The sequence below is a fragment of the Athene noctua genome, chromosome 1 (assembly GCF_965140245.1).
Source record: "Athene noctua chromosome 1, bAthNoc1.hap1.1, whole genome shotgun sequence".
In the NCBI taxonomy this organism is placed as follows: domain Eukaryota; kingdom Metazoa; phylum Chordata; class Aves; order Strigiformes; family Strigidae; genus Athene; species Athene noctua.
In genome coordinates this window covers 167,408,609-167,480,537 of record NC_134037.1, presented here as the reverse complement: position 1 = coordinate 167,480,537, position 71,929 = coordinate 167,408,609, and the positions used below count along the sequence as shown (strand labels likewise).

The 71,929-nt window shown below is 46.2% G+C and overlaps 1 long non-coding RNA gene across 1 annotated transcript; it reads left to right on the top strand.

Moving 5' to 3' along the window:
- The first annotated feature begins 25,023 nt into the window (after window positions 1–25,023).
- On the top strand, window positions 25,024–48,171 carry LOC141971793 (uncharacterized). Its single transcript, XR_012635324.1, has 4 exons — window positions 25,024–25,099; window positions 26,594–26,775; window positions 29,262–29,391; window positions 47,403–48,171. It is a non-coding gene; the product is annotated as an uncharacterized LOC141971793 (long non-coding RNA).
- The last annotated feature ends 23,758 nt before the right edge of the window (window positions 48,172–71,929 follow it).

The following is a 71,929-nucleotide window of genomic DNA, read 5'->3' as shown; positions in this document are numbered from 1 at the left end:
ACCTATGATTTACTTCAACCATTTCAGTCTAGTGTGTTGGCTAGAGAACTCAGTAAGAGAGGGAAATGTGCCTTGGTCTCACTGGCTAGGCTGGAAGGATAATAAAATGAAGTGCCAAGAACAGCTGTGTCCTTCTTCAGGAGGACCTGGAAGCACAAAGATGCTGCACAAGCAGTTTTCCCTTTTCAGGTTAGTTGACTAGTCTTCTCACGGAAGGTCCTTAAAATTGGCTAGGTTTGGTCTTGTTCTTCATTCTTCCAAAATTATTTACCTACGGACGGGCTAATGGTAGAAACAAAGCGTGAGAATTTCCTTTCTTTTTAGCCTTAGCTATTAAGAAATGTGGATGTTTCAGAGTCTCATTTACATTTCTAGGCAGCCAACTTTGCAGCAGCCAGGGGGGTTGCATACACAGTATATTGCAGTGCTCTGTGGGAAATCTCTGGGGGAAACCTAGGTTCGGGAGAGGTGTAGCCATGTCAACATGATGTGATATTAGGGCAAAACCTCTGTACTAAACCATGCATTTACACCCTCAAAGTCAGGCCTAACTCAGGTTGAGCCCATACAGTTTGAGTAAAACCCACACAGCTTTGCAGCTCCTGCCTCCTGAAAGTCTGGAGGCTGAGCTGGGTGGAGAGCAGACGTGAAGTGGGGCTCCCTCTTTGCACAGCATACTTCCCTGTTCAGAGGGGCAGGGATGAAATTCTAGCCTCATGATGGAGATACCCACGTGGTAGATGGGACCAGAGCGCTCATCTCTGATTAAGTGGAGGTTTTAAGTTGTCATGCAAAGTGAAACGTTGTCAGCAGGAGAAACTGAGCTCTGCCCTTCTGGCACCCTTTGCTCCTGAGTGTCATCTCATACGTTCAGGACAGTCATCTAAAGGACATGAGGTGGAGGGTCAGACTCTTTTGCATCAAGAAAGGGAAAATATCAGATCTCCTGCATCTGACCACTGAGCTATTAGATAAGGGAGCACGCCTGCTCCTCAAGCTGCCCAGGAAACTGGTTCTTCGCTTCCTTTGCTTGTTTTACCAAAAGAAAAATGGTTTATCTGGTTTCTTTTGTTGCCCCAAAAGAAAAATGTTTTATCTGGAACAAACGGAATATTGATGTTCAGCACCTAGCAATTCCTCTGGCTTACACATTTGCAGGAAAATTAAAACCATAGTGTGATCTGAACCCTTTCCTCTAATTTTTTTGCTTCATCATTAGACTAGGGCAAAAACACTTAACACATTTAAAAGGTAAATAGGAAGCCTTATGCTCTAAGTACTGAATAAAAAATCCTGCAGAAACACTGAAAATTATCAAAGAATAAATGAAATTTTTGGCTTTCTTTATACACCCTTTTCCCACCTTTTTTTACTTACAAACTGTTTGTGTTAGTTGAGTTCTGCAAACTTACAATTTATTTTTCAAGGATACCCTTTAAATACTTGGTGCCAAACACCTGATAATTTCGGCCTGTGATACAGACTGGCATCATTAGCAGAGGTACTGCGGTCAAGGTTGCACTCTGTGTTACATAGGCCTATAAGAAAACAAATCTGACAAGTGGGAGGATTTAAGAATACCTAGTGTTGATACAACATGCTGCTTCCAAAATGCTTGGTGTTGATTCTTTAATTCAAAAAAAGAATTTGCAATCGTTGCTCCTATTAAAGAGAAGGCACAGCAACATCATAAAGGAGACAGAAACATGGACAACTAATTGTGGTAAACGCTTTGCTATTAAAATAAATAGAAAGGTTTGAGGTTTGTGGGACTCGTACTTCACAGGATTTTTCTGGCAAAAGACTCATCAAGGACAGCACACGTTAGAAGTCCGAGGGCTCTTTTTTGTTATGGCAACAAGAACAACAGCAACACATAAACACAAGCCCCAGATAAACTAGAAAGGTTATCTTTCTTTTAAAAGCCATCCTTGCTGTAGATCAAGGCTCATAAACAGTTTGTACACTTCCCAAAGGCAGGAAATCTTGCTGTCCTGTCCCCATGAATAGCAATGTCCGTTTGCTACGTACCTGCTGCCTTTGCATGCCTCTAAGTGAGCACTGCACCAACCTCACTTGGAGACAGAGTATCTCTGAGCAGGAGATCAAAGCAGCAGCCGCTCATCCATACCGGTATGTTTCCATGCTAAATACATTTTAAGCTGGAAAATGTTGAGGATTTGCCTAGGCACAGATGAAGACACCTGAGGAGCCAGAGGCTTTCAGTAGAGTTCAAACCATAGTTAAGTGTCTAGAGAAGGGTCAGATTTTAAGGATATTGTGGCTAAAGAGGTTACTTCCACAAGCAGGCAAAATGCTTTAGAAAACCCAGTTCCTGTTTTTCAGCACTGAGATGCGATGAGAGTTTCTGGAAATCCTGACACAACTGAGGCTTGCTCTCCCTTTGAACATCTGGTCACACTTAGTTTTTGTCAGTCTATCTGCAGTGAGTTGAAGTAAATCATACTACCACTGGGGCTTTCAGACTGGTTCTTTCTGTCGTTTTTCTATATATGAACATCTTGGTGTGCTCTCCAAGTGGCCACATGCCTTGATATAACAGCTACTTGTTATGTTTCTTTAGAAAACCCAAAGGAAGGAAATGGTGCTGCAATGTGGACTGGGAGTTGCCAAGGTTGAATGGTCTGATGTTTGCCTGGCCAGTGAGAACTCTGTTCACTAGAGGTATTCAGCTAAGGTGTACAAATAACATTATCAAATGAATGAAGGCCAAAACAGAGCAGATTATAGCAGGGAGAAAAAGTCCTGGGTAATACGGGTTCTGGGAAATGTTGAGTCTAGACACCTGAAAGGCTTTCCATGGAACAGACCAACACCTGGCCTGGTGCAGAGCCAGGTCTGATCAGTTCAACAAGACCTTCCTCCTTTGTGTCCTCCAAAGTGCACCCAACGGGTGCTTTCCAAGGCCCTGGGAGAGGGCTTGTCAACTGGAGCCCAGCCCCACATCCACAGCCCCTGCCCTCTTAAGGAGCCAACATCATAAGGCGAGGGAAATGGCATGACAGTTGCTGTCTAAAGCACGCCATCGTGTTTCCTTTCAAGTGGCACAGAGATTTCAGCTGCTGTGCTCCGTTTCCTGCCTTCTTGGTGCTGGGCTGCATTTCAATCAAAGAAAGAAGTCCCTAAGGATGAAGGAAAAGGGAGGGAGAGCCCAGATAGTCACATTCAAAAGCACTAAGAAATGTAAGGTTTCCCCTCCTCTTTCTTACGGGTTGTTTTCTGCAGCTGGCTCCCCTTCACACTGGCTTTGTCCTGTCCTCCCCCAGCTCTGTGAGAGGATTCAGTGAAAGGAGTTCCCTGAAGTGCTGGGGTTTCACTGCACTCATGAATCGCACTGCTTTCTCTCAGTGATGTACCAGTGCATGTCAGAAAGCTCAGCTAGCCATAGCTTTCTGCCTTAAAGGTTATACAGAAGCATGGAGGGATTCCCTTAAATGACTGCTAAAAGTTGTATTTAGCAAATTCTGAAGTGTGAAGGGTTTTTTTCTGTCCTTTCCCCGTTGAGCCTATGGCTCTGCCTGGCCTCCCAAAGCAAGGAGGCACAGGTCTGCCAACAGCGTCACCAGATTTTTCCAAGGAAAACCCGGATGTAGCAAAAGGTGACTCTGAAGACAATTCTCTCCGTTTATATGATCTCTTTTTAATCAAACGAATGTGACCCAGTCTCTTACAAAAAGTCTTTATCAGGCGTTTGAGGGCACTGCAGATGGGGTGTACCTCATTCAGCTGCAAGCGCCTTCAGACAGCTCTGTTTGCACCAGTCGCTCTGGGCTCCCCTTATCATCAGTGAGGAGAAGCAGGAGTTCCCATGGCATGAGTCATCTGTTCTCTTTTAGACGTCTACATAAGAATGAGACAAACTGTGTCCCAGAAATTCTCACTTCTTCCCATTTTCCATAAGCAGCTAACTCAGGTTTAAATGTCCACTTTAGGTGTTTGCTTTCCAGACACAGATGTTTTCAAAGAAAAGAGGAATTTCCTCCTTTTCTCTCTCCCCTCTCCTTTTTTTTTTTTTTTTTTTTTTTTTTTTTAATATTTTCTCATCTACTGTTGTCTTGGAAAAACTTTGGTTCACCAGATTAAATCCTCCCTGTGATAACCTATGGGACTAACTCTGTCTTTATCTCCTCCCTGGGGTGGTATAAAAAAACCAAATCTGGGTGAACTGATTGCCATTCAGTTGCATGGCATTCTTTGAAGAAGCAGGTGATTGAGTCTTGATGCAATAGCTATGTTTCAGATGGGAAAAAAATGTTGCTTGCCTTAAAGAATTTTGTCTCTTTGACGCATTGAATATGTATCTATATTCTGTTATAGATTGGGGCACTGTAGGCACTATACAAAAATAAATCAGGGATATCACTGTTTGCCAGTTGGTCTGCTCTTTCCTGTCCCCATCTCTGTAGCAGACAGCTGGATCCCTGTTCAGGAACCTGGTGAGCTTTAGGACAGGGTTTCCATCTTGTATTTATTACTGGATGTGGCCATCCATTATTATGGCCACAATTCAGTGAGGCGTTTGTATGCCTGGCCCTAACCAAAGGCTACTCATGAACTAACTCTTAATCAAGAGCAATTCATGAACTTAAGATTGGAAATATGCTTGGGAACTCTGTTGAATCAGGACCACCATGCAATTCCTCTTTCCCTACTGCTTACTTATTGTCAGTGTTTCTACTCCCCACAGGTGCTGGGAAAGACATGTCCTTGCTCTCCGTCAGAAATTATATCACCTGCCCTTAGCAATGTTATTCTCTTTCCTGCTGAGCTTAGGCAATACTGTAACATGCCTAAACAATGCATCCACAACAAGGAATGGCATCATCTTGCTTTCAAAACAAACCCGTGGTGGGTGGAATTAGCTGTGCTGAATGATGCTGGCCTGATTGATAACAATCAGTGAAGAAACTTCTTAAGCTATTCAGTCATTCACCTCTGGTCACCCTTCTTTTAGACAGGGTGTGAGCTGGTTGTGCTCTCTGTCTTCGTACCACTAAGACAAAGGTGTACTACTGATATTTTAATATTTTTTAGTCAAATGTCCATTTGAATAGATCAGTGTTAATGAACTGGGGGAAAAAGAGGGGCATTTCTACATCACCTGGTGTGGTTGTGCCTAATCTGTCTGCTCAGTTTACCTTTGTGTCTGCCCTTAATGCAAATCTACCTGCTCCTGTGAAAAACAAAAACCACAAAACACTTGCCTGTAGCCTGTCCTGTGCACATACAGACGTGGTATTTCCTTCCTGAGCTAAAAGGATATTTGAGTAAAGGGAAAAGCACTCAGTTTGTGGTAAACAGTTTGGGTGAGTTTTCCTACCTTATCTTGTATGTGTGTCCAGTTTTTCAGAAATATGTGAGAATGATTTCAAAGACACTGTCAGCACATCATATCACTGCCTGGGTGGTATGTAACATCATAAATGAACATACATTTGGGTTATGAGATGTGTTTTTTCCCCCTTCCTGTGGAAAACCCACTCAAATTATGAATCTTCTTGTGAATTGCACATAAAGAGGAGGCCAGATGTGTGAAGAGGGGAAACTGGACAAAGAGATGGTGAGAGCTGTAAAGAGAGCAGAGTGAGGTCTTGGAGAAAGCAAGGGAGATTAGGTGGGGGAACATGAGCAAGGGAGGAAAGGGTACAGGGATTAGGAAGCAGATTTCATGGAGAGAAGGCATAAAGGCTGCTCTGACTCAGAGAAAGGATGGAGGAGGGGATGTCTAGGCAGGGAGGTGGAGGTAGAATCACTGGGAGAGAGCTGAGATTTTTCCCAAATCTTTGAGAGAAAAGGCTGAGGAGAGGTGAGGACTGAGACTGTAGAATGACAGGTTATCCAAGGAAGCAGTGATTTAGACTGGTGATGTAGGATCTTCAGTGATACATGGGTGGCAGGACCCAGTGGCAACAGAAAGGTTAGCTTGTCTCCTGGAGGAGATAAGGCCAAAGAGAAGCTGAAGGGGTAAAAAGACACCATAAACAAAGACTAGGAACTAGGTGTCAGCTGGGCTTGGGCATGGGGCAGCAGGCTGGTTAAGGGCACATGCTGTGGATCGTGTTGGCCTGGTGAATTGAGAGGCCAGTTCTCAGCTGTCTGAGCTTGTTAGACATTAGATGCTAGAGAGACTGAGTGCAACCAACTGCAAGGTTGATGTCTCTGGCTGGGCAAAGGCGGGCTGGATGAAGACTTCAACTTGACACAGGAGAGGATAGCCAGGGAGCTAAGAGGGAGAAGAAGATGGGACTGGAACAAAGATGCTTACTGACCTCTTACTCTTCTTCCCAGCTCCAGGATGTCAAACCTGCAGATGGCATATGGAAAAGCACATATTGGCTTGAGAAGATACCACTCTTGAACACAGCCAACACAGTCTTCTGAAAAGTGGCAGCTGATTTCATGTTTCTGGTTATGTACAAATTGGTACCAGGAGTGCATAAAATATAAAACTGTATTTTGCAGTGTATCTTACAGTGTCTCTTAAAGTACATGTTTACCCTTGAAGGAACCAGTCTGAATCTCAAACACCTTTTGTCTAAGATGGTGCTTTAGTGACTGAACTCTGTTGCAGTCTATTCTGTAAAGCTCTTGTTATGATGGTAAATAAAGTGGATGAAAATAAGCATTAATCAGCTGTTCCTTCAGTTTGGCTACAAGTGGAAGCATTGGGATTTGACTAGCAGACATGCTGTGGGTTTTCTGATTCAACTGAACTTGGTGGTTTCTGTCCTTAAAGATACTGAGCACTATATAATACTAAGTACTGGGAAGGATCAGGCTCTGAGAGTTTCACACTCCCAGTTTCAGTACCAAAAATGGTATATTAATTCATTTTCTCTCTTGCCTCAGTTTTCTACCTTTAAATGGATTTTGTGAAGCTGGCTGAACCCCCATGGCAAATGCCCTACATTAATGATGGGGAGTTTGGAAAAAGCTGTGAAAGAATCATTTTCCAGGCAGGCCTGGAGTAGTGTGCAGCACACAAAGCCTGCAGCCATATGTCAGTGAGTAAAGAATAGGCCGGAGATTAAACAACAGCGTGCTGCCCATCTTGTGTGCTGACTGAGGTAAGACAGTGTGGAGCAGGCAATTAGAGATTATTTCCCAATGCAGACACACAAGGATGATGAAGTAAGGCTGCACAGGTGGCCTAGCATAGCATTTCCTAACTTTGGACTCCGTACCTCCATTAACGTTGTTTTTAAGGGGCATATTTTGTGCTGTGAGGAACTGATTCTGAGGAATATACATCAGCAGTATGAGCATGATTTCTCTGGTATGAGGGCAGAATTTGCACGAAGGATGACTCTGAAGACGTGCCTCATGCAGGCAAGTCCACAGGCACTGGCTAAGCAGCTGATACTTCCATAGGAAGTCCTCACATTAGGTGCCCTTCAGTACATAAGATAAGGAGAGGGAAAGGACTTGTTTTTAAAGAAGATGGACCCCTCTTCCCATTGTGTTTTCACCTGTCAGACCCCCCTGCTCTGCCACCTTCCCTGGAGGCTTTGCTGCTAGGAGGCAAAAGGCTTTGCAAAGTTCTCCACGAGAGAGCTGCTGACCACACTAAGGTGTATCAGACAGACCATGCACAATGCCTGCCTGTTTGCCAGTTTTCCTGCTCACTGGGCATAACACTGTGGGTCAATATGTAACTTGGGGTAATGGTTTCAGATGACACTGAGAGTAGCAAAGAAACATCCCCCACAAAACTCTGTGTGTGGGACCAGAGTAGTTTTGGAGGGGAAGAGGGAGGTTTGGGCTGAAAATCCAACCTGCCCAATTACAGGTTTTTTGATTCTGCTGTGTCAAAATAGATTCAGGTTCTTGGACGTTTAGAAATACAAACTGACTAGTTTTTCCCTTCCACAGGTCTCTCTTCCTTTTCCAGGTTAATCTGCAGGAGCAGAGGCAGTATGAGAAATTTTCACTGGGATAGTCTCAAATAGCTCTGATCTAAAAGAATATTGGGACTCTCATAAAAGACCACACTCCCTTGTGAAACAAAGCCCGTGTGGGCAGCAGAAGGAGGGGTTTGACCATTCTTGGAAAGGACAGAACTTGGTGGAAGTGGGCTCAGAAATTCTCAATAAAATTAAGCCTTGGAGATTTCATTCCAAGATAATTCCAAACGTGCTGCCACATGACTGGCTCTGTCTTGCACTGTCTCCCCTCCTCTCGCCCCTTCCACCTGCCCTGCATCTGTGTGCTCTCATTCATCAATCACCACTCCTCATCTAATGGAAGCCTCCGGCACGGCTGCAGACCAGATGGTACCAATCCTTCTGGCGTAGCACCAGTAAAGCCATGGAACTTGCCAGGTTGTATTAGGTGCCTGTGTCTATTTAACTTTCTTTTTTCACATTTTTGTGATAGTGCGTCATGCAGATTATTATTTTGTCTTTTTTTCTATCTACTCCTGATAATTTAGGTTCAATCCTTATGGATCTTCTCGGCTCATTGCTCTAGTCCTGTCAGTCCCTTTACTGGACCCCATCACGAACTGGATTGTGAGTCTCTGAGGAAAAAACCTGGGTCTTTATAAAGCTCCTGACAAGGTGACCCCCCCCTTGTCCTGGCTGAGGCGTAGGCAAATGCCAGCATAAGACAAACAAGGGGAAAATAAGCTTGACTTCAAAAAATCCTTGAAGGCTGTTCTTACAGTAATTCATTAGTATATGCCAGTGGAAGGTGACACTGTCAGTCTGCTTTGCTTTGTGTTAGTGGCAAATCTGGTGATGGTTCCATGTTGTTGTGATGAATCCCAAATCTTGTGATACTTGTCGCTTTCTAAATTCCTAGATGTTTGCTGTCACTTGAGAATCTAGGCTGTCAATTTTTATGCTGTTTCCAGATCTCACAGTCACAGGGAGATGGTAAAGGCCCTCCCTAGTGAACTTGAAGAGAAAGATAACAGAAGACAAATAGACATCCAGGTAGGCTGAGGTTTCTTTGTTTGCTTATTTTCTTGTTCTTTTCAAAGCACAATGCTTAAATTGCTCTTTAATCCAGAGTCACACTTGGGGGAAGCCTGAATCATGAACTTTTAAGCATGTGATATTGGTTATATTTTAGTTAGATTGCAGCTCTGTTTGACTATATGTCCTCTTCAGGCTTGCCCTCTACCCTGACGTTAGACAAGTGTTTTTTCCTCAGGCACAGTGAGCACAGAAGTTGGATGAGAAACTGGTAAGCAGACAGAGCACTCCTCATCTTTTCTCACCCAAAGTTTTCTAGGGAAACAACCGCTCGATGCCAAGTTTTCAGACAGCTTTTGGAAAGTACCATGCTGAGGTTCTGCTAAGGTTGCCCTTCTCTCAAGCAACATTGTATTTCCCCTCATTCCACTCCCTTCCCCAATTTCTAGCTCTCCCAGACATGGAAACTGGGAAATAATGGAAAAAATGAGGCAACCTGCCCTTTCAGAATACATTTTATAATGTCACTACGTTTCTCTGCTCACAGCCCGTAGGTGATGTTGATGGTGTTTACAGGAAATGCCATGAGTAATTCGCAGAGTGAAAAGCGGCTTACTATCGAGTTGGGGCTTGTCTGACTGGAAAGTGCCATGCTGCGTGGTACTGAGCTCACGGGCTGGGCTAGCTCATGGGCTGGGCTAGTTGCCTTCTCGGCAGCATGCCACACCGGCGGCTTAGAGAGGCCAGGGTGGAGAGCAAGGCCTGGGGAGAAGGTTGTGCAACACTTTTTCCAATATCAGCATAGAAAAGCAAGGACATCTTGAGGCCAGTGTAACCTTGGCAGAAAGACCCAGCTTAGGAGTTGCCACCTTACAGGAGGAAGCCATTTCTAGACCCTTCACCTTATCCTCTTGTATATTCACTGCAGGATGCAGCACAGCACCAAAACTTTTTTCATCTTCCCATCTCAGCCCGACAGTATGCACCAGTTAACTTCTGTAGGACTTCAAGTGCCCCTATCTGTCCCAACAAATACTCTCACTCAGTGTAAAACCTTGCATTTCTGTTATCTGCACCAGAGTCTGTACTGTTGGAACCGCTCCTAGTTTAAAACAATCAAGCAACAGCCCCCCTACTACTCTGCACCCAGGGCTCTAGCCTGAAGGAAGGCTGAAAATTCCTGCAAAGATAAGAGGTGGATCCAGCTCTGGTTCCCATGGAGCTCAGCTGCAAAACTCTGAGGGACTTCCCTACACCAAGGCTCCTCTCTCATGGCTAATATTTGCCTGTGCCTGTCTTGGACAAGTCTGTGTGTCTCATGCTTTGTTTCAGAGCTATCTGGCTACCCACACCAGGGGTGCCTTCCCCACACAAGCTTCTTGTACACCACTTGCCTGCTCCTCCCTGCTCTCGGGGGTCCTGCCTGCTCCCCTCACCAAAGCCACTTTTGCTTCCTGCTTCTCCCATCCCACACCCAGTGCCTCTTTGTTTCTCCTTAGCTGGCAGATTCATATGCTCATCTCCTTCTTCTCTCTCTTCCTTTCATTCTTCTCCCTTTCAATATCAGGATGCTTTATCTATCCCTCCATTTTTACATGAGAGGTGTTTAAGTTTCCCTCATGTCTTCTCTTTCTTCTGCCCCCTTTCTTTCTGCAGTTTCCTGGGGATTAGGCAGGAGAGCTCAAATGTCTCGGCAGAAAACGGTGAAGTGGAGGTGAAAAAATTCCTCAACGTGATTAAAAGGATGTCTACACTGCAATCAGGATAGTCTGGATAGTGCGTGTACAAACAGGGCAACAGGGATGATCACAAGCTTTCAGGCAGCAGGGCCGGTCTGCTGCCCAGCTGTGTGCCTGGGGTCCTGGGCTGGCTGGCCTAGGAGGATCCATCTTCCCTGTTGCAGCACTTAAGCTGCGGAGCTGATGGTAACTTCTCAAGCCGAGGCTTGAGAGACTTTAATGGTGCAGGGATGTGACCTCTATCACAGGAGTCCCTTGAGCAGCCTCAGCTGAGCAGTGAAACATGGAAGGAGCAGGATCCTAGGAAGGAGCCCTGGGAGTCCTCCCTCAAGCTCAGATCCCTCACACCACTGATGCTTGCCTCTTCTTCCGGGGCTTGGGTCTGGTTTTGAAGATGTGTAGGCTGAGGAAGCCAGGCGAGGTGCAGCACTTCTTTTCCCACTCTAGAATCAAAGCTGGGTTTGGCATTTCTGTGAATTGATACCTGGGTTGACAGGACTCCCCCAGCCACTGTCTGGAAAGTAGGAGAGCCACAGTGTTGAAAAGACTCATGTTTACTGGTCCCTTACAGAGGCCTACCGTGTGCAGGCAGCTCTTAGAGACAGTGGCCGGCTGCTGAACTCTCCAGGTAGTTCTGCTCATACCGCAGTGCACTTCTGATTTTCCAGATCCTGAGCATCTCAGGAGCTCTCTCTGTTCTGTTCTCCCTCTCTCCCCGGATTTCCTTGAAATGTTCTGCTTGTTATTTGGAGTGCAAATCTAGGTTACACAATGCAATTTCTTCCTTGTTAAGTGCTAGTTCAAAAATGGGGGAGAACTGGCGAGGGGATGGGGAGGACGAGAGAGGTATGGTACAATATCTATTCAGCTCCTTGGTAGCTAACAGAAAGGCTCCTTGTTTCAGTGTAGTATCAGCCTAGTCAAGAGCTCTTAAACCCTCTGTGAGCAGGATGGGTGACACTGAATCCAGCTGGGCCTTCAACACTACCTGAAGAGTGAGAGCTGCATTTCTACCTTGTGCACCAGCAGGAAGGCTGAGCGTGGTCCCTGGCCTTCATCATCTTTCCACTGACAAACAGCATCTTCAGTCTGCAGCAGAAAAAAAAAATAAAATCCCATCCCTAAGAGACCTTGAAGGAATCACTCTGGATTTCAGAAATGTTGTGGCTGCTTTCAGCTCTCCACTTCCCATCGCCTGGTGTCTGCTGTGGTTCCCAGGCCTGCTGTGCCTTTTTTCCAGCCACTGCAGGGCTGCCAAAGATGGTGAAGTTGCACAAGTCAGGAACTGAAGCAGTGGCTGGGAGAAGGAAGCAGAAGCTCCAGCATGTGCCTTGTAGCAGGGTTTAGCTGGGGAACTCCTTCCCCATGGAGGGTAATCCTGTGAAGTAACACAGCGCCTTTCCTTTCCCTTGCACACTTGATCCCCACTGTCCCTGCTGTAACTAGCTTTACCAGTTAATGACAGAGGATAGGAGGACATGCCTCTGTGGGCAACCATTTGCCAGGTGTTTCATTTGCAGCCTGGAGTCTCAGCTCTCTGTGACCACAGCTGCACCCCTTTTCCTTTTCCACAGATTTTTGCCTCCCATTTTGGTTCAATTCCAGTTTGTCCACTGCTTTAAGAGGACAGTCAGGGAGAGGCTGATGAGTACTAGGATGAATACTTCACTCACTCCACATTGGATACATACACTGTGCAGTGCAACTCTTGTGTCTGATTTCTTTCCTTGGACTCTGGACACTGCAGTGAAGCTGCATTACCTAATCCCTCTGTCCTCACTGCACACTCATCTGTTTGGTTATCTCTTCCCAAATCAGTTATTTTGCATCTGATTTTGACAGACCAAGCTGTGTCTCCTGTGAGCCAACATGCTGTAATTTAAGGCTATGCTGTCCTTTGCTGTCTTTCCTGGCCTGCTATCACTTCACATCAGTGTGTTCTGCACTCCACCTTCCAGCTTCTTGTCATTACTGTGGTGCATGTACATGTACACACCATTATTAGTACTTAGAGACCCAGAACGGGAACAGGTCTCGGTGCCAGGATCTGTAAGCCATGATGCTGCCAGGGAGCCAACGCAGCTGAGCTTAAGAAACATGGCAGGAAGGGAGTGTGCCCTGCCTCCAGGGGCAAGGGGGACAGCCTACATTTGTGTGGCACTGGCCATTCCTGGCATTTCTCCCCGATACTTGCAGAAAGGAAAAGATAAAAGCAGCACATTTTTTACCTGTCCCAGCAGAACAGTTGATTTAATGCTTCCTCTTTTTCCCAGGGTGTAGCAACCCAGGGACATGGAGGAACATGGAGGGACATGGAGGAATGTGGGAGGATATTGGAGGGACATGAGAGGATAAAAAGGGGGGGGGGGGGGGGGGGGAACAGCACATGGTCAACACAAAGTGTGATACCAGCTGTGCTAGGCTTATGGGTCCTGGGGTGGAGAAGATGGTGACCATGGTGGGCCCCAGCCTCTGTCTGGGCTCTGCTCCCCACCTTGTCTTGTGGCAGAAGTGGGCCTGGCAGCAGGGCTGAGCACTGGGACGTCTGCCTCCACAGGGGCTTTGTGTCACTCCTTCCCCAGCAAACAAAGCACTGGGGGCTGGAAGGGAGCCTAAAGCTCCCTGTAGGGCTCCTGCACTGGGATGGGCTGGGCGTGGAGGGGCACGGTGTCCATGTTGAAGGTCCCAGGGTGACCTGAAAGCTCAGCATGTCGGATGGGGTTTTACACAGCAACAACCCATTCCTGGGTATTTTCTGTGATGCTGAGTGAGTATCAGTAGCTGACCCCATCACCCTTTCCAGCAGAGCTTCCTTACCCGAACATTGTCTTCAACCAAAATGTTGACATGCGTACAGTAAAGATAGCGGTTAAATGTCTGCAGCCAACCTGCTCAGCAGGCTGCCTGCATTGGTGTGGTTGGCTGGGAATGACTCTGCCTGGCACGCCACAGCTGCCAGAAATAAGTCCAAGAGCCACCTGCTTAGCTGGGACTGTTGGTAGGGGTGTTTCTGCAAAGTTAAAACAGTATCCTGGAATAAATGCAGACTTCTCATATGAGAATGTGAGCAAATCTATGTTTCTTCTCCTTTCATTATTTCAAGCATAATCTTTGACTTGGTCTAGTATCTGTGGCATATGTGACAAGTCACATGCCTCATGCTTGCTTCTTCCCACCTATTTGTGTGCACACAGCACACAAAAAATGGGTATAAGCTTTGTCTCTCCAAGTGTCCTCCTTTGGCTTTATTTAAAAAATTATAGATCATACTAGGTTGTGCTTATACTTCCATGAAAGGTTTAGGTGTGAGGTTTTTTTTCCCAGCCAATTAATGCATTTTTATGAACCCCGCAATTTGGGTCAATTCTCAAATATTTTCTTTCAGTTTCTCTCAGCCAGAAATACAACTATCATCTCAGACATTTGGGTACTTCCAGTTTTGCTCAGCTGAGAGTTTCCTTATAGCTGGAAATATGTCCTCCAGTTCTTCAGTTGCTCTGGCCACATTCTCGTCACTGAGTACCTGCTCTCAAGGAGGCCAGATATTTGAAATGTTTTTCATTTCAACCTAGTTACTTTTTTTGCCTGGTTCCATTACAAACTTTGTCTTCTTCCACATGCTCTTACTATCTGTTTGTCTAATCCTTGTGCTCCTTTCACCATGGTGGAAGTGTGACTCATTCATAGAATCACAGAATGTTTTGGGTTGGAAGGGACTGTTAAAGGTCATCTAGTTCAACCCCACTGCCACAGGCAGGGACGTCTTTCTCTAGATCAGATTGCTCAAAGCTCCATCCAACCTGACCTTGAATACTTTCAATGATGGGGCATCCACATCATCTTTTGGTGTCTTTAGATTTCTTAGGACAAGGCTTCATGGCAAGTAAGAGCAGAATGAAATGCATTTCACTCACACCGTGTCAGCCAGGTGCAAGGCACATCCAGCCTAGAAGCAGTGTGACTCTGCAGGCAGCACTCTGCCCTAGCTAGCATGCCCTGTCCAACTTGGGAGAAAACCTGTCATTTGGCTCTGTACCCACTTAACAGTGGATACAACCAAGCTGTGAGTCCCGTGCAAAACCTGCATCTTGGCCTGTCTTTATCAGTTCTCTGCACTGGGTGCAGCTGGGCCCTCCACTGAACCAGAGAGCGTGTGATTTGCCAGAGACAACTGTGTGCAAGTGTGTGTTTGTGGAGGGGAAGGCAAGTGCTATCTTTTGCGGTTGAAAACACAGTTCATCTGGGCATCTTATTAGTCATTTCAGGATCAAGAGGTCTGTGAAGGTCATGGGTCATTAGAGCAGTGTCCTGCTATTGAGACTCTTGAGACAGTTGCACAGAAGGAAATAGTCCCCTCTCCCTTTGGCTAAGCCTGCCTCAACTGGAGGACTTTAGCATGTCTCTGAAGGAAGGAGCTTAATTCTTCCCCATGACCTGCTTCAAGCAAAGCTACAGCAACCAAATGGACCATGCTGTATGAAATGCAAAGTCACACTAGCATGAGTCAAACATCCCCCTCTGGTGCCGGAGAGCTCAGCTAAAGAGCAGAACAAAGGCAAATACATCAGCAGATGAAAGCGGGTGGTTTTTTGCTTTCTTCATGGCAAAATCCCAGCAGACTCTCACTGAGATCAAAAAGTAACATATCACCTGGAGGTCTGTGGAGAAGCAAAGAGATGTTGAAACCGCCCACCACTTCCATCATCAAAGGCTCTAGTAAGGTTCTTTCCATGTGTTTTTTCATAGCCAGCCTCTGTGAGGGCAAACATTCAAAAGGGACATTAGGTGTACCTTCTGTTGGCTGAACAATTAAAATTAACCTTCAATGTCACCAGGAGCACACACACAAAAAAAGGAAAATTCAAGGAGGAAAAGAGAAACAAACACGGAGTCCCACATAGGGAACTGGCTAGTTTGCAGGGACTGGTAATGGGACTATACTGCTGTGCTTCAAGGTCACAAGTTTGACTTCAGATAAAGTTAGCAACAGCTAAAAAAATGTTTATTGGTGTCTGTTCAGTGGTCTACGTGAAGTTAATGGGTAGTATCTTGTAGCCATTTAATTTAACTAGATAACTGCAGTTGCTTAGTTAAAAATATCCTCAAATAAAGCTATTGAAATTGTTGATGACCAGATGCATGTGAAAACGAATAACAAAGTTCACTGAATTCTTTTCTACTAATTTATTAAATTATGATGTATTCCGACCTCTTCACTCCTGAATTTATGTCCTCTTTGTTGGAGGAGCTTTAGGGCAGAGATGTTGGCAAAGGATCTTTTGTATGTGTGCAACATATCAAAATAAAAGAATTTTTTTTTTCTAGTCAGGCATGACTACTATAACATGCAACTCTAACATTAAACGTGCCGTAAGATAGCAGCAGCATCCAAATGCTGGCTGTCTTCCATGCTACAACTTACTGAGAACACCTTTCCTGGAAATCTGCTTTATGTTCTGTACCTTTAGGTGAGGAGAAGCCAGAGCTCCTGGTGCAGGACTCTGTCAGAACTCTGATGAGTCCTATGGTGCTGAGCTCTGTTTTTGCTGAGTTCGTTGTATCACAGGTGAAAGGATCAGTAGCATTCTGTTTTGGCTTTCACGAGGAGCCAAAATTTCACCAAAACTTTACTTATTTTAAAATACTTCCCAAACTTCTGTACTGCAGTAAACATTTTTTTGTGTGTTCGGGTGGTTTTAGTCGGCTTTGGATAACAGAAGTTACACACGCTCTAAATGTCAGCAACAATGCAAAGACAGACCAAAACAAGACCTATCAAATCTTAATTTCTGTAAAGTGTGATGAAAGAAGAGACTAAGACTGTTCTTTGTTTTGTTTGTGACTGTATATATTCATTAACAGAGTACTCAAAATCCATTGTTAACCAAAGTGATAATAACTGGTAACAAAGGTACCTCTTGGGTATCAGTGAGAGGCTTGTAGAATGGCTTCAGTATTATTAAATCATGGATTTTTGTTCTTGGAAATGTTTCTATTATTTGCTTTTGGCGACACTGGAAACAAAACAAAACTATAGTTTGTTGCTGTAGGTGCAGTCCTGACACCTTGTCCCATATACACACCAGTCATCACTTCCGAACCCTGGAGAAGCTGCAGTACGAAGCTGCTGCTAGTGAACAGAAAACACACTGGTAGGTAGCAGAGACAGAGTTTACTGACTGCATTTTGGAAAATGCTGTAGGTTATTTTTGTTTATTGCCTGGAATGGTAGATTAGCAGATTAGAATTTAAACTTGGGGAACACTCGGCCATTTTCCTCATGAGATCTGCATCTGTATAGAGAGAATGTTCTAATATGCTTTCTTCTCCTTGGGGAAAGGATAATATCCCCTTGGCAACATGACTGATCACTTAAATGGAACAATAACATTAGGCAAGTGTTCGCAGTTGCCTTTCAGGGTGCATTAGCATCTGGAAACAGGAGAGGGAAGGGTAAGCACTATATGGGTAAGCAATTAGGAAGATAGGAACGTGGCAGAGGGAGAGCAGCATATTTCAAAGCTGTAGTTATTTTAGAAAAGGACTGAGAAAGGTAGGGTCGTTACTTGTTATCTATATGCAAATGCAAGGAGTACTCTTTGAAATAATGCTGTAATTGCAATTTTCTCATTATCCTTGTTACATTAAAGAGGGAAAAGAGAGATGAGGTTATAAAGCTTTTCATTTCAGGTTGAAAGCATACCTTTAAATGAGCAGCTTGGGAAGATCTTGTTCTGTGGGCTACTTACGATGTGACCATTGAATGTGAGGTATTTGCCTCTTTCTGGTGGTGTGGGCCATTGTCTGAGATAAGACATTCATTTGGCTTAGGGATGGTGGGAAAACCCCAGTCAGCGACTGTCTCTGTGAAGGTCATGCCTGGCTGAATCTGTGGTCAGTGCCTTCTCCCAGGCTGGGAAGGAAATGAACAATGAGCACAGCTGACACCTTGGCATCTCTGGGTGAAACAAAGTCAGGGACCCTCTCCAGCTGGAGCTAGGGGGAAGGCTCCAGCAGGAAGAAGGTGCCTTGTATAACAAGTTCTGGACCCAGACATTGTCATTCAGCTCAGAAATAGTTCCTTCAAGCCTCACACTGACATTAACAATTTTTCCCTTGCTTTAACTGAAGACTGTTGGGATCAGTGAGGCCCTGACCAGGAACTCTTGAGGTCAGATAGGAGAGCTGAGCCCTGGTCCACTTCATGCCATGTTGTCTCTTGCAGAACTGTGAGCTTCAGCTCAGCTCCATTGGCCAGTCTTGAGTCCCTGCTAGCTCCCCACCAGCTTTGATGGCTGCTGCAAAACTCAGATTTTCACCCATGCCAAGTTCACAGTGGGGGCTCACTGTGGGGCCCAAGTGCCACTGCCCTGCTCTCCCAGGTAGTACATGCCCTCAGACAAGGGTATGAAAGGGTGTTGTCTCCAGCAACACGCAGAGAAGGGCTGGAGCACTAATCACGCTGCAGTTGAAGGAAATTACTATTATGATGCCAAAACAAGCAGCTAAAATATGAAAGTCAAGGAACTCAGTCAAATTAGTTTGCCATAAGGACAGGATGATGCCAATCAGACACAATTCTCTTTTTTTGTTTTTTCTTAGTGGTTCAAGTTTTTTTCCTGCCTTTTTGCTTGGAAACATAATCTGTTTTGAAGGTCAAAGCTCTAAGAGGCAGAACTAGCAGTGAAATCTCAAATAATTTCCTAGCAATGCTCGGTTGCCCACTCCTAATGCTAAGAACTCTTGATGTAAAAAATCCCCAGAGTCACAGTTCAAGCATCCATTGGAGCTCCAGTTTGTCCTCTGGTGGTTTTGTTTTTTAGGATTCCTGTCTGCATGTACTCATATTTGCATACTGCTTTACGCATCCAGAAGAGCTAACTTCCTCCCCTTTCTTCCTCCCCAGATGAATGCTATGGTTTTATGTGGGGATGAGTGACACTTGTGACAGATGAGCTGACAAAACATGGCAAAATCATAGGAGTTTGCAACACCAACAGTCACACTGGTGTTTCCATGTCCCTGCTGAGAATGGGAGATATTTTGCCATCATTCTTCCTACATATACAGTCGTAATGCATTCAGAAGGGGTAAACTTCTAGTGATGTGATTTTCAAGTGTTGTGTTGTCATGATAGGGAGAAGTTGGACTCAGTTCTCATACATCATAATATAACATGGAACCTGTAGCAGAACTGCAGGAGTGCAGCGGGACAATTTTCACACATTGCTAGCTAGCTGGAGTGACCTTTTTTGTAAATGACCTGCAATGGCAAACAAAATGGCCTTTTCCCTGTACTGTCAGGATAAATTCCTTGCAGTCCATACCATGCCTTTCTCTGTGTTCATCTGCTAGCTACACAGAAAGTGCTACACAATCATGCATAATTCATTACTCTTAATTAAAATGTAACTTTATTGTTGGCCTTTTGGGGTAATTAAAACACCATTGTAGGAACAGGTTTAAGTTCTGTATCTGGAGTTCCTTTTGCTAAAATAAACACATGATGCTTTATGCGGCTTGAAGTGGTGCAATCGATTGCTGAGTGGTACAGAACCGAGCTTCCAAGGGAGGTCAGTCTGTTTGTGTCTAATATTCAAGAGTGTGAAACCACTTTGCTATAAAGTGAGCTGGCTTACTCTCCGTGGTGTTAGATGCCTGCATTTCAAACTTGGCACGGATAGGAAGGATTATTTATAGGTGTATTTCTCCACCCCCCAAAAAAATCCAGACTATTTTATTGGCCTCAAGCTGTTCTTCAGGAGCCTTCAGAAGGACGTTTGATGGATTGCTGTGCTTACTGTAAACATTTGACTTACCAGAGCGTCTTGCAGGTTAGGCTTCATTCTTTATAGACCTTGAAGCTTCACATGCAGTTGGGTATCCATTAAACGGATGATTAAGTCATGGGAAAAAAAGCATATTCTAGAAGGATGGGGTAATGACAGAGTGCTCAGCAGGGGACTTAGTTGTAATTGCTAGTGTTTTCCCCCTCCTCCCTCAATGCAATAAAATCCTTGAGTTAGAAAATAATGTAGAGAAGGTGGTCTTGGGGCTGTGGATGAAGTGCAAGGAGCTCTTCAGTGAAAGAAAATTGTCATGGGGCTGTACATGTGTAGAGGAAAAATTCCCAGCTCTACAGTTCAGAGTCATAGGGATTAGGAGTATTTTACTAGCAGGCTTTAGATTATTTTTTTCCCTCTAACAAAAACATGACCTCTCCTCTGCCTATGTCCTGTCTCTCTGTCTCTGTCTCCTGTGGACAGGCAGACAGAAGGTCATTTCAACTCTCAGGGAGAGCTTGATACTGAACAGAAGTCTCATGGACACGGATGGAAAATGCTTTGCTTTGCCATTCCCTGAAGTCACATTATTCTTATGTTCATGCTACACATGGCTCTCTCGGAAGGTCTGGGATTCATTACATGCCTTCTGCCGTAACCTTCTGGCTTTGGAGATACGCAGAGAGTTTCAAGATTAGCTCCCCCGGCCAAACTGTGACATGAAACCACAGTTGGCCAAGAGGCAGACAGGTTGTGTGCATGACTTCTGGTGCCCCCAATACTGTCCCCACCTGCACCCCCCCAGCAGCTCTGCCCCAATGCTGGCAGCCCTTGGCCAAGCAGGGTGAGGAGGGCCAGAGCAGGAATGGGCCACCAGCTGCCTTGTGTACCTTGTTGGTTTGCAGCACAGGAGCAATGTCTGCAGCCAGCTCACAGCCACATCCAGGTTGCAGTGGACTAGAGGAAGCAGAGTCTACACATTTATTTTCTAGGCCACGTTTTGACAGAGTCTCAGGAGCCCAGTTTAAATTAGGTTTTCTGTTATTGTCCTTGGCAGTGCATGCTGCAGGGTGGGGGATCTGCAAGCGGTCCTCTGCAGCAGGAGACGTCCAGAGCAGCCTGGGAGCCACTCGCCACCTCTCTCAGTCTCGCCTGGGTCTCAGGCTTTGGGCAGCCAAGAGGGGGTTTGAGCTGACTTCTTGGCGCGCACATGTACACAGGGGTGTAAGGGGCGGGGGGAGGAACAGCACATCAGCAGCAGGGCCCTCGCTCAATGTCAGAGAAAATCGGTTGCTGTAGCGGTCTGACGTCAGCTCTGTCGCTGTAGGAAGTATCGAGTTAAACTGATAATTATCTACAGCACGTGTACGAATTACAAACCTTTTGATGTTCAGGCTCATATGTTTTGAGTTAGCTAGCACATCTTAATCAGATTTTCTTTCCTTTTTAAATGAAGATTTGAAGCTTTCTTATCTCCCATTCCCTTCTCCTCCTTTGAACTTTTACTTCACTGAAATTTTCACGGACACAGCTTTTCCTTAGCCAGGTCCCACCAGCTCCCCTTCACGAAGCCAGCTCAGCAAGGTAAAATGGCAGGTGTTGTTGGTTTTGCAGTAATAAGTTCAAAACAAACAAGGAGCTCTTTGTCACTGTTTTTCTTTCTGCAATATTGAAATGTATTTTATCAATCACATTGGGTAGTGCAAGGGGGAGAAAGAAAGAGAAAAAAAGACCCTCAAAAGAGACTCTGGTTAGTTCAATAAAAGCCTGACTATTCTGCCTTCCTTGAGCATGAGCAATTTCCTCACTGGTGCAGGGAGTCTCCAGAAAGCAAACCCTAAAACTCATCGGCTCTGCTTGCAAAATTCAGTGTCTTTGTCCTAACCGCAAACACTTCACCAGCACCCCACCCGCCACAAAACACAATAGCTCATTCCCTCTATGGGTCTCCAAGTTTTTCACAGATATTAGTCAACGTTTTCATATTATTATTACAGCTTTACTTTATTACTCTCCATTTTTTAATAAAAATAAAACACTCATGCTGCTTTGGCCCAGTTTTGTTTTGTTGGGTTTGTTTGTTGGTTGTTTTTTTTTTATTTATAACCCAATCTGTTTTAATAGCTGCATTTATGACTGAATTGAGGGAAAAAATTGATGTATTTGACTCATTTCAGAATGATTTCTGAAATGTTCCTTCATCACTTTTAATGGCCTGCATCCCTGTGGGGGGTTCAGGTGTTGGCCCGTGTTAGCTGACCTTGCCCTATCTTGGTCCATGACAGCAAGCTTTCCCACTGCAGCATGCTGCAACTCCCCTGTGGTTGTCCCGCTACCACTCATATTGTGCCTGTAATCATCTGTTCCTTCCCTGCATAAGACTCGACAGGATCTCCACAGCCACTGAGCTCAGTTTTCTTCTACAGTCATGACCACCTCCTACCACCCTTTCTATATACTTTGTGAGCTCCAGAGCTAGGGATTTGCTTCCTGCCCCTGACAGGAGACTGGTGCCTGCGGTGGCCACTGCTATGGATGTGATGGCACCTTCTCCCCATTCCCAGCCTCAGGCCAGCATGTACATCTCCACTCTCTGGGATGAGGAGCGGCTGCAGGTTGTGTCCTGACCAGTGCCTGTTGTGAGGTCTCTGTGGCCATCACAAGCCATTCATGTGGCCTGGGAGAGGTCTGGACAGAACCCTGGCATCTGGGAGACGGTGGCTGAGCACATGCAATGGCTTGGCAGGATTATCTCGCAGCCACGCTGGAGTAATTTCTTAGGTGGATTACACCTAAGCCACAGCAAGAGCATGCCATTTCAAGAGTCTCGGACAAAGCTCTCATGGGTCTGTTTCTCCGTCTGTTTGCCCACTGATAGCCAAAGGGCTAGTTAAAAGCCACACGCTGCTCAGCCTCCTGATGACCCTCAGTGCATGCCTGCCCTTTGCCAGGGGGAAGGAAAGGCTCATTTTTGGAGCTGAGAAAAGCTTTGAGCGAATGGCCACATTTCATAAGGCTCTCAAGCCCTCCGAACAGCAATGTCAAGGGAGCAGGCAGCGAGCTGACAGCTTTTGGGTCAGTCCCAGAACAGCTTGCCAGGGAAGCCTATCAAGCCCCAGTAATCATGTTTGATTTAAATCTTTCTCCTTCTCATCACCCTTTCTGGATTAAGTCATCGCCATCAAATAAGAGAGAAGCTGCCTTGGGAGGGGCACAGACAAGCTCTTGTACAAGTGTTGGGGAGAGGAAGGGAAAGGTAGGCAAGTCACTATCACCTTTGGATCTTATCATCTCCATCCCAAGTTTGCTGCTCCATTGGAGTTGCAAGACAACAATATCTAGAAACCAGGAGTGTTTGAACCTACTTATTCTCTGGTCAGCTGTATGGTTAATGTATACAGTTATTTCCTTGGGTGCTCAGGAATCATGCTGGCTGCAGAGGGGTTTGTGAACACTGGAGTAAGAGGATCTGTGAACCCTGATACTTTGGGATTGCATGAACTGAGGGAGGCCATTTTGCAGGGTATTTTTTCTTCATTTCACTCACAGTTTCTCACACTGAAAAAATGCAGCTCTTTATCTGAGGCTACAAGCTAGCACAGGCTTCCCTTGTGAGTAAGCAGCACCCTGGCTTGCAATACAATGCTTTCTGTGTGCTGCAAGGGCATGAGTACATGGGGGAGCTGGCAGGGTAACCTAGTCCTGGTCTGTTCTTTCAGTGTGTCCCAGTGCTACGACACAAGAGAGAATGTCAGTGTGGTGTTGCCTTGCTCATGGCCTTGGAGGAGCAGGAAGGTGGGTGGGAAAGGTTATTGCAGCAAAGAGAAACCGATGGCAAAGCTAGCTGAAAAAGTCAATAAACACCACCTTTGCAGTTGGTACCACTCAGAGAAGAGTGATCTTGTAGCATCTAGGTGAAAGAACGGGGATCTACACTGCCTGGATCTTGTGGGGAGCATGGGGGAAAAGGGAGGATCTCTTTGCAACATGTAGGAGAAGGGTTTTTTTTTTTCTCCCCAGCTCAGTGCTCACCCTGTGTGTGAGAGGGAGGTTGCTGTATGCAGTGCATGTGATCTTGCAGAGTAAGAAGGATCACTGAACGGGTGACGCAGGGAAAGGAGGATTACTCTGCATGTGATGGAAGAAGGAGAATGGAGGAGCATTCTTACAAGGGTTGTAAGGTTGGGGATTACTAAGGGATTTTCTTGGGGATCTAGGTATAACAAAGAAACTCCACCCTCTACCTTACACTTGGGGCCTCTGAAAGGGTGTGAAGGGTCATCAGAAGCCATCTCATGTATTTTAAAGTCCTGACAGCTTTCTGTCACTCTTTGAAGGTACTTGCTGCTTACCCAGTTGCCCTAACTTCTGTGAAATTTCATTGACTTTTGGAGAGCCAATGCCATTTCCAAATCTCTGGTGAAAAAGAAGAAAATGAGGCCATCTTTGTGTAAGCTAAGAGTCTGTCTCTGCTGGAACAACGGAAATAGTTTGGCCACTTCCTCCTTAATTGTCCAAGTGCAACTTCCCATCCCCAATGGATTTCGTAAACAAAAGTGTAAGCAGTACATAGAGGCTGACACACCTCAGTGCAAGAGGCTCTAAAACCTTCTGAGTTAATGGGAAGATGCTTCCATTCATTTCAGCGGGAATCCTTCAAATGCACTGAATAGACTAGAAGCAATGTCCTTTTGTGCTCACACACTTCCAGGCCACTGTTGCTGCTTCATAACAAGCTGAAAAATTCACAAATTCATATATTCACAGAAATGAGAGAATATATTTTTTGGGGCCATACCCAGCAGGATCATGTCTTTCATGGCAGGAGAGGGTGGGGTGGAAACTTTGCTATGACTGTGGTAGTGACTTCTTTAATAGTAGAAACATAATTCTACAGCTGGGAGAGGAAAGCTGAAGTCTGGCTGCAAGTGAGTCTTCAGAAGTAGCAGCCTCTGTGAACAGTCCAGCAAAAATGGTTGAGTTTTGGCTGAGTTATGAAGTTTTGACAAGGAATAATTGCTGTTGTTTACATAACACCCACGCACAAACCATAAATGTTTGGCTCTTTGACCTTAGCCATGACCACAGAGATCTGCAATAGATGCTTTTCATGTCCTCTCTGTTATACCGCTCCCTTTCAGCTGTTTCAGCAAGGCTGATCTGGGCAAGGGCTGCAAGTGATACCAATGGCAGGAATAGGGATAGACTTAACTGGAGGTGGCGAAGAAAAGCTGGCAAAGGGTCAGACTGCAGGAAACACAAGGGAAAACCAAGACCCGAGGAACAGAAGAGGACAAAGAGAAGAATGGAAAGGATAATTGCAGGCATGGAGACTAAGCTGTTTGTCAGAGCAGAGGTAAGAGCAGCCTTTGTATTGTAGGTACAGACTGTTTGCTATCTGTACATCCTTTCATAGAGGACATAGCACAATGCATGCGATGACAGTTGTACTGGCAGAGCAAGAGACAGAAAATTAGCAAACACTGAAGGGGAATTACCAACAGAGGGTCAAAGGGAAAGAGGGAGCAAAAAGAAGTAGAGGGAAATAATAGGCAAAGAAAGCTAGGAGAAAAAGAGAATAACTTTAATTAAAATCAAAAAGCTTTAACAGAAAAAATAAGTTACGTTCTTCATAAAGGTAAGGCTTATTTTCCCCAGTGCTTTCCCTTGTCCCCATTGCACCTCTTCCTTCACCTTCTGTCCAGTCTTCGTTCTGCTCTGCACCCAGTTCTCCACCTCTCCAGGCCCCATCCCTTGCCTGAAGTCTCTCACTGTGCTCTGCTTACAATTTTCCCTCAGTCTCCTCATCCAGCATCCACTCCTTCCTTGTCCATCCTCCCTTCCTGTGCCCCCAGGCTCCTCCAGTCCAGCACCTCCACCACCCCAGGCCATGCCCCTGCCAGGAGATACCTCTGCCTGCTCTGCTTCTTTTCTCAAAAGCTGGTCCATGGCCGTGCTGCTCTGTCCTTTCCTCCTCAGCCCCCCTCCAGCTCCTGCAGACACCCCAAATCCTTTGTGCTTCCAGGTTTCCAAGCTGAGGCTGCTGTGATTAGAGGGGATGTTTTCCCTGTTGCACAGAGATGCAGAAATCCAAGTTCGCTGGTACGTGGTGTTCTGGCTGGGAGTTCAGCACCCTTAGTCCCTCAGGTGTACCTGTCACTGCAGTGACTGACACCTGCCAGTATGACTGACTTGGAGGAAGATGGCCATCATCTGCACTGCCAGTTCCACTACCTGCTGTAGCAGTGCGTGGCTTTCCCTTGGAGGCACCCTATGCCTAGCCTCAGACAAGCTCAAACCCATGTTAAGTCTTTTCCCAACAGGGAGCACATGCTGTCTGTCTGTCTGTCTTTGGCCCAGCGGGCAGAAGCCTGTCACTTGCATGCTGTCTGTCTGTCTGTCTTTGGCCCAGCGGGCAGAAGCCTGTCACTTGCCCCTTGGCCTCTGTGAGGAGCTGTGGAGCAGGGATGCTGGGACTCGTGGAGCAGGGATGCAGGGATTCGTGGAGTAGGGGTGCAGTGACTCGTGGAGCAGGGGTGCAGGGACTCATGGAGCAGGGTGGAGGGCTCAGTCTTGCATGGAGGCAGCTCCGATCCAGCCATCCCTACAGCCAAAGGCAGAGATAGTCACCTCCCAGTTCACAGGCTACTTTTTGCATGGAGCCCAGAGACCCTGCATCAGACATGGGTCCTGCCAAAGTGCTTGCCCCCTTCTTCCCTCTGGGCACTGGTGGAAGGGGCACAGCAGCCCCGAGGACCCTCACGGTGCAGCAGCACAGGGCACACCAGGACAGGCAGGGAGCTCCGCGATGGCAGGGGGTGAAGTACCAGAGGCACAGATGACAGCAGGATTATCTCTCTGCCTGCCAGCAAGGGTGAAACTGGACAGCCGGGAAGCAAGTGACCCTTGACCCGTGGCCCACCACGGCAGTGGGCGAGCATGCTTATTTTTAAAGCCAAGAAGAAAGGAAAAGTACTGTCCCTACGTCTCTTGCAGATGAGGTTCTGCCCAGGTCCAAGCTGTGTTTTTGGACCCTGGGAATGTCAGTTCATTGTTTCACAGCATTATCCACTTAAGACTGAGCAGATCAGGATTTACTCTCCTTTTACTCCTTCACTGCTCTCCCTCACAGAACAATTGCCCTCCACTGCTGCCTGTGGGAGAGGGAAGGTCAGACCGGCTGGGCGCCTCTTTTCCGGAGCCGTCACCCGCAGCTGCGGTGGCTGGACAGGAACCAGGGGAGGGGTTTAGAAAAGCAGCCAGGAGAGAAATGGGCCGTTCCTTCTGTCCTCATCGCTTGGGAAGAAAACCACGGTCAGTTCCAGAGCACCGCGTGTTGAGACCTGGCAGCAGGAAGCCCAGGAGGAGCGACCACCTAAGCGCTCCCTGGCCTTTCAGTGGGCTTGGCAATGAGCTCTCTGTTGCCGGGGCTCGTACCCATGCTAGCTGGTTTAATACCAGTCTGGTATTATGTATTAGTGCTTTGGTTATAGCACAATCAGGATGATCCAGCTAAGGTAAAGCAACTTTCATTTGCAGCCCCGGATAAAATACCTGCCTTAGCCAATTTGCAAGAGGGCCTGCAAGAGAGAGAGTGGCTTTCCTTCACTTCTGCTGGTTGAATAGCAGCAAAAAAAGTCTGTTTAGGTGCTGGTACCATCAACAGAACAGAGATACAAGGAGGGGGAAGCCTAAGCTACCCCACTGGCCTCTCTTTGTTTATCCTCAAAAAGCAACTCCTGCCCTTCAGGCTGTAAGTGGACTCTTATGTCGAAGGGCAAAACCCACAAGCCCTGCTCAAACAAATCTCAGGTGATGGCTACAATAACACTTCTGTGTGAAGATACACTCCAGCGTTTGGCTGATGATGTTAGATAAATAGGTAATTGTGTTAACAGTGAGAAGTGTAAGTAATTTGTTGTGGGAATTTGGGATTGTAGCCACAGTGGCTAGAACAGTGACTCTGAGCCATCCCTGCTTAATTAGAAACATAGCTGGGTTTTGTCGAGACAGGTAGCTTCTCTGATGTCTGCTAATGGACTAAATTGCATTTGTTTAGACTGGATTTTTGGCCTTCCTGACTGTTGGGAATAAGAGCTAGATTGGGCCCTGCCATAAGCAGCTATCTCTCACACTAACTCATTCAGCAACTAGAGTTGTTGCAGCCTGCCAGCATGCTCTGGCTGCTACACGTGTATTTCCCATTACAGTTTCTTTGTTGATCACACTTAGCCAGAACTTGGCCTGATCCCATATCTTGATCCTACAGCCTGTGGATGACCACACAACTCTCGGAAAATCAAGGTGAGCAGCCTGTTTGAAGGTCTTTGCTCCAGCTGCCCAAGCATAAGCACTGGCACCTTCAAAAGAGCACTTTTGTCTTATTAAAGAGAAAAAAAACACAAAGAAAACGGCAGATGCTGGAGCATTGCTCTGTACTGCATCCTGCTGAGGTGTGTCCCATGCAGTCACAAGCATTTCTGATGAAAAATTAAAGTAGCAATTGAAGCTGAAGTGATGATCTGAAAACACCTGTCCGCCAAGAAACGTTAAAGCACCCAGATTTACCTTTGAGGTGTTCAGAGCCAAGGTCATTTATTTTCCTGGCTACCCACCAGGTTGTCCTTCTGCAAGACAAGCCTTTGAGGTGCTTGGTGCCTGCTGGCTCTGCAGCCCTCCTGGTTCCAGCCCAAGGAAAAAAGAAAGAAAAGGGGAAATTTCAGAAACTTTCCTCCCCTGGACTGAGAGGAGCTGACAAAAGTCAGTTGCAGAGCCAGGAGCTGAACATTCCCTTCAGCTCTCTCGCTTCCTTTAGCTACTGTGTTGAGTGATGTTATTAGACTTGTTGATCCCAAAAGCATTGCTTTTAGGATCAGCTCCAGAATGACTGTGAAATAAAGGCAGCTTATGATCCAGGCATAATTCCTAAGGTTTCTAACCCTATCAGAGTGGTTGACTAATGAGAGCGAAAGGCAAAAACTGTCTGGAACAAATCCTCCAGCCTCCGGCATGCAGTGCTTTGATATTCCCCTGTGACATGAAATCCTGTCCAGAGCTACTTCACCTACCCAAACCCCAGACGTCCTTACGGGTGGGAAAGCTGTGCCTTCCTAGTGCTGCTGAACAGCCCTGCTGCATGAGAAGAGATTTTAGCAGAGGTGCAGACTCAGTCCATCAGCAGTGTTTTCAGTCCAAGGGTTTCATGGGATGTTCTCTTCACCTTCTGCAGGGGATTGTGCACAAAAACGCAGAAAAATCTCCTGGTCTCCAGACACTCTCCAGGAAAATTGAAAAGGTTCAATCTAAACTGCGTCCAGGGGAAAACCATGCTAACAACCACTCAACAAGGCTTAATGTCCTTGGCAGCTATTAATTATTATCAGTCCTTTACTTCAGCAAAGTGTGTGAGGCTTTCAGATGTAGCATTCCACGATCCCCGCACAAGCTGTTATTGATTTGGCACAAAAAAACGGGGGTGATAAGTTTGTGTTTGGAGTGGGCTGGAAGGACATGAATAAAACTCTACAGTCAGGGAAGTATGTGCTTGTTTTGAAGGACGTGTTACTTTTTGCTTGTTTTCTTTAACCATTCCTTCCCATCAAGGTCTTGTTCCTACTTTTGGGAGGTGATTGATTGATGGAGAGGAAGCTTACTTTTGACGTATTTCATGGAGGAAACTAGAATTAGTGGTTACTGCATGCTGGCAAAGCATTTATGGATTTAGATTCAGTCCTTTTATAACCATTTTCTGACAGCCCTTGACAAAGTTTGTCCCCGTATATTTTTCCATTTGTTCCCAGGATCTTTAGTGGTGGGACAGAAACACTGCAGCAGTACGGAAATGTGTGGAGGCTGTTCGCTCTCTAACAGGACAAAAAGCAGGGATCTCAATAGCTGTTATCCTGAAGATCCTTAGTCTTTGGCACTACGGTATGTGTCTCAGTTTCCTAGCATGGTGGAAAATTGAGCCACCCCCATTCACACAATAGCCTAAACCAACCTTGTGATTTGCCCTTAATTTGCAGTTTGCCTCCCATTCTCCCCTTCTCCTTCCCCTCCTCCTTTTGTATTCCTCGCTCACACTGTAATCAGAGGTGGGTTAACATAATGCAATTGTGAATCAGGTTTCAATAACTGTCACCATCTGTGATGAATCAGAGAAGATGCATCAGGGAGGAATGGCTCAAAAGGAGGTGATTTTCCCCGCAGAGATTTTAAGCATTGGGGATTCAACACAGCCTACTTCAGGCAGTCAGCTGGGGTGCCTGTACATTTAGGGGGGCAAGATCTCTAAGTAGCTGATGGACAAAAGCAGATACCTTCAGATGTGATTCAAAGCTGCTGTGCAAGATAGTTAAGGTTACTGTGTTCAGTTTTGGGCCCCTCACTACAAAAAGGACATTGAATGACTCGAGCGTGTCCAGAGAAGGGCAACGGAGCTGGTGCAGGGTCTGGAGCACAGGTCGTACGGGAAGCGGCTGAGGGAACTGGGGGTGTTTAGTCTGGAGAAGAGGAGGCTGAGGGGAGACCTCATCGCCCTCTACAGCTACCTGAAAGGAGGGTGCAGAGAGCTGGGGATGAGCCTCTTTAACCAAGTAATAAGCAATAGGACAAGAGGGAATGGCCTCAAGTTGCACCAGGGAAGGATTAGACTAGATATTAGGAAGCATTTCTTTCCAGAAGGGGTTGTTAGGCGTTGGAATGGGCTGCCCAGGGAGGTGGTGGAGTCCCCATCCCTGGAGGTGTTTAAGAGTGGAGTTGCTCTAGCACTGAGGGATCCGGTGTAGTTGGGAACTCTGTGTTGGGTTTATGGTTGGACTGAATGATCTTCAAGGTCTTTTCCAACCCATAGACAATTCTGTGATATGAAACCTGCTCATCCTTCTTCTCCCTGGCACTGGCTTGGTCCATCACATGCACATCACTCAAAGACAGTATCAAAGACGATATCCCTCAGCACTGGCTGCTGCTGATACATCCCTGCTACTGGTACAGTCACACCATCAGGATGGTCCCTGGCATGCTTTTGCCCTGGATCCACTGGGATTCTCCTGAGAAAATAGCCTGGATGGCTTGGTGGGAGCCAGGGGCCATTTCCATCAGGCATTTTGCAGAGTCATGCTGAGTTGCAGGGTGAACCAGCTCTGCTGTGGTCTGCTCCCTGTCAGCTGTCTGGGGAAGGGTCTCAGGAAGTTTAATGTCCTAGCACAGACACAACCTATTTTTGGGGGGTTTCTCTTCGTTTTCTTCCTCTCCAGTGCCAGAAGAGCCCTGTACATGCCCAGCAGATGGCACTCCACCATGGTTTTACACTGAAAGCCCCTCATAAATAACCTGACCCATCTCTGGAAGAGCAGAGTGGCAGGTCAGGGCTGCCCCCCTCATGGGGACCCTGCAGGGAGACAGCTGCTGCTGTCATGCTTGAGGAAAGCCATGTTAAGTCTGGGCATGCATTTTGAGGAATTTGAATAAAATTACTTCATACATATACATATGCATATATATACATATATACCTACCTACCTCTCTCTATATATGTCTGACAGGTGCAAACCCACCTTTTGGGCATGAAGGACCAGAGAGGGCAGAGAGTGCTCAGCATTTCAGGAGGTCAGAGGGTGGCTGTGTGCTTGTTATATGGTAATGCTCACAGGCTCCAAGGGAGATCAAGGCTTTATCATACCAGGCCTTGTGCACAACCATCATGGGGGACAGGCCCAGATTTTAGTCCATGCTGACATGGGAGGACAGTATTACTCTGTGTAACCTGCAGCTGCCACCCAGGTCAGTCTGCCACACTTGCTCCATCTCAGCACCCATTTCTTTAGCTGCAGAGCCATCCCTTTCTTTTTCTTTCCCCAACTTTATGAATCAGTGCTCCCTCAGCCAAAAAGTATGGCTCAGCACATCTTCTCATCAAATCTTGAGTCAAGAAGATAAGTTCTTCATCTGCTAGTCTTCCAGAGATTGCCTTCGCAGAGCATGACAGGATTATTTTTACGATCGCTAGAAAATGTTAAAAAACAAAGGCGGGCCTGCCAAATTCGCTCCAGTGAACAGTAAGCCTTGGCTGCATGAGTTTAGTCATTTTTTTCTGAGCTAATTCCCTCAGATAGCTCTCCCTTTTTGTCGCTTCTGCCGGCTTTTCACCCAACTCCATGCAGTGACAGATGCTTGCAAGGACAAAGTTGCTGTCTCCCCTGGTGCTAGATGAAGCCCAAATCTCAGCTGTTCTCACCTTCTGCGGATGGTCGGGCTCCTTGGTGAGCTGGAGTATTGCATTTTTGCTGTAAGCAAACTGACAGCTTTGGGCTTGGAAAGCGGAAAGTTGCTGCTTGGCAGCAAACTGCTGCTCCCAGAGTCAGCGTCTGCACACAGGCTCCGGTACAAGGCTCCTTGCCTGAAACAAGAGTGGGCTCAGGGAAGATAATGTGGCATTACAGGACCGCTGAGCCAACAACCGCGGCTTCCTACCAAGCATTTTAACTTTCCCTAAGTGGCTTTAGATTTCGTCTGTCTCCTTTTTCCCTCTGACATTTCAAAAATGTTCAGACTGGTGAAAATTTGTGCTGTAGTTTTGAAGCAGTTGCTTCCGTGATCACAATTTCTCTCTTAAGGACACAAGATGACCAGAAATAAATAATTTCTTAATCGTGTGGCATGCAATCATGCGCTTTTCACTTTTAAATGCAGTTTTGGATTGTTTCATGCACAAAAGAGCAACTATTGGGCTATTGGTATCTTTTTTCTTCTAGGGTAAGTGATACTGCTTAGCACTGGTATGCGTAAGATGGTAAGTACCAGAGCTTGAGCCTTGAACCCATATCAGAGGAGAAATACATCTATTTACATCAGCAGAAACAGGCGCTGCGTTATTTAATAAGGAGCTTATGAGTTCATCGGCTACAGCTTAAGTCCATGTCTATGCACGAAACTCTTGCAGTTGGCTACACTGGAAAGCTGAGTAGCAGAGTATCTGCCCAGGAGGTTTCACATCACTACCCCTGTCAGCATCACTGTAGCTGTGAGCTTGCCATCTCCTCTGAAAGCACCTCCATGGGGAATGTTTCTGCTAACATGGCTGTGCCAGTGGACTGAGTTTCCCCAGCCAGATCAATCTCCTGAGATGGGCAGTGTGTGTTCTGCTCTCTGCTGGGTCTTCCTTTTATTCCCTTGTCCCTGGGCTGAGGATTACTGGGCAATCAGGATTTGCCATCTCCAGTCACAGGCAGCAAAACTGTTACCTGCACAACCTGAACTGACAGCTGCAGGTATCTAATCTTGGAGGGAAAAGGGCAGCAGGGAAGAAGGTGGAGACAGGCAACCCCACCACACAGTCTAAATCTATTTCTTCGTTCCTGGAAGAGCTGCCATGAGCAGGATCTCTCCTTTGCTCTCTGAAAGTTAGTGGCTCACTCCTGTCAGTTCATAAGGACCGTGAGTAGCTCTGAGAGCATCTCAGAAGGTGAAATCCCTTCCCTCCCCTGTCTCCCATGCTGGTCCTTTCTGTTTGCACTCTGGTCTGCCATGCTAGAGCTGGTGCATGCCATCTGTGGTCTGTCCCTGTCAGTCCCAACTAGCAGAGTTCAACTCTCCTCCCTGTAACAGGCAGAGTTTGGCCTCTGGCTGCCTCCTTGGCTCTTTCTGTCATAGACCTTGTTTCAACTACATCTCAGCTTCACCAGAAATGAACAGTTTGAACTGAAATTGCCCACACTGAGTATCCCTTTGGGGTTTCAGTCAAAACATTTCTAATGTTTTTACTGAAAGCAACCAGCTGTGCTGGGAAGAGAAAGGCTGAGAAACTGAGGGGCTGGAGGAGGGTATTGGGCATGGAGGGAGAGAGGGTTGCAAGAGGCAGGGAAGCATGTATAGGTGTTATGTTCTTGACCATGCATCATGCTTCAGTTCCTCCCAGGAGTGTGGAAAAGAGGAGAGAGGTGGTGTGGGAGAAGGCAAAGAAGCTTCAGGCCCAGCCCACCTTCCCTGAGCAGGTATTTCCCCACAGTCCTGGAGGCAAAGTCATCAGTGCTGCACAGACACCAGGAGAAAAGCTACTGAGCCATCCAAGAGCCAGCATTATGGCCTCTTCCCTCCCTCCTTTCAAACTGTGTGTGGTGGAGCCACCCCCAGACAGATGGGAAGCTGGGACGTGGCTCCTTCTACTAGTAACCCTGGGTGGCACATAGCTATAGCTAATTATGTGCTTGCAGAGTACAGAATTTGAGGTATTTCCTCCTCCCTGGGCCTGTTCCAGCCCGGATTTGAATGTACACAGTGCTGACCTCAAGGCTTTGATCAGTGAAGGCACAAGCAAGTATGCAATTCCCCTTCCACAGGGTAAAGGATAGGCATGGTTCACATACAGACAAAAAGGTGTTTTCTCCAGGCTTCTCCTCCTTCTGCTGGGTCTGTATTGCTGGCAAGAATCTCACAGGACATCTGTCTGCAATGTGAGGGAGAAAGTAACTATTATTATGCATGTGGTACCCTTGAAAGTTGTCACAGCAAATAAATGAGCACAGAGAAATGGCCCTCATTGCTGGGGGCAGAGTCTGCAAATCAGGTCAGTCTAGAGCAAGAACAAATACTTCTCTGGTGGGTGCAGCTTTCCTCTTGACATAACTGTTCTGTGGGTATACAAAGACCTTCAACTGCAGGTCTGTAATTTCAGCATCTTTCATTGAAAGTTATGTTTCTGCTTAAAGTTAGAACAAGCCACTGCTCTTGGTTCAGATAGTGGAAGAAGACTGAAGCATGTGTCTATAGGGGTTTTTTCCCTATAGAGTGTGCCCATTCTTTAAGTGTCATGCAACTGACCCAAAGTGTCCAAAACCTGAGAGAAAGAAGAAAAGAGAAATTGTATATATACTAATTTTTTGTCCTTGCCGTTTCCATCAGCTGACTTACAAACCTAATGAAAAAACTGTACTTCCATCCCAGGCTGTGATGCCAGTACTGAGTATTGCTATGATAAGCAGTTCCCAATTTAACTGAAAGAGAGGACACAATAGCACAGAGACAAAGCGACAAAATGTGCCGGTTTTACTTAAGCATTTCATTCCTGCAATTCCTCTAGCCTGTGGATTTTTTTTTCCCCACCTCTTCCCATTTAAATTTTACTGTGGAGCTGGAAGGCTGGCTCAGCCCAGCATCCATAACTATTTTATGCACACACGAACAACAGTCAGATGAACCCAGCCTAGCCTTAAAACACATTTGTGCTAAAACTCTGCAATTTCTAGGGTTTCCCCTCCCCACCATCCTCCAATATCACCCCTTGACAGGCACCTACAGAAACCCTTTGTTTTTCCAGACACCCTGGGCTCGACCTGGCAGCGAAGGCTCCAGAGGTAGGTGTCCCGATTTCCAGCGCAGCCAGCCGCCCGGCTGCAGAAAGCGATAAGCCGTTGACCAGCACAGCGTTTATCTCCCCGGCAGCACTGGCAGTGGGCGAGAACATTGTGTCCTTGACCTGGCCAGGCGTTGAGCACATCAGGCTGCCTGCAGCCCATCTGGGCAACACTATCCCAAATACCAGGTCCCCCGGGAGCCACACCTGCGTTCCCCCAGGGGGTGAAGGGGGGCTTCAGCCCCCACCTGGCAGCCACACATCTGGGTCAGTGTTTGGGGTGATGCCACCTCATGTCACTGATGCCTGGATGTCTCACAGCGGGCACAAGCTGCTGAATCCAGGAGAGGATGGGCAGCCAGGCAGTAAGTAGTGGTGCTGGGTTGCTGGAGCAGGGAGGAAAGCTGAGGGAGTCACTGCGTGTGTGGCTTTTCTTTTTCTTCTCCTTTTTTTTTTTTTTTTAATCCCCTGGTCTGCTTTCTTGAAAAAATAAAAGCATTTTAATTGTGTGAGTTACCATCTGGAGGTCAGGCCATTGTGAACAATAAGCTTAGGTTGTAATTATATTTGTTCTGGGTAGGTTTCTTCATGCAACTCATTTTAATGCCTTGGGCCTCCCTGGTATGTTCAGCTAAAGGAGCAGAGTTAATTGGAGGCGTCTGGCTTAAATACTGAAGGTTACTTGAAACCTGCAATTTCGGCCAGATTAAAGAAATCTATGACAGCACTCAAATGAACCACAGATCCTAAAGCATACCCATAGTACAACTTCTATTAGCTTGCAGTACACCGCAGACCTGGAAAAATGCTTTCAATGAATATTGGTTGTAGAAAAAGTTAAACATTTGTGATTTACAAAATACCTGTGGCAATGAACGAAGTTTTCAGCCATAACACAGTCTTGCCTTTCCTATTAAAGCAATTGGGCTCTGATTTACAGCACCTATGGAAAGCTTTTTCAGGACATGAAATTATGTTTAATATCTTTAGGAGAATCTTAGCCAAGAAACACCCTCTCCCTACTCTAACCCCTCATACCAGTCTCCTGCCCCAAGTCCAATCTCTGGGGATCACTCCTTTGTGCACTCTCGTGATAAAGTAAAATTGATAGCTGCATTAATTTCCAGGCATCACTGAAGGACCACCAGTGTATTTTTTTTCAACCACTTATCCCCACCACTGCCACCAAACCATTCTGTCTTATACAGAGATGCAGGCGCCTCTCGTTGTTTGTTCCCTGAGATGAGCCTCTAAGTTGCTGTGAGATGTGAGGAGGAAAGGACTGGGAGGCAGCTGAGCATGGAGCAGGCTTGTGGTATGGTGTCTGGACTCAGTCTGAAGTTTAGTGTGGGAAAGGCTTTCTCTGAACAGCAGAGATGCAGAAAATGTCTTCCTCCATTCTGGTATGAGGCTGCGAAGATAATGGGAATCTGTGAGGGATGAGGGGGAGGGACAAGAAAGAAAACTTACTTAAAACCAGTTGTCATGTTGGAGAGAACAGTAAAGACAGAAGCTGGCAAGTCAGTGTGTGATTAAGCCTGACCCAACAGTTGGTCCTGACCCCATGTGGGAATGATGCCCTTTTGGGGAGGATACGCATGCCCAGGCTTTGTGGGCTAGGAGGCCACAGGCTCAGAAGAGACCGATCTCCTTTTGTCTCACATCTCTCTGAGTTTTGTATACATTGCTTTTTGTGGTTGGAGGTTAAAGAACAAAAGACATCTTTTAAACACAAGGTCTGTTTGACTTACTCATCTCATGTTCTTGGGGTGCTGAGTTGGCCAGGCTGTGCTGAGGTCAAGAAGCAAGGCTAATTTTGGCTGTGTGTTGGAATTTATCAGTAAAATAAGGATGAATATCCTGGCAATGAAAAACGATGGCACTCTCAAATGTGTTGTGCCCTGCAGTTTCTTCCCCATGCTTTACCCATCTCTGTTTCACTGCTGAGAAAGCTTTTCCTGGGATAGATACTGCTTCTGGAGCCAAAATGGAAAGAACAAGCTCAGAGGAGGAGAGCAACCAGGCACAGGGGACCAGAGGTTGCTTTTAGTCTCTTGTCCTGGTGCTGGCAATAGCAAATACTGTGTGCTTACAGAAATGGTAAGAGACACATCAAAAATTCAGGGTGTCATCCATGAATCTGCAAATTCCTCTTTTGCATTCACTGTTACCACCATGGCCACTGAGAAAGAAATTTTACCTTTGGGAAGGACTACTGCCATGTATCAGGGCCTGGAGAAGCAGAGGAAGGAAACACAAAGGGAGCAGATGGCTGACTGAAATGCTTGTGAAATGAAAACTAATTACAAAAGATATGTGGGGGGATAAGATAAGGAGGGAGGAAAAAGAGAGAAAGAGAGAGAGAGAGAAAGGGAAAAAAAGGAGAGAGAGAAAAGAGAGAGAGCGGGAGAGAAAGAGAGAGAAAGAATGAGAGAAAGAAAGAAAGAAAGAAAGAAAGAAAGAAAGAAAGAAAGAAAGAAAGAAAGAATATTTACTGTTGTACTTCTGTAGACCTCTAAACTGTGATCGTTCTGATCAGAGTTTCTCCGAATTGGGGAAGAAAGTCTTTTATTCTGACACTTTTTGCCTATTGCCCTTTAGGAGATTTCTGTCAGCTGTGCCATTTTGCCTTTTATCTCATAGCTGTGCTGCTTTGACATTCAGGTTATGGACCAGGAACACACACTGGCACCAGTGACAGCCATTGTTTTCATTACAATGCCTGGGTCACGAACCAGTTGGAGAAAATTGGCATTCAATTCATGAGAACTGTTGCAAAATCCCAAATGTTGCAAAGCGAATGCCCCATCTTTCTTCTGGTTTCTTGTCTCCCAGAGACAGTCTGGTACTGTAAACATTTTGCTGGGAGCCAACAAACAACCCCAAACTTACTTTATTTTTTTAGATGAATACTGTCTTCATTTGGATATTCAGTGGCAACACTGTCAATGTTAAGGTGAAAAGCACAGGAAAGGACGGAGAGATAGGAAGACAATAAAGGAAAAAAAAAAATGGAGGGGAGTTGTGAGCAGAGGAAAAGGCAGAAGTAGTTGGCTAAAAAGAGATGTTAAAGACAGCTGCAGAAACGTGGGAGAGGTGAGTGCAACCCATAACCCCAGTCCACAGTAGGAAGCAAAGTAACTTCTTCTTAACCCCAACACTGGGGTGAGGAGGGTATGCAGTCATTTATACCATAGATGGCTGAATAATAAATGAATCCAATAACATATACTGTGCTTATTGTTAACACAAGCTTGAAATCCTCTGCTCTGAGACCATCCAACCCTCTGAGACCATCCAGCCAAAAAACCATTTATTTTTCTCTCAAGTGCGATTGTATTAATAGAAGCAGTTCAGGAAGCCCTCATCCCAGTGCAGTTTCAACACTTTATACAGCAGGGGGTCTTAATGGGATCTCTTCCATCCAGGGTGCCATTAGCTTCCCTCCCTGTCTCTCCATTTCCCCCTTTCTAATAAAATACTAGTCTAAACACACACTGGGGTGTTAAGAGGAGCGATTTCTGTGCTGGATGTGTGTGTGTGCATGAAGTAGCTCTGACTTGTTCAAGACTTTGGCTTTAAATGTTTGCATTCATGCAAAAAAAAGAAAAAAAAAACAAACCATCCTAAGTCTGAGTGATCCAGGTGTGAGCTTTGTTATTGCTGCATCACTGCTTCTGTTTTTCTGACCCCTTTCTCTTTTCCTTTCAGCCTGTCGTCCCATGTCAGGGACACTTTGTAGGTGTAGGTTTCCATCACACGCTCTTGCTCAGTCTGACCTGCCACTGGGCATGGCTCTGGGGCATGCGAGAAGCATTTCAGATGGCCTCAGCTGGGGGATCTTGTTCCTTATATCGTAGTTGACAGATAGGAAACATGAGTATCCATCATACATTAAAAAATTATTCCTCAGCACCCCTGCACAGGGCTGCAGATGGCTGGGGACTTGAGCCAGACTGTAGACACCATCATCTTTTTGGACCTGAAAGGCCTTAGCACAGAAATAGTCACTGCAAGCGGCACCAGTTTGATTTGGTATCGCTTTGGACTTAATCGGCATGGATGGCCATGACTACAGATGGGACAGATCCACAGTGACTGCTTGCTTGCTGCAAAACTCCCTAATCTAATGGCACCCTGCTCTGGGAAGGGCTCACACCTCTCGAGTAACCCACCTGGGCTGTGATACTCTCCAGCCACCCTTTGCATACTGAAGCATCCAAGCCAAGCTGAAAGGGACTGAGCCACTGTACAGTGTGAAAGCAGCTCCTTTACTTACAGAAACAACATTATTAGTCTTGTTACAGATGACACGGGTGCCTCCGTACCCAGTGATCATTCAGTCTCTTCCTCAGCTTTCTACCCAGTAGCCTGGGAGGTATCATCCCCCATCAGAAAGATACTGATGTTTGTGAAACCCTTTAGAGCTGCTTTTCCAAACAGGTCTATAGTCATGCAAGGGATGAACACTTCGTAAAAATATTTTTGGTTTTGGTGTGGTTTTTTTCTTCCTTGGCCTGCTTGTTGACTGGCTTCTTATTCCCGCTGTGCTGTCTCACCATTCACCAACTAACCTGGCACAGTGACCTTTTGGACTGTGCTGTCTGACTCCTCCTCCTCCCCAGAAATAGCAGATGGCTTTCTGTACAAGCACAGGCAAGTAGCACACAGGTTCTACTCAGGAGACCTCACTTGCTTGACAAAATTTCCTCTTGTTCACATTTTCAGGTAACTCGGGTGTCACAAGGATGCCCTGTTCATGTGCTTCCTGACCTAAAGCCATGATAGAAGTTGCAAATTTGAAGAAAAGCAAAAGCTCTCTCCCTTCTCCACTGCCCATGGTTTCCTTCCATTTCTTTTGAACCATTTGGAGCCAGAGTTTGGGGAAAGACTGAAGACAGTTCCCAAACTGGAGTTCTTGGAAACAGCTTGTTTCCACGTATGTGCCAGTTTGTGGGAACAGGGAACTGCATCACGTCCCACTTCATCTGCCTCATTTCATTACACTTCTGGAATGATCTGTTCAGTATCTCTCTCCCTCCCCTGCAGCCGGGGGGAGAAGATGATAAATTAGATGTATTAAGGCAAATACTTTACATCCCCCAGCTGTCTGAAATCACACTTTCTTGCCCAGCTAGAGCATTGCGACAAACGAACAAAGTCCCTCAGTAACTGTGGTTGGTGCTGGCGGGGACTTTGAAAGGAGAGTCTGCTTCTGGGAAGTGAAGGCTGCTGCAGGCAGAACAAATATAAATGCTGCCATTTTACCAACCTCTTTCCTTTGTCTCTCTTTTCTTTCTCTTAATTTGTAATTTTGTGGGCAAACCAAGCAATGCATAGCTCACTTGTTACTGTCATGCACTTGGGTCACCCCAGGGAGCCAAGATGCAGATTTTCCATTAGCGTCAAACGTACATGGATTTATGAACTCCCATAACCTGGAGCTGATGAGAGCAGATTAGGGAGCAACTGTTTTTAGATAACTTGCATACCTAAGAAATCAGCTAATATAAAGCTGCCTGCTGAAAGGCCACTTATTTCCCAAAGAGCGTGAGAGAATAGTATGGTGGCCCCTTCTTGTTATTCTGTCACTTTATTATACACGTACACATGCACATATACACTGAGAGCCTGATATCCATTTCCCTCTCTCCTCACACTGAACTAATTTTCCATGCTTTATGTGGTGCATCCTGTACGAGGACATCTCACCGGGTGCAGGAACTTTGGGTTGTGCCTGTGCTAAAGACACATCTATCCAGTTTTAATGTAGGTAGCTGTGCCAGGGGTCACAGGCCTCAGCACATGCCATATAAGCTTGGCCATCTCCTCCAGGTGGATCCAGGCTGCAGGTATCTTGTGTGAATCTCTACTGCTATAGGTCACCAAGATAAAGGATCTGTACCCTGCAGTTGCAACATAGCCCTTTTGCAAAGATTTGACCACACATAAAGAGAGCTGTGAGTGAGAAACTTTGCACTTCCCCAGCATCCACCCTCAGCAGGGCTCTGGCCTTATTCAAGGTATTGGTGTGTCCTGCCCTACAGCACCCCTGCTAGACAGAAAGGACTGTCCCATGTTTAAATGTCCCCTGGTAAACTGTGTCCCATCTCGCAGGGTCTGAGACTTTAAGGTGAGTGTCTTGTGCCTGGTCACAAAAGAACGCCCCTAACAAAATGAAAACTCCTAAATCCTTTGCTTTTAATACAAGATGATCACTCTGTCCATAGCAATGAAGTTCTGGGTTTGATTTTTTTTGGTTTTGTTTTAAAGAAAAGTTTAATTTAAAACTGTGTGTTCCTTCCAGGATTGTGTTTGTGATTAAGTTCAGGTTACAAGCTCAGGGAGACAATTAATCTGGCACTGGATTTCAGGCTTTATATGGAGGCTTGACAGGGAACATACCACAGTGAAATGAGATTAAAGTTTTCAAGTCTGGAAATATCCAAACTCATAATTCTCAACTTCTAGTTATTGAAGGCTTCCATATCACCCCCTCCTCTTTTCTAGGCCTCCTTTGTAATACCTTATTTTTGGATTAAGGTCAAGTGTTGCATTCAATCCTGCAGGAGAGAAGTTGAAAGCAGCATTTCTTTGGTGAATGTGTGGAAGCTGCATCTGGTAGCTCGGGTTTTGAATAACCTGAAGTGCTGGGACAAGGTGGAGAGATGAGAAATGGTCATCACTGGGTGCTGCACCTCCTTCATCCTGCAAGTGCCTTGGAAGCCTTGCTCAGTGCAGGGAGAGCTGTGCTGGGGGAGCAGAGCACTGCCTCTGAGCTCCCTGACGCTCGCTACATTAAGCCAATGGAAGTGGCAAGAGATTTCCTTGGACCAGGTGTTTTACCTGATGGAGGGTCTGTAAGTTGTGATGCTTTTCTTCCATGTGGTGGAGGGGGTGATATGGGCCAGAGGAGGAGAGGAAGGGGAAGAAAGGTTGACTTCCCTGGTGGCAATACAGAGACTGAGAGCACACCCTGCTCCTGTTTTCTGTTTTGCTCAGAACATGAGTGACTCCAGTGTGGGAAATCAGGATTATTCACCCAGCCCTCTCTGCCACAAGAAAAAGGTGTGGGACTGTGGGGAAAGGAAGATGCATTTTTCCTCTGCTTCAACATACACTTGCCCTTCCCAAGGCAGATGGGAGCCACACATGGACCTGGGCTCCCTTGTGCCCCAAGATATTGCCCAGGTCCCAGCCTTGCTGAAGGCAGCCACACTCGCTTTAGAGCTCCCAGGAACCAGACACGTGGGTTTCTCTGGAGGAAAAATTGCTGTAAGATTTTTCTGCCACTGGTAAGCAGCATTTGCAGCCTTCCCAGCACATCCCTGTGCCACTTGAGGATTCCCAGCAGGGCAAAGGCACACGCAGCTGCTCATCACCAGGGTCAGCACCACTTGGGCTGGGAGCAAACCTTCCCAAGATATCCACTGCAGCCTTGTCTAGCTCAGATGCGCCTGCATACTTTGCATTTCTCAGTCAGGGTGATAGCCCTTGGTTAAATATTTTCTTGAAGAGCAGGCATTCAAGTAAAACCACTGATGGCATCATCAAGAATTCAGAACATTTGGAGAGCTGATGGGTGAACCAAGCTGAAATGTTGATGCAAGCTCACCATACCCTCAAGAAAAATCATAGCAGATTGGGTGAATGGAGTTTAAAAAAATGTACATTTCACTCCACCTTCTTGCAAGGAGTGACTAGCATAGACATGGGTGTGTGAACTGTAGTTGTTCACAGGTCAGAGATAAATCCCAGTCCACCCCATGCCTAACTCACAAAGAAAACTCAACTTCCTCCTTCTCAGGAAACTGAGAAAAAAAGGACATTCAGATGAATTTCTCAATCCTAAGAACAACTTTTTGGTACTACCTAAAGAGCATCAGCTATAAATGCCTTTTCTACCCAACTGACAGAGAGCAGAAAGGAGACAGACACACAGCCCCACAGTGGGGCTTGTTCTCTCTCTGAAAACAGTCGAAAGTAACTTGGAAATGGAAACTGAGTTAGGAGGTGTCTGCCATCTGGTCCAGCATGGCCCAGCCATCACGGCTGTTCTCATCAACTCCAGTCTAAAGCAGACACCTCCGTTGAGTGAAGCTGAGTGAAATGATGAAGGCTGAAATGAGGAAGCCTGTCTCCCCCTGAGCAGAAGGAATGGGACACAGGCATGATGACTCCCCAGCAGATGGTTTGTCCATGGAAACCAATCTAACTTAATGAGCTGTGCTCTGCGTGCCTCCCAAAGGGAAGAAGAGCAGAATAAAGAGTTCAAAACTTACCACTTCAGGTCAGGATATGAGCCGCTTAAAAATCAGACAGTGCCTGGGAGGGCTGACACAGGCAGAAAGAACAGTCCAGAGTCCTGGTGTCTTTATATTCTCTGCTTGAGTCATTTTACTCCATTTTGAAGGGACCAGAGATGGGAAGAAGAGAGAGTGCTGTGATGTAGCTTATTTTGCACAGTGAAGTTCCCTCAGACTGCAACCAAATAACATCTCCTGATATACGAAGTGCCTGCTGTGTTTTGCAAGAATGCTCTGGTGCTTTCAGACCCACTGGCGGGGCTGTGCTTTGGTTAGCAGTTCTGCAGGCTCATGTCTCCTGGGATCAACCCAGTCACTACAGTCACTTTTGGCATCCACAAAGGAGGAACCGTCTACTGCTGGAGGTCTGCATCTTCCAGTCTCCCCCTTGCTGGCAGTTCATGTCTCCTTCCACTCCTGCCTTGCCTCATACCTTCTTTTTCATCCCTGGGAGCATAGCACCTGCCTCTGCAGATCCCTGTGAAGACCGTGTTCATCTTGTTTGTTATCTCCAGTGTGGCAAGAATGGCTTGCTTCTTCCTGCAGCTCCCACTCCCGGCACTGTGGTGTCTATCAGAAGAGGTGTTGGCATGTCCTGGCTGATGGCTCTGCATCCCTAGATCAGCTGCTAAGAGCTAGGTTAGTGTGGCATCTACATAGCCAGATCCACTGGTCCTTTCTGAGGGTCAGTGTCCTGCCGAAGTGGAGATTACAGCTCCCACCTTATTAGGGGAGTGGCATGGTCCAGAGGGGTGAAATGGGGCTGGGAAGCAGGAGATGTCAGTGCTCCTTTCTCCCAGACGGCTGGGGGGATGCCAAGCACTCTCATCCCTTTGGTGGCCCTGGCTCCTCTTAGCACCTGTAATTCATGCAAAGGGACAGCTGAGCTGGAGAGAATGGGTCAAATCTGAGAAAACCCTGGTCGTGGTAACCTGGTGTTCTCAGTCTAGACCTCTTTTCTGAGCCCAGAAGTTTGGAAAAGGCAGTTGCAATTGTGGCTTGAACAGCTCAGCTGGATAAACTATTAGTCCTTTCCTGGTCTAGTTAAAGACTTTGCAATACTACTCTGGATGAATGGGGTTTTTTGTTTTGTTTTGAGGGGGGTTTTTAGATTTTTTCTGTTTAACTTGGCTTTTGTGTTCATGAAATGTAGTGGAATGGATTACGGATGTGTGCAAAGATCTGTAAATAGCTGTTTCTTGCTTACAGCTGTGACTGTATACTGTTTATCATGCTAAATGCATTCATTATTTCCTCCAGAATCAGCTATTGTCAAATATTTTAAAACAGATAATTTTTAAAAGTGAGAAAAAAATCAAGCAAGGTTGGTGGCTTCTTTTTAAGACTTATGACTAAATAGTTGGGCATAAGCCAGGGCCTATGGACAGTCTTCCATACTTTAAAAATAATACTCCTGATTAATCATGTAAAGAACCTACTTTGAAGAGTGTGCTTCTCTACCATTTTACACTACCACAACTTTTCTACCTTACATACAGCTCCTCTGTAATGAATACAAGGAAATACTAGGAAATGGTTTTCACTCAGAAAATAATACTGATAAGCTACCAGATAAGATGGGTTACTGCTGGAATGAGAAAACATTCAAAGGAGAGTTGAATTGATTAAACAAGTGATTTTCCTTTAAGAAAAAGAAAAATGCATATTTTAGGGGAGTTGCTAGTAATGAATGCAAATATTTGACTTCAGCCATTTTTTTTAAACTTTGACCATTTCTGTAAGTTATTAATGACAGGAGTTTGGACTCACTTGTCCTGGTATGTCATGCCAGCTTACTCACTGTAGAATAAATACAATTTTAGAATGACCTGAAATTAAATACAATTTTTAAGTGACAATTTTAAAAATTGCTTGTTATATTGTACCCTTCAACATAGTATGAATGTTTTCCAACTATTCTGCATGTGTTACTTCCCTCACACGGTCTACATTCTTAAGAAGTACTGGGCATTTGGAAAGTCTGGCATCAGGTCCCCCAGGGACTGTGCTGTACCTCTTCTGCTTGCATTTAAAAGGCAATCTTCCTCCCAGAGCCCATCCTTGGGGATGAGGTAGCTCAGGGATCTTGTGCAGCCCCTCTTGGAGCCAGTCTGCCAGCCACAGCCTGGTGCCCATCACTCCCAGGGTGACAGGTCTTGCTCAGCCCTGGTGCTATGCAACTTCAGGTCTCTTGTCTGATAGGGACTTTGAGTGAGGCCCATTTTTTGGGGTGGGGCCTGCAGTTTCCTGGTGACTGCTGCTGGTGGTATTTCGGTTCTGAAGATGTGCATTAATTACCCTTCAACACCTGGAGTTTTGTCACGGAGCGCTCGTTTATCTCACACGCCTAGGCAGGAATACAATTGCTAACAAAACTGTAAAGATACAAATCACATGTATCAAGCTCATACAACACTCTGAATATACCATGAGTCTGCAGCCTCTATCACATTGGGTTTGAACTGGGTTGAGCTGACAGAGCCTTTGAAAGAGACTGGCAGTTTTATCCCCATCCATACCAGCCTGGCAACCCTTTATTTGCACAAGCCTTATCTAGTCTACCTCAGCTGCATACAAATAGTTTCACTCATCTGGCCCGATTATTGCTATCTGCCACGTGGAACATGAAAAACATCTTGGCCTCATGTACATTTTCATAAAGAAAGTACCGTACGGAGCAGATAAAGCAGAGCACGTGACAGAGGCCTGGCAAAGGTTTTGAGCTGTTGCTGCCTCTACTAAGCTGGAAATTACCCACAGTCATGAAGTGTGCCTAAGGACTGCACCCCCATTGTGAAGAGATGAGCAGCGAGGTAGTTATGTATCAGAAGGACAATTTCTAGAGATCAATGGTTACCCAACTTTTACCTTGGAAACACTTAAATCCATCTGCTTTGACTATCGGGGTCAGTAGAGCACACAGCACCATTTGTCTTAGTTTTTGAAGCTGGACCCTCATACAAAATCCCCCATAAGTGAATCCTGCATTAGGAAATTAAGACCACATGGTCCCAGAGCGGCTTGTGCTCCAGCCCTCGGGCTTGCCGCCATGTCTGTGCAATAGGGCACACATGGCTGCACCAGAGATGGGACTGAACCCAAATTCTGCATCTAAACATACCCAAACTTGGTCTGAATGTGAGTGGGAGGGTCATCTGTGGGTGACGGATCCAGGCACCCTGTGGCTTGTGCTCTGAGCCCTCACCGAACCCAGAGTCCTGTTCCTCAGGACGCCTCACAGATCCTCTCACCCTAGGAAAAAAAAAACAACCTTTCTCCATTTGCAGATAGGTGGATGTTTTCCACGGCCTGAGTCGCCTGATGATTTAACTCTTTCTGTGTCTCAGTCATCTACACAGGAAAAGGGTGCAGGTGAACCAAATTACAAGGGGTTTGGCTTGGCAAGCCGCTCTTGCTGAAACCATGACAGCAACATGGTTTGCACACTAAGAGTTCAAACCCAGGTTAGAAAGTCCCACTCATGCCCTCGTTGTCCTTCCCCAATGCTGTGTAGGGGGTATGTTGTGCAAGGCACCCGCTACTTCTTGGAAGGGAAAGCAAAATCCCCCTCTACTTCTCCTACCCTGCCAGCACCACTTGCTGGTGCCTAGTGCACACACGAGACCCCTCTCCCCTCACCATGTGGGGTTTTCCCACTTTCATAGCCTGCTGCACTCCACAGCCGCCTCCTTTGTTTCTCCTAAACCCAGACTCAGTTTTGCATACAGATGAATAAGCGTTACATCTTGTGCCGGACGTAAGCAGTACCCAGCGAAAGCTAAGACACAGCGGAGCAAGATGCCCATTACATCCATCCCTGCCACATCCATGGTGAGCTTTGGGGGTGTCGTGTGCTTTGGTTGTGTTGACTCCACTCACCATCACCAACTATCCTTTCTGTTGTCATTATGCAAAGCTGCGCTGCTGCAGCTCCTCGCCAGCATGGCAGCATCTGCTGTTATCTTTTGGCAGCTGTGAAACAGCAGCAATACTGGGGGGACGGCTTATCACTACCATCATAGGCCAGGAGCTCTGAGGAGCCGTGGGGCAGCTTGCATGGCAGTCACCTCCTAGCAGGCACCCAGCGCAGCTGCACACAGGTGTGCTCGGGTGGGGCCTTCTGCAGGTATTTTATAAACAGAGCACATCATTGCATTTGCAGTAAATATGCATTACAAAGCAGATGATTATGTATACCAAACAGAGCTCTGAAGGGTGCAGCTGGCTGGGGAAGGCTTTTCTCAGCACATATAACAGAAACCCTTTTCTTTTTCATGTTACAGAGAGGAAACACATCTGAAACTCTGCTGAACAGCTACTGGCATCAGATGTTAGACACATCTCAACCACACCAGCTGCAGCAAAAGGCAACTGGCCCTTGAGATCTGGGCTGCTGCTGCTGCTGCTGCAACATCGAACACCTCAAGTTGTACATGATGAACAAAGACCTCAAAATACAACCTGCAAAAGTTGGGGCATTAAAGGCACCTGGCTTTCCATGCAAGCACTAGACCAGGTTTCCAACTCAGGTAGCAAGAGCCTGCTCACTTATATATTCATGTGGTGGTTGCATTTAGTTCTGCTTTCAGGAGCTGTCTACTTGAGGTGGTGCAGAGATGCACATGTGTTTCGGTGGTGCTGGAAGTGCCCCCGCCTGTACTTCCTTTTCCCTGCCCAGTGTGGGCATCTCAAAGTGAGCACAGACACTTGGAAGGTGCTCTGAGGTTGTGTCCCTAAGCTGGGCCAGGCAAGGCTTTCAGACTACGAGTCAAGAGTTTCACCATGTTCTGCTGAAAAGGGAAGGGACAGCTTAGACCTCTGTGCCAAGCTAAACAGAATCACAGAATCACCTAGGTTGGAAAGGACCCTGGAGATCATCTAGTCCAACCGTTGGCCTAGCACAGTTCCCACCTACAGCATATCCTTAAGCTCTAAATCGACCCTACTCTTGAACACCTCCAGGGATGGGGACTCCACCACCTCCCTGCGCAGCCCATTCCAACACCTAACAACCCCTTCTGGAAAGAAATGCTTCCTAATATCTAGTCTAAACCTTCCCTGGCGCAACTTGAGGCCATTCCCTCTTGTACTATCACTTATTACTTGGTTAAAGAGGCTCATCCCCAGCTCTCTGCACCCTCCTTTCAGGTAGCTGTAGAGGGCGATGAGGTCTCCCCTCAGCCTCCTCTTCTCCAGACTAAACAACCCCCAGTTCCCTCAGCCGCTTCCTGTATGACCTGTGCTCCAGACCCTGCACCAGCTCCGTTGCCCTTCTCTGGACACGCTCGAGTCATTCAATGTCCTTTTTGCAGTGAGGGGCCCAAAACTGCACACAGGAATCGAGGGGCGGCCTCACCAGTGCCGAGGACAGGGGTCAGATCCCTTCCCTGTCCCTGCTGGCCACGCTATTGCTGACACAAGCCAGGATGCCATTGGCCTTCTTGGCCCCCTGGGCACACTGCTGGCTCCTGTTCAGCCGGCTGTCAATCAGCACCCCCAGGTCCCTCTCTGACTGGCAGCTCTCCAGCCACTCCTCCCCAAGCCTGTAGCGCTGCTGGGGGTTGTTGCTGGCTGGAAACTGTCAGACCTTGCAGCAGCTTTACTTCAGCAGCAGGGGCCTCAACGCACCCACATGGCAAGAACCCATGTGTCCTGGGTGTCCTGGGAGAAAGCACATGAAGACTGGAGACATGCTGGGCTGCTGGTCAGGGAAAACCTGTGCTGGCCAGTCCCTGGGGACTGCTCTGCATTGAGCCCAGCTTTCCTCCATGACAGCTGGGTGTTTGTCTGTGAGGTGCCAGGTCCCTTCCTCAGCACAGCAGGAGTAGTAAGCAGCATCAGAAATTCACTGTCTTTGAAAAATACCTTCCAAGTACTAACAGGATAGCATTCCTGAAGAAAAATGTTAAATTATTTACAAAGGTCCTAATGGTCATTGTACCCTGCTTGGTGTGGGCTTTTTGCTGGTGAGAACTGTGTTGTGTATCTGGATGATCCATATGCTGAGAAGGTAATGCTAAAAGAAAAGGTGAGTGTGTCTGGTTGAAATGGAGATGACAAGTATCAAAAATACATGAGCAAAGAGAAATGTAATTTAACAAGTGTCTGCCTTCCTGCCGTTGTGGTTTTCAAATAATTTAATTAGCTGAAGGTTGAGCCCAATGTTGTCTTAACTCACAGCCACCCTATGACTATGCTGTGGTTTCTGTTCTGTGATAAAATCGTCGTGGAAGTAAGTCTTCATGCTGTTAATGAAGAGTCCTGCTTTTCTTTCTCTACCTCTTCTTCCTCCTTCCTCTGTTTTTCTCTGGAATTATGAGTAGGTAAGTCTGGGAATCTGAAACTAGGTGGCTCCTGGCATCAGTTGTTTCTGTGTTACCCAGACATGTTTGCACAGGCACCTCTAACGCATGTGCAGCACTTAATGCCTGCATCAGGCTTCAGCTAGAGGGACCCGCAACAACTTCATGGAGACCATGAACCAAGATTTAGCATTAAGCAGCTCCTAATGAGTTGCCACATTTGACATGTCATTGTGACAAAGACAAACCTGCACGCAGCACGTTCTCTCTCCCAGCACAGTCATAAGTCATGGGAGATCCTTCATTCTCGTCTAGGCACACAAGCTGTATATCAGTTTAGGACAGTTTAGTCGAGTCACTGCAACCCTTTTCCACTTGAGAACCACTGTATCAATGTCTTTGATACAGACACAAGGTAACTGATTCAAGAGTGTGTACAAGGGTAGTCACACTGAATTGCCCTCATCTGCTTCTGATGGTTTGTGCCTAATTAAACTGCAAATCTCTTGTTGTGGAAGAAGTGGTTGATTTTCAGATTACTGGAGCGTGCCTGGTATCAGCTGAAGTTGTACTGCAACAGTGCACTCTTGCTGTGAACAGGCTGAGGTCTGACTTCAGGCAGCCTCCCCACAGGCCCTCCACTAAGTGCCAGAGCTAGTGTTGGACGTGGTCTGCCTTAACACCAGTGGAGAAAACAGGCTGTGACAGGAGGGAACAGAGGTGGGCTGAAATGCCCTTTGGGGGTGTCTGTGACTTCCTCCATTGCTGGCGCTAGAGCGAGGGTGGGTGACGCAGCCCAGCCAATGCATCAGCCCAATGCAGCCGCAGCTGCAGCGGGGCAGCACCTCACCAGCATCATCCCCTGCACACAGCTGCCCTCTCCTGACTCCTTCTCTTGCATCTGCTTCGACACTGGCTTGACCCCTTGGAGAACCAGTTCAGGTCACAAAACAAGCAGCAAATTGGTCTTCTTTTCTCCTCTGGTTTCATTGGAAGCTATTCACATGAGCTGGAATGAGATGAGAGAGGGAGCTGGCCCATCCTTCCTGCTTCAGTGACTTCAGCCATACCAGAAGCCATGGAGAACCCACTTCACCCACTTCAGACTTGTGAACTGGGCAGCTTTGCCTCTGGCTAAACTTCACTGGGATGAGCCAAGTCCTGACTATGTAAAAAGGATTGATATTAATTTAATATTTTGTCTTTTGCCTCCATTTACAGATGAGGGCAGAGCTTAGATATGACACATATATGAGAACTACAGGTAACATTTTATAACTGGCCATTCCCTGCTTTTTTGAATACACTTAGTGATATATTTCCATTCACTTCACGTATTTCCCAGTTTAAATTTTTTGAATGATCCGGGTTTCCTGTACTACTTTCTATCTACTTTCTTCCCCTGGCAAGCTACCTAACATTTTTGTGTCTGATTGATTGTGAAATCAGAGTAACAATACTGCATACGTAAAAGAAACACTGGACATCTTAACCTTTGGAGGGACATGAACTCATTGTCCTGACTTCCACTGAAATGTACTGAACGGGAAGAACTTTCATCAGAGAGAGAAGAATGAGACCACAGCCGTGGACACTGAACTCTCCAGCTGTGTGAAAGATTAAAATAATAGCTGTAATCGCTGCTGTAGTCACTTGTTTCTTATCTTAAAAAATAGCCTAAATCCTCCCAAGTATGTCTGTGAGCACACTGAGATTTCTACCGACATTAATAATCATAAATTTGGTTTGTTCTTGCAACTAATAAAATAATTAGCACCAGCCACGTAAAAGGAGAGAGAAATATGCTAATTCATTCTAGCTTATAAATGAAAATCAGAAAAAACCTAACCCATGAAGCTAGATCATGAAGGCTGTTTAGCTCACTCCCAATTCAATTTGGTAGGGGGCAGTGGAAGAGCATCCAGATAGCCTGCTAATGACCCTCCTGCCTTTAATGGCCAACATGTGGCCATCCGGTCCATAGGATAATTATCTGGAAGTGCAAAACCTAACAAAACAGAACATTTAAAAAACTATCCAGAAAGCATTTGCACACAGATCAGGCGCCTATGGAGATTTGGAAAAAGCAGTGCTGGATCTTTCTTCTTGGCAGAACAGCCAGGCCTCATGATCCCTATTAGCAGGCTGCAGCTAGGGGACAGAACATTTAAATGCTCATCAGTGTGGAAGGATATAGCATTTTGTGGATTACGTAGCTGGAACAGAAGAGCCTCCAGATATTCATTCATTCATTCATTTATTTCTAATGACTTAGCTGGGAACTTGGAGAAACCAGGAGAGAAGGCACGAAGGCTGCTTTCCTCTCTGATCTCTGCTTGTCTCCTGGGTAGAGGAGAGTGATGGCCTATTGTTTGGGGGCTATTCTTGGGGTCTGGAGACTAAAGCCAGTTTCTTTGCCTGTGATTGCAACCAGCTGCTGAGGTCAGTTGGCAATCCCTGCAGCATTACGGTCCCTGCTGCTGGAAAAAGGAGCAGCTCTGTCCACCTTCCCAGCCACGTGCTCCTTTCCTCTCCCTCATGCCAGCAATAGCGCTCACCCAGCCTTTGGCCAACTTAGGCAGAAAACCAGTCCAGCAACCTGTTTTGGAAAACCAGTCCTCATCTGCCCAGAGAAAACATTGGTTTTCAATGAGATCAGGTGCCTGAAGGCAAGGCCACATTTTTCTGCAGCGTTTTAGACTTGAATCAGCTCAAACTTGTCTTGAAACTACATCTTTTAACTTTTTTTCCTGCATACTCTAGAGACAGTTGAAATTCCCCCTTTTCACAGAGCTCTTGTTAAGGACAGCAAGAGAAGAGGAGATAACACAAAGACAGGCACTAGGCTGTGTCTGCCTGCTCAATCCCAACCCTAAGAGACAGAAGCATGGTCAAGTGATACCCTTTTTTGGGCACATAGTCCTCAACACTCTCAAAGGGCTTTAAGCACAAGTCTGACCCCCAGAATTATGACAGTCACAAGTTATGAACTTTTAAAAGCACATATTTCTGAGCAGATTTTATTTATCTTCAGATGTTACAGCATCGGTATTTTCAAGCTTTTTTCTACCATCAGGAAGACTTTCTCTCCCAACCCTTTTTTTTTTTTTTTTTTTTTTTTAACCACTGAAAGCTCAGATCTACGCTTAAGAAAACTCGCAAGTGGAGTTTGGAGAAAGCCATCAGATGTGAAGAGCCCCATGCTCGCGTTGCTGAATTGGTAACATTGCTCCAGATTTGCGTGGGATGGCAGGGCAGGTGTTGGTAGGACTGAGCTGGTCACACAGCTCACAGCTTTTTTTGCAAGCTCACAGAAGATCACACACCACTTGTATAACTGGTGAGGAAGGGTGCTTAAAACTTGCGAGCTTGAGTGTTTGTGCCAGAAGTGTTAGGTTTTATGGGAGATTAGACACCGCTTGACACAGCAGGTCCTCTTGCCAGATCCCTGGCGCAGAGACAATTAAATGAGCCAAATAACCACATCCATCTCAGCATGTCCATGCATGCGTAAACAATTACTCTGTGGGACTGTTATTAAAGAAAATTAAATTTTAAGTCTGTACCCAGCCAGGAAATCTTAAGGGAGACTAATTTTCTAGGAACCATCTAGTGGGCACAGTCTGGGTAGACCTGGAAAGGTTTATAAATCTGATCTTAAAGTCCCTAATCCTGTTTATCTGCTACTGTACTTCTTTTAAAAACCCAGGACTTCTGAGAAATTGAGGAATTCAACCCCCAGGGACTCCTGCAAGTCCTTTGGACTTGCAAGAACTTAGACATTTGTTTCCAGCCAAGGCCATTTTTGGTCGCTTAGACCTTCATCAGTAGTTTACTTTTCAGCTGAAGTAAGACTGGTTTCCTGCTCTGCCTCAGCAGCAAACTCAGTTTTTACCATTCTACACAAAATCTGCTCATCTGTTTTCAAGGAGATGAGGACTGGCAAAACCTTAAAATAAAACAAAACACCCCTTTGCCCCCTAAAATAGACATACTGGGCTTTGCCTGGCTGCTGCCTGGAATCTCAATAAAGACCGTGAGACTGTGTGAGCCCTTGTGGAGGTCTGGTGTGTGGTATATGTAGAAGTGAAAGTGGAGGCAGCCCTAGAGTATCTGGGAGAGCAAAGCCTGCAGTAGCTTCTGTGGTGGAGGTGGTGCACACTGGGACATCTCAGTGTGTAGCGGTGCATGAAGAAAAATGACAGGGAAGGATTGCTGAGGATGCCGGAGATGTCTTCACAGCCCTGGCAGTCCAACAAACTCATCAAACGGTCATGTGCTGCTGCCCTGCAGAATCACCACTCAAAAATGCTCAGAAAAAAAAGTGGCTGTGGAAGAAGGATAAACACACTCAAGTGTGTTCATGCTTTTAGTTAGGTATTGTGACTCCACAGGGAATGGGCAGAAGGAAGATGAGTTGGTTCAGGGATGATGATGATGATGATGATGACGATGATGATGATGGCTGGCACCAAACTGGCACTTGATTACCTTAGTCCCAGTTCTGCTGCTCAGACCACAGGGGGACTTTCAGCAAGCCCTTCAGCCGGGAGGGTCTCCACTTGTCCATGCCTAATAATAAAATGGACCTCCTCTCTGCAGACCTTTTGAGATCTGCTGCTGCAAAGAACCATACAAGTGCAAGATACCTTTTTTCCTTTATATGATAAATGTTCCTTTAAAGTCTCCTTGGGCTGCTCAGATGATTCCCTCTCCTAATGGGGACAGCTGGCTCATTGATGTAAGAGGCCATCCATCAGGCTGACCAACTGATAGGTTTCTACTGTGGCTCCAGTTGTAGTTGCCAAAAGAAGCACTCCAGAATTGTCTTTGAAATATTGTATTTTTAAGTGAATAAGGAGGGATTGGAATGTCCTCATCCAGCCTTTATTATTTAGCTGCTTTTGAATGATCCTTTTCAAAAAGAGATTGGGCAGCTATGGGGAAAGAAGAAAAAAAAAAAAAGAGAATAACACGGTTTATTACTCCTTTATACATTTGATAGATTTAATATAAAAATAGTTATAGCAAAAACACAGATGCCATGGTCTGCCTTCCTATTTGCACAGGCTGTAATGAGTTGACATTTGAATGAGTCTGGAAAACTGTATTTAAAAACTCCTCAGAGGTCCCAGAGTGGGAAAATACATTATTGCTGCCTGATTTGGAAGTTACATGTTTTAAGGACATTTTCAGAGTTGCACACCTCTTTCAGGCTGCAATTCTACATCTTCTGAACAAGTGACACTTAAGCTCCCCACTCACAATGCCTGTATGTCTGCATGCACTGTCCCATATTTTTAAGCTCCTATAGACTGATAAGGGCAGGGAACCGATCCATGAAGCTTTCCTTCAGATTTGTTTTCAGAGGCAAAAAAATTAGGTGAAATACATTGATCTCTGATTTCTACTCACATCACTAACTGCCCTATAAGGGAGAGGGGATAGACCAGGAGAAACACACACTGGACTAAACAGCACGAGATCTTCAGGAGAGAATAAACTCTCTGCTGGTGAAGCAGCAGAGATTTCTGCAGCTTGCCTGGGCTTATTGCTCACCTTGTTTCAGCAGGGAGTTTGCTAGAAGAACTTCTGCCATCGTTAACAGTGTGTTCACATGTGCCTGCTTGGACGTTATTCAAAACCTCTTTCGGCTGCCAAGGGGACTAGGTGACATCTCCTGTCATACTCCAGCTGATGGGTGACAGCTAACTCCAGTGTTTGTGCTCTTGCATGGCAGCCGCTGAGCCCAGCTTACATCAAGTGCCAGATTTTTTTACTGGTTTCCAAAGTAAAAAAAGTTTATACTGACCAGGCTGTCTCCACCCCCCCTGCAAGTCATCGACCAGGTCCAGTCAAACCTGGCAGAAGTGTAGGGTATCTCTCAAAGGAATGAAGCTCCTACATGTTTTAGGAAGGTCTGTAGCTGCGTGTACAAGAGAAGTCCTCAGAGTGGGGCCACTGGCCATGTGAAGAGCAAGTGGGAACGCTGCTGCGTGTCATTTGGCACCTAAATCTCACTGATCAGTTCATGCGTACGTTGCTCAGAAAATAACACACCTGCCTTTTGCTAGGTATGCTGTGGTAAGGACAGAGATTTAGATGGAGGATAGGGCTAAGGATGAACTGTGATGATTTTGGCTAGAGGTGTGAGACTATATAACAAAATTCATAGGAAGCCAGACTTCATTAGCTCCATTGCCTAATAAATGGCCTGAATTTTGGAGATACATCTGACAGCTTCAACAGAAATTTCCCAGAACCGAGGTATCATGAAAAACAAATTACTTAAGATACAAAATGTAGTTTTAAAGCCCAAGGTTTAGGTATCCACACATGAAAAAAAATGTTATCAAGGCCCTAAGTATAGGAAGGAGAAACCAACTTGTACAAAACAAGAACTTCCATGACGAAAAATATTACCACTTTAAACTCAGCTATAATATTCTCCTCTTGCTTGTCTGCAGGGGAAGTATTGAAATATCAACTATGGGGCTAGTCCCTCCAAGAGAGAGAGAGAATGCCATCTATAGATTTTGGTGGGAATATTAGCACTGCATTACGAAGCACCAGTTATTGATGGCACACGAGGCTGCGTGACAGAGCACTGACTTGTCTGATCCAGGAGTCTGTCAATTAACGAGTCACACCACTCGGCTCTGGAGTACAGACACCCTATAATGGCCCAAAGCAATAAGTCATAGTACTGACTAACAGGTACGAGTGTGTATAGGAGGTGAGTATTGCTGCTTTCAGGTGACAAAGAGTCGCATGTATGTGCAAACATTCATTATGTACATAGGCTCTGAGTACTGGGGGATTAAAATTTCATTAGCTGTTGCAGAGCTCCTGGATGGTAATTTCAGGATGGCAAGCACATAGATCTGCAAATGAGGATACACAAAGGGCTTTATTTCTCCAATTGGAGAACAGTTTGTATGATTTAAAAAAATAAAACAGGGAGCTAACATGCTCATTTTAACATTTGTAGTTAATGTCTGAATGGGGAAGTGTTCCTAAAAGGCATTTTACAGTAAATTTCTCCACCGGCTATCTCTTCTCTGTGCATTTGCAGAAGTCCTGAAAGAAGCGGAGTTTAGCTCTCAAATATCCAGCTCTGCCTACTCATGGGGTGCATTTCAGGCCCCTCTGAATCATCACTTTCTTTGGATCTACATGGGAAATTAGACAACGATCACTATCCTCCTGTGGGGAAACATCCCCCAGTAAGGACAAGCCATGCCATCTCCCATGCCAGCTTACCCAGCTCCCAAAGCAGAGGCAGAAACTGTCAGGTGGAGGGTGGCTCTTGCTGCTGCAAGGAGGGGCTGCTCCCTCCTTCCCTGTGGGCATCCCCCCAAGGTAGGCAGATGCTGAGGTTTGGTGCCTGCGGTGTCTGGGAGTGGGTTTGGTTTCTCTGGATGGGTAACGAGGAGTCGCTGAGCCTCTCTGCAGGGTCACTGCATGGGGCAGCTCTTCCCCTGCCCCAGAGTCCACAGTTTGTAAGCTCAGCTTTGGAAACTGGATAAATGCTTTCAAGGAAATGGTGGGTTGGCAACTCTCAGCCCTTCCAGCACAGTGCTAAGAATAAGGAAGGGGCACTGAAACTGCCCTGTGGAGAGGGAGAGGAAGATGCTCTGAAGCCCATGGTGTCTTCATCCTCCTTTGTGGATCCCCAGATCAGGGGGAAAGGCATCCTCTTTTGAGGGCCTTCACATGGAGACAGCTTTGCTCCATGATAGAAATGCATTTGTAGATGCCAATATCAGGCAGATTTAGAAAACTGAAATGGCCTGTTCTTCCCCTCTTCTCTGAAATTTCCTAAATGTCTCTCTCCACAGGGGTTGTGCATTTGTATATAATTATTTCTTTTTCTGTATATCGATCATTTTCTCCTTCCCCTGAATGCACTGTAATTATATTTTCTTTTGATGAGTGTAAGGAATGAACTGTCACTGGTACACAATCGCTCAACTTTATCAAACCGGAAAAGAAAAAACCCCTGTTTTGGGGGAGGTTTCAGATGGCGGGCTGACAATTGTGGGTTCTGATTCATACCTGTGCAACTGCTACTCTGTAATCAGGCAGCGATTAGTCATCGACAACCAATTACCGCGCCCAGCTTCCTAAAGAAATTTGTCTATTGGGAACTTTATAAATCCTGGTTAACTCTGTAGGGAAAAGTCTGTCAGCCTGCAAGCGGGGCAGAAAGCAAGAGCATCCTCCCGCATGCCATACTGGGTCTGGCAAGGAGGTGAGGGGCTGCCCCAAGCCAGTTGGGTGAGAGAGCAGCCTCCCTCAACAGAGGGATGTCAGTTCTGCAGGCGTTGTCACTTTTATGCACTGTCCTATATGGGACCAGTGCGTTTTCTCAACTCGTAGTTACAAACAACAGGGGTGAGCCCTCCTTGTGTGGTGGGATCTTTCCCCAGACATTTTGCATCCCAGAGTTAGGGGAGGTGGTGGCACAGGTTTGCACGAGCTGGTACCTCATTGCCCTGACAACTACCTGTCTGATGCAGTGGGACCACCCTCTCTTTCCCCATGGAGCTGCTCCTCACCTTTCTCAAGCCCGCCACTTGTCTGCACCTACCCACAATCCAAGTTTTACCAAAGGCTTCATCACTTTGCTCAACCACAATGACGCTCAGAAGCTGCCCACAGCCCTCTCATCCCCCAGCTCTATGAGAGGGTCTGCACAGAGTGCCACCGTCACCACTGAAGGACAAGTGATTTCAGATGGTGCCAGGGGTGAGAAAAGGTCTGTGATACCAGCAGATTTTCCTTAACAAGATCACTGTATGGCTTGCCAGAGTTATCATTAGCATTTGAAGCCTGTGAACTAATATGGTTTCAGAGGGAATGGTCAACGGAGCCTTTGCTTTTATTTCCTGCTGGTGTTAGGAGCTGCCCTGCACTACTCTCAGGCTCAGGTGGGATTTCTGCAGGGCTCACCATCTCAGTGAAAACCCAGATACCACAGGCATAAAGAAAGTTGCTACCTGCTGGTAGGTTATTTTTTCCCAAGCAGAAACGAGCAGTGTTTGCTGGAAGCACTTTTACACTGGTGTAACTGTGAAGGAGCAGCAGCCGCTGTTTTAACCATACCAGCAAGTGTGGAGTGCCAGAATATTTCTGGATAGATTAACCACCAGTGTCTTCTTTCCTGCCAAAGCTACACTGGTTTGAAGAGCAGTGGAAAAGCAGCTGCTGAAGTTAGTGTTTACAAAACAGCATGGCCAGAAGCAGGCAAGGACCCTGGATGGGTCACGGGGTGATCCAGGCTCTCCCTGTGTATTTGGCAGGGCCAAAGGAGGAAAGTCCCAGTTGAACCTCAGCCATTGTGTGGCTGGAGATGGAGCTGGGGCTTCACAGAGAGGCATGTGCAAAGGGAAACCAAGTCCCTGATGTGGGGGACAGTCCCTCTCCAAATGGTCAGGGTGAACACCTGGAGCTGGCTGGCTGCATGTACTGCCTGGTAGCCACCACCCTGCCGGAGCATGCTTTGGGGTAAATCTGTAGTTTCTGACCTAAACATTTATTTTCTTTCACAGGTCCTTCTCTTGTCACTATATCTAGAGAGGCTGGCTTCTTGAGGCAGTTTCCCTGTGCCCTTTTGGTTTCCATCCCATGCCTGGTGCCAGCTGAGTCCGGCGGTCTTACCAAAGCATGCCAGAAAAACATGAGAGATGTTAGGTGACCTTATCCAAGTTCATCAGGCCAAAGAGATGGGCAAAAAAGACAGGGACCTACTGAAACTAGGCACTAGATGTGCCTGGCTTCAAGCATCCTGTCACTTTTCCAGTCCTTGGAGGAAAAGAGCATCGAGTCCTGGTGTTTTGGCTGTGTTCTGGTTAACATGCCCATCTCACAAATGAGCAGCTACCAATGCATAGAAGCATGTGAAGCAAACATGCCTGCAGTCACTGCTAAATCACTTTTTCCCCATCATGCTGCAGGGTGGTATCAAAGACATAGAGGGACTCCTGGGTTCGATTTATACCGATAAAGCTGTTTTTCAAGATTTTTCATTCTGCATCTATTTTTGTTAATGTGTTTTCATTTTTCTTCATTTATTAGTCTAAAGTCCATTATGATCTGGAAACTAAAACAAAGGAGGCCATTATGCTATGCTGGACAGTAGCCATGGCCGAGATGGAAATACGTATACAGGATACCTCCTACCCCAGAACAGCAGTAACACAATTACTAGTGCCTTTGCTTGTCAGAGGCTGGTGACATAATCTTCTCATACACCTTGCATACTCCTCCTTGACCCCTCGTGGGTAATCACATCACCCCAGACTTTAGGCTCAGCCTCTCACTAGGGGAAGATCACAGGAGCCACAGCTGACCACCAAGCAGATAGAGGTGCACAGGGATGGTGAGGATGCTGGAGGTGGGTCTGGTGCCAGGAGGTCTCCCCTCTGTGTGGTAGGTTGGGGACACATTTGCACTTTCTGTCTGTTGTTCTTTGACAATATTAGAGTATAGTTTCTCTCCTTGTCTTGTTTCTTTTTTTTTTTTCCCCTCCATCTGTTATTGACTGGTTTTTAGTGACTGCAACGGTCTATCCAACGATAATAACAAAAAATGGGACTCCGAGAAAGCAGTACACAGTGTAGCACACAGATCCCATGGCCTCGGGGGAGGAGGGGAAGGGTTATAATAAAATTAAAGACATCCCTTCCAGACTCCCTGCAAAGCCATAGACAGGGGACCCTCCTGTATCAGCATCTCCTGAGGCACTGGTACAGGAGACGGGCTTGAGGATGAGTACACACAAATCCCACTCTCCCTCTTTTCCTCTCCTTCCACCTGCCTTTCCCCAGAGACAACTTGATTGCTCAAGCACCAGTGGCATGGCTGGTTCCTCTTTGTTAATCTTATTGACATATCAATGATATTCACAATTTCTACCTGTTATTTATTTTCCTCTTTGCAACAGAAAACAAGAATAAAAGTAGTTTATATTCTCATGCCTTATATATTTTGTCTCTGTCCCTGAGGCCCCCAGCCCCAAGGTTCTTGCTGTTTTGCTGCATTATTTGTTGCTGCATACTAATCCAATAAATCTGAACTCTCATAAATTACCGTACCGCATGGGGAAGGCTAAGTTTAGCTCTTGCATATTTTAGACATCTGTCAAGATAAAACGGACTGGAAGGAGTCTCTGGCATGCTCCTCCATACTGAAAGTGGACACAGGCATTTCCTCTCCTTGCTCTGTCTCTGACTAAACCTCTTCAATATTATTAAGTTCACATAAAGTTTCTCCGTGTATGCTGTCAGGACCTGCTAGAGCACAGTGCATACTTGGAAAAAAGCCCCATGACTTCACGGCTCTGAAGCATGACTTGCTACGTTCTTTCTTCCTTCAGTAGCTTAGGTTTTGGCCACTTCATGCAGGGTGTTAAAAACTGATTGTGTTAAATATCCACAAAACAATGTCTTCACCCCCCTCCCCAAGCCTTTGTGGAATAGAGCTGAGAATTGTTTTTTGGTGGGAGTATAATAAACGTGCTGGAAAATGCAGTTTGAAAAATTTTCTGTGCCTTTATTTTTGCTAAAAATAGGCCACCTTTTAAAGGGTTAAAAAGGATGACATCATTCAACAAATGAAATGGTCCTATTTTGGATGCAGTGAAGCATTTTGCAACAACTCCAAATGAAATTTTTCATTTTTCATATGTGACTGGAAAAGCAAATCCAGTTTGACCTCAATTTTTTCCCTTTTCCCTCTTCTTTATTGTAGTAACCAGACTTGAAAAATAATTATTTGCTTCCTGCTCCTCCCATAGCCATTCATGGTAATCTTTTACCTTTCTTTACATGGACTGTTTCTTCTTTAGGTTGTTTAATGGTGTCCCTAGCAGGTTGAAATCTCTGTAAATGCCTGCTGTTCCTTCTCCTGCTTCATCTTACCATTTTTCTAAAACTGCCATTGCACAATATTAATAAACACAGTCTGTTTAAAGAATGAGCATATGCAGCAAATATAATAAAGGAGAAAATCTCTGCTAACCACCGTGAGAGTTTTCTCAAACCTTTCCTCTGTGTTCATGGGCACTTATGCTGCCCTTTTCTGCCCTGCAAGGAGGAGGGTGATTCCAACCCATCCAGGCAACGCCAAGGAGGTCCAAACTCCCTTCCCAGCTTTGCCAGGTCTTACCTTGTCCTGGCAAATAATTTTTGAAAAGTTCTATGTGTCTTAGATTTCTCTTTTTTAAAATGAAAATTATAATGTCTACCTGAGTGAGGAAGAGACATTGTCGTGATTGATTAATATTTCAAAAGGGTCTCATAAATCTGTAATCTCTCCACAGAAGTGCAATCCACCGTTACAGCTCTGTTTCCCTGGTTAGCCTTTGAATCCCGTTGCAGGCAGTTACTGGTCTAAGTTTGCAATAGAGATGTATTGAAACGTACAGTAAAGGAAACAGAAAAAGAACATTAAATGACAGGGATGTGGAGCTGAAAAAGTTTAGCAATCATTTCCTACTCCATCAATAAGCTTTTTTTTTTTTTTTTTTCCAGATAGACCAAGCTAAGTACCACATATCTGTCATACATTTGATGTAAGACGGGAGTTTCTGGGTTTAGTCCTCAGTCTTGGCGATACCTTTAAAATCTCTCTGGAGGCAGAGAATTAATTTTCTGTCTTTGGGAGTGTTTCAGACTGGAAGATGAGGCAGGAAATCTCTTGAAGCTGTCACTCTCAGATCGGTTTCGCTGCAGTGCTCGTAACAGGCACTAAGGTCTTTGCAGTGCAAGTGCATGAGAAATGTGAGCGGGATCCCACTAGCAGCTTGGTTTGGTGCACGCTGTGCAGCCCTGGCTGGAAAGCCATCCAAGAGGAGAGATGCTCTGCAGACCCCCATGTGAGCACAGGAAGGGCTGCACTGGCACAGCCAGCCCCAGGAGGGCCCTGATGCCCTCCAGGTGTCGTGTCTTCCTGGAAATAAGCTAAAGGCCAGGCTCAATATGGACCCACTACTGGCCCTTGTCCTCATCACCCACCTTGGCAGCAAGGCAGGAGGCACAGGTATGGAACCGATACACAACCCGGACAGGGGTGGTGGCACACTGGAGAGCAGGGCTGCTCCTCAAAGCTACCTGGGCAGGTTGTGAAGAGAGGCTTCCAGGACCATCGTGAGGCTCCTTGAAGCCAGGTACAAAAATCCTGCAGGCAGGATGGATGAGTCCCACATGGCAGCGTGGGCTGGGGACAACAAGGAGGAAAACAGCTTTGCAAGAGAAGAATTTGGAGGCCTGGTGGCAGTGAACCCCCCTGGTGCAGGCTCGTGCATAGGACAGAGCCCTTCTGAATGTCCACAGCAGTGGGGGACAACAGGCACAAGATGCATGAAGGAAAAATCCGGACAGCTTTACATGAGAGTGGTTTGGCAGAGGGAGAGACTGTCCAAAAAAGGCTGAGAGATCTCCATCCTTGGAGACAGTCACAAATGAAGAGCACAAGGCCCTGAGCAATCCGATCTAACCAAGAAGCTGGCTCTGCTCTGAGCTGGGGGGTGGGACCAGATGACCCCCAGAGGTCCCTTCCAACTTAAATTATTCTTTGATACTTAGCTCAAAATAAACAATTTTTGATATTAGTTATTCCATCTTGGCTTTTCCCTATCAGCCAGTCTCAGAAGTAAAGTATTATTCCATGGGCAGTAGGGCAGCTTGGAAGAGCTCTCACTTCTGAGAAGAATAAGGGGAGCAAGCCGAGGGAGACTTGGCAGGGTGCGTGAGGCTTTCATGATCTAATTGAAAGGAAGGTGAATTTTATGTGATTTGACCCTTATTTAAATCCTCCACTCTCACGCTCTGAAGTTTACAACCCCTTCTTTCACTCCCAGGCAGAGTTACACCTCCTTCGGAGTCAGGGCTGGCGTGACTCATCCTGGAGGGTACTGCTGTGCACGGTCGTTTGCCTGAGCTGTTGCCCTGCTGTGAGAAATCTACTGTAAGAGAAAACTGGAAACAAACTTAACCTCATTTTGGATTGTCCGCTGCCTTCTAGGAGTGGTGAGAATTAGGAATCCATTTTTATTTATTCACTTTAAAGTGAATTGTACTGCCTGCCCGTGGTAGCATAGGGCACAACTGAGGAAGATGCTGCTTTTGTGCAAGAAATGCCACGAGGTTTAAAGTGCACCTAGGTACAATGTGTGTGGATGAGTCAGGAGATCCGTACTTCAAATATGAGCTCTTTAAAGTGGTGTCTGCCTTTTTTGGTGCACCTGGCACAGACCTCTCGTTTAAAGAATGCAAAACTATAATGAAATGCCAAAGGGCTCTGATGTGCAAACTGAGGCTGCCATCCAGTGCAAAGCTGAGCTCCCCAGGAGTTTTCTTTCTGCCCCAGGCAGATAAAATACCACTGCCCATCTTTCTTGTTCTCTATGGAGATGGTGCACATGGCTGCTCAGCCCAGAGATCTGCTGCTCCTGCCAGTCAGGTATGCTGCCAGCTCTGCCCCAGAGCTTCCTGTTGGGTCAGAAATTTCCTGCTCATTAAAAAGAGACAAAGGACAATTAGGTTGCAAATAAAATGTGTTATCTCCGCTTGGAAGGCCTGTCAATCCACCAGGCCATCACTTTCTCTAGGGTCAGAGAAGGTGCCGTGCCAAGGTCTCAGGTCCTTATTAGTTGCTCCATCACTGTTTGCAGCAATCTTGAACCTGAACGAGAAGAAGATCTGCCCCCAAATCTGAGGTCTGTCCCTCAGTGTCTGCTCCACAATGCACAGTCTTGGAGCCTGGCCTGGAGCCCTCAGACATTGTGTCTGTAATTAGTTTTGGTAATTAATCCAGCATCTCTACACCCTGCACTGTGCTATCCTCCTCCCAGCTCATCAGAACGGCACTATCTCTTTTAGTAGTACTTCACTAAACGCAGCCCTATCTGCAGCTTAAACCCTGGCCACTTTAATTAACTGACAACTTTAATCCACACGTTACACTCTGCTTATCTGGAAAACTGACTTTTTTCTGATAAGCCATGATCTAATTGCCCACCGTCCTCGGCAGAAGTGAAGATTTGATGCACTGCTTCACCCAGGCAGTTACCCAATATGCAAAAGTGCTCCTGCTCATTGCAGCCCCGTGCTAATCCCCAGCATTAAAACGCTGCACTGGATGCAACAGAGATGCTGAGGAGGTCCTCGCAGCCCCTGTGCTCCCTCTCTCCCACCAGCCATCACAACTTGGACCATGCTCAGCTGGCAGGAGCTGAGGCAGCATCACAGGCTGCCGGCATTTTACCTTCCTGCCTGCATAGGGGACCCATTTCTAGACCTAAAAGCAGAAGACAGTTTCAGAGTAAGAGGTAAAAGTCTTGGTCCCACTAAACTCAACATACAAGAAACTGATGTGAATTTGGCTATTATATTACGGACTTTTTTGCCATCTGTTTTTTAACTTTCTGGAAACATTCAGACCCCAGAATGCAAATCAGAATTTGCATTCAGCAAATACTTTTCAGGCATTTGCTTCTCTCCAAAAATTAGGGTTTTCCAAAATACAGCAAATTCATTTCAGCTGTTTTTCTAAATGAGTTTTTATGCTGAAGTCGGGTGTATGTTTTATCTGTCATTAAGACCTGCCATTTTTAGCCTGTCCAGACAGCTCTCCACTGTTGCACTGTTGCAGCGATCTGGTAAAGTGTTTTCATTTGAATCAGTGCTTCAAGCCACAGATATCTTCCCTTTCACCCCCCTCTTGTGGAGAAACAAATAAGAGGGAGACTTTGCAGCAAGATGCGGAGAAAATGCCAACTCAAAATGAGATGAGTTTGTGTCCTTCTCTGGTGCTGGTGGAGACAGGGAGGTGAAAAAACATGGAACGGGAGAGCTACAGAAACACCTGGTCACTGCATTTTAGGAAGGAGAGGTGGGAAGGAACCTTGTCAAGGAGGGCTCCACAGACAGCAGCAAGGAGAGGACACGGAATCAGCTTCTCTGTGCAGGAAGAACCACGGTGTGGGTGCAGAGGGGTGCATGGGAGTGCCTGCCCAAAGGCTCCTTGCCGGTAGGGGCGGAATGCAGGGTGGGAGCCAGCAATGGCGATACTGCCAGACCCAGCTTAGCCATAACCTGATGACTGCTGCAAGGAGCAGGAGAGTGATGGGGACCTGTGCCCTGGGTGAGACCCACAGGCTGCGTGAGGTCTTGCACTGGTCCCAGCTGGGGCAGGTCCCAGCCCTGGGCCTCTTCTGCCCTAAAACCACACCAGCCCAGGAGAAGAGCCTGCTCACCTGCCTCCTGTCCCTGCATGATCACCTGTAGGAAGGATTGCTGCTTGCCATGGTATAACAGTCCACACATGGAAGCGGGTCACTGCTTCGCCCTTCTGGTAGAGCAGCACCTTCCCAGTCTCCTGCTCATACTGGCATCACCTTTCTTCTTCCTCCGTGGCTTTGCCTCCTTAAGTGGTCCAGGCTCCAGATGCTTTGCAACATGTCTGTAAGCTATTTCCAAATCCTTTGTCCATAGCGGGTGACAGAGCCACAAATCATGGGGTTCACTTTCTCCCAGACCCTTTCCATTCACAGGCAGGGGCTCATCTGCTGCAGCCACGTATTGGACTGAACTGCATGAGCCTGAAAGAAAAATGTGGAGCTGGGAGGACGCTTGGTGCTACCCACTGCTGTTTTGAAGGCTGGATTTCCAGTGTTGTTATGAGTCCAGTTCTCAGGAGGATCAGGGAGAGCTACGCAGTGCTTCTCTGGTGCTTGAGAGGTTCTCTCCATCTTGCATGACTGCCTTCCCTCAGAAATGTAGGGACTTGGATACGTCATGTCATGAAGTGCATGGGTGAAGCTCTTAGCAACTCTCTGAGCCATTTGTAACACTTAAAGATGAAAATATATGTAATTGCTGCAGCATGCCAGATGCCAAGATCAGGTCCTGTAGCATTCACTCCATGCAAAACAGATTTCTATTAGGCACTCCTCAGGTGGCATTTAGAAGTGATGGCCACTGATTTTCCCCCAGCCACCCACAGGGAGGGACAGGACTGCATGAGGACCTGGGGCAGGGTGCAGGGGGGCTGTGAAGGACTCCTCACACAAGAAGATGCCTCAAAGAACAAGTGTTTTTCAGGGAGCACGGTGAAAAATATCCTGCACAGCCTGGTGTTTTCTGCAGCTGAAACCTTGTTTACTTTCCCTCCATCCTTATTTCCTCACCATGCATCAATCCGGGTGCCCTTTTGGTCCCTTAGTCTTGCAATGTCAGCAGCATAGGGATCCCAAAATGCTCCAAAGTCATTTCCATCTTGCTGTGACACAGAGACCTCGCTATCCCAGAGTGTCTGAGTCCATCTACTCTTTCCTAGGGGATTTTATTCCTGTGGGGTACAGATATTTTTACAAATGCTGTGGGAACTGGAGGAAGATGCACATTCTTCCTTCCTCAGTGGGGACGTCTGGATGGACAGCACACACACGAGCCAACCCTGGTCAGAAAGCTGTGGTAACTATAGTACAGCTCCTAAAGCTCAAATGGAGAGAGGAAAGCTCAGGATGTTGTCAGGGTAAGCCTATCTGTACCTGTCTGACACCCCAAAAAGCAGAGATAACCTCTTTAGCTCTCACCTGAAGTCACCAGCTATGTACAGCTGTGACAGGGATTGAGCTGCCTTCTCCTGCTTTCTCGGGTAAAGAAAGAGGCTTCAGTTGGAGAAGCTGTTTTATGGTTTTTACTTATGTCTTAGTAACCTTTAAGTCATAATTTAATCACATTTGATCAACAAACGTGACTGGAAAATAAGAACTCAGATGTTTAATTTTGAAAGCACTCAACAATGCTTTGAGGTTTTTTAGCACTGATTTTTTTTTTTTTTTTCCTCTGGATTATTTTAGCAGAGAAACTCTACACTTCTTTGGTTTAAATTTGAAAAAGGTTTCATTTGACCTAAAATTTTTTCAGTGAGTAATCCATTCATTACAAGAACAAAGTACATGGTAACTTCCAGGCAGAACACTGTCCTCACGCTAGCGTGGCGCTGTGCCTGAACTGCCCTCCAGCCACTGCTCCCCACTGCTTCAGGTCTAGCAAAACGATGCACCATTAGTTCACTCTACATGCCAACATGCTTTTACCCTCATTCCCACTCTCAGCTTGAAAAATAAAGTCACTGCCCTACACCCCAATGAGACCAATAAGCAAAACCCCCCTAGATTGCAGCTGCCACACCCCTGTTTGTGTCTCTCTGGGCTATTTTGTGGTCCTTGGACCCCCCCGAGGGTGAGTTTTACCCCAAGGGACTGAGACAGCCCAGGGCGCAACAGGGCAGAAGAGAAAGGCGCAGAGATTATAAAGGAGATATTTTTACTGTCTTTGCTGGCTGGCCTTGGCCTTTTGCTTCATGGCACTGGCTGTTTTCCTCCAAGTCCATATGGCATTGACTGCCTGATGAAATTCAGTGGAATTGTGTTTACTGACTTGCACATGCACCGAAAGAAAGGGGAAGTTGCTTTATTATCAGCTTCAAAGCCATCATTTAGTTGCATTTATAAAATACCCATAAATGGAAGCAACAGCAGACCAGTATTTGATGAGAAAACCACTAACAACCCCTGATCAACACTGAGCTCTTGCAAGCTCCCTTGTGCAGCTTCAGCCCACTGTGCAACACCACCCCCATCCACGCAGCTCCACCTCAAGACCGGTGAGGACTCAGGGAAACTTGTTACCTGCAGGTATCCCTGGTGGGCTTCAGCCTTTCCTGCCTTCCCCAGGCACACACAGGACCAACTCACTCATGGGCTGTGTCCCCTGCTACATGGCTGAGAGGGTCTTTCTGGGAGGCCATCCTCTCACCTTGTTTACCAGATAGTTTTTTATCTGGTCAGTCAAACCATGGCTGTTACAGACTTCAAGGGTATTGCCAGGTTTGCTGGTTTCTGGGTATACAACTGCATCCATACACAGCAGCTTCTCTAAATGCAGACACATCCATGCGATTCCAGGAGCTAAGAGAAGGGGAGAAAGACCTCTTCTATCAATCATCTGTCTGTTTTCCTGGGTTTCTCCATCTCTCTATCTCGTCTTCCAGGATAGTCTATTTTTTTTCTCTTTTTTAATCTTATTTTAAACCAACAAGCAGAGTAAATAACAGGAAATATTTTTAAGTGGGAAGATAGGATGTAAATACTGTAAAAAAAACTTGAGAACCACCATCCCCCAAGGTATTTGAGATGTTAGGTGTGCAAATAAAAGGAAGAGATCAACAGATAGATCAGGTTGTTGCACATCACGTATAACTATTTTACTGGGCCAAAAGGGAAAACGTGAAAAATTAAGAGGAAGCCTGAACAGTTAGGTAAAGCAGAAAGAGGCAGCCAAGACAGACAAACGTGGAAGAAAACACATCTCGTTTTCTGAAAAGAACATCTTAAAAAAACGTTTTTGAGGCATTTCTGTGTGAGACAGCCATTTGGCTCCTAGAGCTAGAGTATGGGCCAGAAGTAATCAGGAACGGCGGGCAGAGGCAGCATACATAACGAGAGAGCCTGCATGTGGGCTCTTATCACTTGGAAGCTAATAGATGATGAAGGCAGCTTAATCCATGCAAATATAGAATAATGACAACCTTGACTTCATGCGTCATAAAAATAGGGGGAATAGAAAAAAAAAAAAAAAAGAGAGAGAGGGAGAGAAGTAAAAAGCAACAGTATTTGAATCGACGTGCGTCATTAATGGATGAGGCCAGAGAGAGAAAAATAATCAATCCCAAGGCAGAGCGGAACGGTGGCTGCTGCTCGTGTGCGCAGGGAAACCTGCGGGAGGGGAAGGGGAGAGGAGAGGACGTCAGAGGAAGCGCCTGGCCAGGCACAGAGAGGTGCCAAACCGCTTGGTGCCAACCCAATTTCTCAGCCTGGATGCTGGCAGTCCTCATTTCAGCCTGGTGTCCTCCTGCCAAACTCAGCCAGATGGAGCCCCCGGAGAGCACTTCTCCCCACCGCAGTGGGCAAAAGCCCCAGTGCCAGTGGCATGGCACAGGCTTGCCAGGAGGGTAAAAGATCACCTTTCCCTTTGGTGGCAGAACAAAGGCTGTGTTCTGTGGGCATCTGGTGAAAAGACAACGACTGAAGCCCTGCGGTGGTAATGGAGAGGTAAATAATAACCATTGGAACAACTTAAGAGGGGTTGTTGTGGGTTTAGTCATCGCTAGGAAATTTTAATTAGCCATCAGATATTTTCTTTCCCAGCGATAGTGTGCTGTCTGAGAAGCGGTACCGCCTGCAGGCCAAAGGCTGCAAAAGGCAGACCAGGTGGCTGCAGAGGTCCCCAACGCTGCAGGTGGGGACATGACAGGCTGCAAGTCTTCAAGAGATGAGCAAACACACAGCCAGATGCAAAGCAGCACGTCTGATTCTCCACCCCACCCCCCCCCAAGATAAGCATCCACGCGGAGGTGTCTGGGCTTTCATTTGGAGTGTAAAAGTTATAGAGAGGGCTTTCAGCGAAATCTGTAGGCATCTCATCCTTGGTCTACTCCTTACCCTCTTAATTCTTACTAAACCCCTCCTCCACTAATTATTGGAGAGGGGGCCAGATAGATGACATCCATGGCATTTTATTGTCTGAAGCCTCGGCTGTTTTTATCAAAAAAATACATTGAGTTTATCAGGAGATCTATTCCTGGTAACCTTCTTGTTGCATTTTTATACCATCTTCTTTTAAACTCTACATGTTTCATTATTCCTCCCTTCAAAACTGGTCAAATGCCTGTCATACTCCTGAGGTTAAGATAATAGATCAATTATTGCCTGGATTAATTTCCCTTCCCCTGCACCATCTTTGAAATGTGCAGCCTCAGCTGTTCTCCAGCCTTGCGGCCCCTGCTTGCTTGCACAGAGCCGACCAAAAGATGGCTGCCAGATAGGTAACATCAACTGCCTGCTTTCCTAATAGTTTGGGATGGAGTTTACTGTCCAGCTTTATCTGTGGATTTCCTCTGCCTCCTCCTCAGATGTCAGTGCCCCTCCATACTGATGATCCCATTAAACTTCGTGTCTTTGACACACGTCCCATCACATCACCCTGGTTCTGGTTCCTGTTATTGCCACACCTTTCACCTTGCCAATATCTTCATGTACCAAAGTCTTCTCACTGTCATCTCAGTCAGAGGCCTTCTAAAAGTCAGCTTGGCATTGTCACATACTTTTCTTTAGCTACACACGGTTCATCTGGTAAAACAATTCAGAAGTACTGAAGTTCTGTCTGTTCATTTATGTTGAACTAGTATATGCTGTTAATAACTATATTTTACCCTTTCATCCAATTTACCTGAGCCTGCAGGAAGATTCACTAAGTTGTGCCGTAACATTGGCATCCTTTCTACAGATGAGTGTAATTTTTTTTTTCCCTTTTTGATTCTCTGATAAAATAACACACTTCAAAGAGCTATTGCATATTATAAGTTTAGCTATTACATTCCTTTAACCCTTTGCAAAAGCTTAACCATGTATCATTTTTTCATAGGTCCTATTTATAGATGTAACATGGTATCCAGTTCCTGGGACACACTTAAAATTTTGAGTCCTCACAACTTATTATTCAATACATTTGTTTGAGACAGCTCACATCTTTTGGTACCTCAATTCCTGATGAATCCTCATCCTTTTTTAAGCTGAAAATCATATATCTGGCATACAAATATCTCTCCAAACATCCTCTGCAGCAACCTGAAGAGATCCTTTTCTCTGTGGTGTCCTTAGTCTTTAAAATTGCCCAGTCAGCTCATTTACAGACCTGTAGTTCAGCAACACTCTGGCAAGCTTCATGCTTCCTGACTGCCTGAAATGTTCCTGTTTGCTTTAATATATTCAGCACTTGCCTGTTTTGGACCCTTCTCAGACTTCACAATTTTTATAACACGTCTCACGATGCTGCCTGCACGTTTTTCCAATGGCCTTCTTCACTGTAGGTTACTCTTTTCTGAAGGAAGGATTTCTGGGGTCAGATGTCCTTTTAACACACCCAGGGCTTTGGGAGGTGTTGGCCATCATGGGTGGCACATACTGAAAGCTGAGCAAGATCTGGCCATGTCCAGAGTGCATGAGGTAGCCCTGCCTGCCCATTGTCATCCACAAGAATATCCAACCCCTTGCTTTGCCTGATACAGGGTCTGAAGCATATTAAAGAGCCAAGAGCAGCAGTCACTTTAATGCCTTCCAGGTCTTCCTACCAAATGTCAATAATCAGATAACTGGGGAGGAAACAGAAACCAGAGCATTACCTGGAGACTTTAATGCTGGTCATTCCCCCTGGACTTTGCTAATATGAGAGGTTGCATCACCTGTCCCATTACACTACTGTGACTTCAAAGACATTGCATAATGATAAAATCTGCTATACAAACAAGCTGCATTCACTACTCAGGACTTGCACTGCAAAATTGTTTCCCTGCACTACTCCCTGACACTGTGTCTGAATCCTCAGCACTGTCTGAGCTGCCTGCTCCATCCACCGAAAGCAGGGTGGCCAGTCATG